The sequence below is a fragment of a genome, unplaced genomic scaffold (assembly GCF_019419815.1).
Source record: "Pyrus x bretschneideri cultivar Hongxiangsu unplaced genomic scaffold, Pyrus_bretschneideri_v1 Contig41, whole genome shotgun sequence".
NCBI classification, from domain to species: domain Eukaryota; kingdom Viridiplantae; phylum Streptophyta; class Magnoliopsida; order Rosales; family Rosaceae; genus Pyrus; species Pyrus x bretschneideri.
Genome location: NW_025999735.1, coordinates 1,456,575 through 1,527,922, shown reverse-complemented (window position 1 = coordinate 1,527,922; position 71,348 = coordinate 1,456,575). Strand labels below are relative to the sequence as shown.

Sequence of the window (71,348 nt, the reverse complement as noted above, 5' to 3'; positions counted from 1 at the left end):
TTATACATTTCTAATTGTCCACACAACATTGTAAAACACCTCTCTTTTTTTATTTTTGAGGAGTTTACAACTTTTCTTGATTGTGACTTGCAGGCAAAACATTCTCACTTGGAAGTCCAAAGGATTGCAGCCAGGTGTCTTGGGCTTTTTGGATTGTTAGATAAAAAGCCAAGCCAGGAACTAGTAAAGCAGTTAAAGCTTTCATTTATTAAGGGACCAGCTCCAATTAGCATAGTTGCTTGCAAGGCATTATTTGATCTTGGAATGTGGCATAATCCTCAGGAAGTTGATAGGGTGACAGGCCTGGACATTTCGACAAAAGTTCAAGAGTATGATATAACTTCTAGTCCTTTAAACCTTTCTGATACAGATGGGATATCGAACATTAAGTTGCTTGATCTTTTGTACGCTGGAATTATGAAAGATGATTGGGACAATTCTCTAGCAAGTGATGAAAATGAATCTGTTCATTCCGCTCTTGGTGAGGGGTTTGCAAAAATTCTTCTTCTAAGTGAGAACTACCAAGGCATGCCTGCTTCTTTATGTCCTTTGCTTTTATCGAAGCTCATTACCCTGTACTTCAGCAACGAATCTAAAAACTTGCAGAGGTAGTGTTTGTGCCTTATTTATTTCTGTATCCTTTTTTACAAGTGAAATCATCCCAACTCAAATTTGGAGAAAACCAACTTATTCCAATTTAATACAAAACCTTTCACCAGGTTGAAACAGTGCTTATCTGTGTTCTTTGAGAATTACCCTTCCCTTGCAGCTAATCACAAGGCAAGTAGTGCTTATTTGTCTAACATGAGGTGCCTCTAGTATATCAATAGATGATGCCAGTAGCCTGAAATCTTGTGGTTATTTGATGCAGAAGTGTATAGCCAAGGCTTTCATTCCAGTCATGCGTTCTATGTGGCCGGGTATCAATGGCACTGCTGGAGGTTCTGCTTCCGTGGTTTCTAATATGCGTAAGCGTGCAGTCCAAGTATCACGTTTTATGCTGCACATCATGCAGGCTCCCTTATATAAAAATAGGGCAGAGGAACAAAATGATACCGGGGAACTTCCAGAAGTGATAGAAGAACCTCCACTGGAGTATGGTGAGGAGGGGCTTGCCATACGCATAGCTGCAGAGGTAACTGTAGTATTAAATTACTAAATGGTTATTTGTTAAGTCGGGCCACAGCTATAAGTTAATATTTCAACTTGCAAGAGATTGGTCTTTATGCCATACTCTGAAGCTGTGATTATGATCTTAGTTATGGATATCTTCTTTATGTAGGTTGCTACTTTCCGTTCAAAGAAGACACCTGCAGAGAAGGCATATGTGTCAGCATTATGCAGAGTACTTGTCATGCTCCATTTCCGGTTATCAGAGCAAGAGGCAATCCAGTTAATGAGGAGGCTTTTAATTCGTGTGGTAGAATCTGCATCAGCAGAGAAGGATCTTCTCAAAGAGTTAAGGCAAATGGCTGACCATCTCAAGGCACAAGATAGGTATCCAGATCAGGAAATGTCGAAAGATCAAGCTAATCTTATATTTGGTAAAATCCTTAACATGCTATTAGGACTACCATCGAAAGGATTTATTCATTCATTAAATTGATTTGCCTTACTAGGGGTTGTTTCACTGACAAATTACCTATGGGACTGCAATCATTTTAAGTAGTTTTCGTGTATGTTTGCTGTATGTGAGCTCGTTTATGATTACAATCACTCATTCTTCTGCTTATATATATATTGTGCAGGTAAGTTAGAACTAGGCTTCAACTTGGATTTCAATGTTTCTGTTGAAATGCCGCAGACCCCAGCTCCTCGCTCCACTAAGCCAACCCGTTCTAGAAAACGAGTGACACTTGAAGAGTCATCTTCCGATGATGAAGATAGCTCACCCACCTCCGTTGTCGCTAATAATCTTGGCACAATAAGCGCTCGCTCACAGAGAGCAAGCAAGACCGCAGCACTATCAAAGATGACTGCTAATGAAGCCTTGAAGATCGACGAAGATGATGAAGAGGAAGAGGGCTCGGAGGTTACATCTGATGAAGATGGATCTGATTAGTTACTTAATTCAACGGGTTTGCATGTTATATTTCTCCACTAATGCAATGATCATTGCTTGAAGAATGTATTTTGTATAGTTATGATCATGGGAGTTCTAAGATTCGCGTTACTCTGGTTGTTTAACGATTCACAATGTAATATATAGGCTGGTCATGAATTTTTATTATGAATTTGTGTCGAAATCCCGGCCTTGTTTCGTATGGATGATTCGATTGGAATGGACAAATTACTATTTTCAACATGTGATTAAAGGAATAAATGAAAAAAAATTATGGCCAACTTGAAGTTAGGAAATGGATTACTCGAAAAGAAAATTTAGTACGATTTGAAGGGAGAAGAATTCATGTCTAACTCCTTTTGATCCCTTCAAAATAAAAAATGTCACATCCCGATCCGGGCTTCACCACATCCCAGGCTTGACTCCGTTGTAGCACGATATTGTCTGCTTTGGGCTCCGACCATGCCATCACAGTTTTGTTTTTGGAAACTCACTCGAGCAGAACTTCCTAGTGGGTCACCCATCTTAGGAATGCTGTGGCCTATTCTTGCTTAACTTCGGAGTTCCTACGGAACCTGAAACTAGTGAGCTCCCAAAGACCTCGTGCTATATAGAGGTGAGCATGTACATATAAGACATAGAAGATCCTTTCCCCTGAACGATGTGGGATCTAACAAAAAATCATTCTCTTCTATTTTCAATATACTTTAAGCTCCAATCCCAACTTTTTTTCTGGACACATATATCAACATGTTAGGGTTATGAAAATATGATATTTCATTTTGGCTACGCAGAAATGATAGGTTCATTTTCTTTACAATAAGATGTGGGGATTAATCCTAAGGGATCGGTCTAATAAAACTCCAACAATGGTTTGGAACTCCCAATTTAAGTTTGAATTCTAACAAACGTATATTTTGAGGCAACTATCTTTACTTTTTGCGAACCATTTAAGATTTGACCAGAAGGCCATAAATTTGTTGTTGCCTCATATTGTACTGGAATTGCATAAAGAGGATAAAAATAAATAATCCGTCATCGATGTGTGGTAGGATATCTCTTACATAAAAAAAAAATAATAATAATGAGGACATTTTAATTTGAAATATACTGATAGTCATTCACTAGAAGAGTTTGGTGCCATTATGGCATCCCACACAAACATATCCAAAGAGCCCAAACACATTTGCACCAGAAACCTGTGACTTGAATTAGCTAATATTAGTTGTATTTGTGGTTTGTACCTGGTGAGGACTTGAATTGAAAATTTCCCCATGTCTTCTGAATGAGCTAATTTATATATAATATATTATATATATTAGTATTTTGCTAAACATCATGGAATTATGAGATCGAAAGTTTTAGACTTTGGATGAAATCAATCAAGTGAACTAAAATTATACATGATATCAACACACAAGTTGGATAAAGAATTTCATTCTCCCCCTTCATTTTCTCACAAGGCAGAAAGCCTTTTTCTAAGTTTGACTTGTTTATAATATCCTAGCACGCATGGATCATGCATCGGTAACGAAGTACGTATAAACAATTGCTTTATAAAATTCAATCCTAGCCGACATGTCACCGACTCGCCGACTTGTTCGTGAATCGTGTATCACGAACAATTTACAATTTAATGAATCGATTTGTTTGGTTTCAATTCTTTTCACAACTTAGATATGCTTAATTAAAGTGTTGAAATGGCAACATGCATAGGGAAGGAAGTGATTCATAAACCATAATATTCAGGGTTTAAGATGTTGGGAACATGAGACTACTCTACGAACGCTAGCATGCATGCACAAATATCATGCATTAAGGAAAGATATTTCGGAGTGTTTGTATGACCGGTTTAGGACTAAATTAGAATATTCAACATCAATTTTAATATAGACTAAACATCGAATAAATTAACAACTGAATAAGTTGAGATTATATCTTCTCTACAAGACGAGGAGCCTAACTAGAACACACACCCAATGCAAGTTAGACCAATCCAAGCCAATCCTTACAATTAGTTCAAGCCAAACCAATCCTATGCATCAAGCGTGCCCTTCATGTTTTGAAAAATCGTGCATTATCTTTCTAGAACTTTGTTCAATGAAGTACTCTTCCATTGACAAAAAATTCAAATCATGTATTATCTTTCTAGAACCTTGTTTAATGGAGTACTCTTCCGTTGACAAAAACACCAAAAGGAAAGACATTTTTTGTCCCGATAAAGAAAAAGGATATAAACTAGACTTGTCTTTTTCTTAATATGTGGGCTTGACGAGGGTGGTTTTACACTAGAGGCATGACTCTTGCCATTTCAATACAAAGGACAAATGCATTTTGTGGTAGCTAGTTTCATATAGAAGGTTATCCAGAGGTTTTGAATGCTTCAAATCACTCATAAAACTTCTCTTGGATAAGGTTTCTTCTAGTAGGTCACTTTGTTTTTAGGGTTTTTTGTTTTGAGGTTGGGGTTTTGGGGGGGGGGGGGGGGGGGGGGGGGGGGGTGGTGTGTTTGGGGTGGGCGCCGGGGTGGGTTCACACACTATCACAAGTTGTTCTCTAGCTTTAGGTCAATGGGAAAGAAATAACACAGAGATAAAACCAAGAAGGAGAGAAAAAGCCAACCAAAAATAGGGGCAACACAACTTGTCCAAAGTAAATGGGGTTAAGAAAAGCAAAACAAAAGAACATGTTGACAGGCATATACATTAACATATAACTAAAAGGTTCTTTTTTTAGCTAAAATTGTGTATGAAATTAGCATAACTTCTCACTTTGGTATTTGATAAAAAAATTTGATAGAAGTGATTCATGAGTTTATTCACAATAAATCATTTTGGTTATTCCGTGAAAAGTCTGTCAATATCCTCGTTAAATTGTCACGTGAACGACCATGTGACCACCTTTTCAATAGTAATTTTGTCAAACCAACCCTAACACTTAACGAGGATATATATGTACAAATTTTTCACTGAAGGATAAAAAATGATTTACCATACACAAAATCAAGGACCAATTATGTCGATTGTTAATGTCACGGATCATATTGAAGAGTTATGTCAATCTCAAAAATTATTTTAGCCAAAAAAAACCTAACTAAAAAGTAGTGACATTAAATATGAAAACCTAATAGAAGTGGGCACAAAAACTTTGATTTAAGCGGATGTCCTCCCCTTATATTCGAATGTGAAACTTGCCCTTGTAAAAGAAAATGTCACTCATGCTAAAATTGATAAAACCTAGAATATACGACCATGTCGATTCACGCTCTACTCTGTGTAACCCCACTACAACCAGACAATCAAATGGATAAACAACTTTCCATGATTTCAATCTTTAAACTTCTACTTAATACATAAATTATGTTTTTGGAAGTAAATTATGTTTTTGGAAGGGCTCTCAGCTCTCAAATGATGCCATTGGTTGTTTTAGAGAAATAAAACTACATATGAGTCCAAATCATTGTTCAATGGGTAATATTAGGAAGACAAAATTTACAAATTAAATGATGTGTCACCAATAGAAATGAACACATTTATAAACTTCAGTAATAATCTAATCATCAACTTTTATGTCATTTAGTTTATAAAATTTTGTCTAAAAACTTAATTTCCCTAGCATTACTATCGTTTAATTTTGTTCCTCGATTTCGTTCAAGTTATTCATTAAAAATAAAAAGAAAAATATAGGAAGAAAAACTTTTATATCCTTATCATTTCTCTTTTCTTATTACTTAAAATAAATCAAGCTTGACTATCATGTTCACAATCCAATGACAAGGAAACAAATTACGGAATTAAATAGTAATTACATTTTCAATTTGCCGGGAGGATCCTGTCCGGATCCTTTTGGTGGGAATCAAGAGAATTTGTAAATTATGTCTGCTCATTTTAGATTGTGTGATCAGTTTTTTATCAGGTACTGTTTGTATTTAATTTTAAATAAAAATATTTAAAATGATTTTTAACCGTATGTTGTACAATAAATAATTCACAGATCTTCGAAATTATCACAAAAAAGATCCCACGAGGATCCGGATTCTTCAATTTGAACTAGGACATCTTATCTTTTGCACGCTTTATGTGCGAAGGTACTTTGTTAATAATAATTGATTTGAAGACTTTAAAAGTCAAGAGAGAGGATGGGACGACGAGAGAGGATCCTCGTCGGGTTCTTTTTATGAGGATTTTAGGAATCTTCTAATTACATTATTTCATTATATATAGTGTGATCAATTTTCGTCAGGTACTGTTTATATTCAATTTTAAATAAAAAAATTTACAATGATTTCTAACTGTATAATGTACGATGAACGGATGGAATCCTCACAAAGAGGATTCGGCGAGAATCCTCACTCGGGGACGACAATGTCAATTTGTTAATGGGACCATTGGACTATCATTAACTTTTTAATGTTATCTAATAAGGGTGGTGCTCCACATTTATTTTTACTTTTCACACATGTTCTAAATTTTCAACCTTTAAATTTAATGAATTGAAGAAAATCAATGAACAAAAATTAATAACAGTGTGTAGCATATAAAATGAAGTATGTAAATAACACTACTCATCGCATGCAAGTACGTGTCCCTGACTATATAATATTTTAGATCTTAGTTTATAGTTTTAATTTTTAATACTATATATAGTATTTTACCCTACTCTCTCTCATTCCTTCCTTATTTCCATTTTTTCTTATTATACTAAATAGTAAATATTTTGCTTCTCTTTTTAACTAAAGAAATAGAGAAAATCATACAGGACGTTAGTTTCTTAATAGAAAATGTCAACCTAAACTTCTTCAATATTCTAGAAAGTGGACTTTATTATTGATGTTAATTTCAAAGTTTACAAGTACACAATTGATGATGGCGACTTTGAGAGTCTCCCTCATTATACGTAAGGTTTTATTTTGGCTCTGTAGCATGACTCGGCTAATTGATAGCTCCTCAAAGTTTCCTTCAATATAATTTAGATTCGTGCATAAAGAGAATAATACTATGTTGTCTAAGGACTCTTTGGAAAATGTTTTTCAAAATAAATAAAAGCGTTGTTAGTGAAAGTATTTTAAAAATCAATCATCAGTAAAAATGAAAAGGAATCATGAAAAATATTTAAAGTGATTTTGGAATCCAAAAATAATTTTGCCAAAAGTACTTTCAATCATTTTAATGATATTTCCAAATGAATCCTAATACAATTATAATTGCATGTCTAAAAACTCAAAGTAATAGTGTCAAAGGAGCCTTCTATATCACATTATGTGATGTTTCGTTTAGCAGCTTAGGAGGCTCAAACCGTATTAAGCGCAATTACGATAGGCAGACTATAGACACGGGGACATCGCCCTCGGATTTGAAATTTCCAATGCACCATTCGGCTTCCGAAAAGATTATACAACCTAAGAGTTGTGGGTTATAAAATTCAAACCTAGGCTATACGTCATTTGAGAGAATAACCGAAAGGGTGATCTGGACTCCTACCCATAGTACAATTACTTCTATAACCAACGTACTAAGTCAAGTACGCTCAGCGACCATTTTGTGGCTGAGTAGGTCCCGATGAGATATCCAGACTAGGAAATCCTCAAGATGAATTTTTATTCTAGTAGAGCTTTAATACGTGGAAATACCTTAGCTAAGTCAGCTAAGTGTAGCCCGATCAGAAGCGCTTAGGTCCAAGGCATAAGGTTTGACAAAAGGATTTCAAAGATGTTCTGACCCACATTAAGAGACAGGGCCTCCAATGACCTTTTGTTTAAGATTCACTAGTGACGGACACGCATTTTAGACTAAGAAGGAAAACCCCTTCTGAGTGGCACATTACGACAAAAAAAATTCTTAGACACGGAATGAGGTAGTGTGAATGAGAAAACATGCATAAAATCATACTTAAAGAAATAAGCTTGGAACGGTATTAAGAATCGGAGACCATTCCAGATAAGACTCATCACTTTTTAATCCTTAATCTGACCAATGCATCATAACAAGTTCGGAGTAAAAGATTTTTCATGGGTTTTGGCCCTGTTGTTGGAGTAGGGTGGTATTTCGAATATTGCAATGAAAATATTTATAAAAACTAAGTTTGGGAGATAACATTTTTCCAAACTAAAGTTATCGAGGGGGGCTTAGAGCTATGTCCGGGCCTACAAGCTTATTCGTGTTTTTCTGTGTTACTTATTACTCCAAAGTTGGTTTACTTCGGAAAGATTGTCGAACAAGAAACTTATTCCGTGTTTAGGAAACAAAGGATGAAAAGTTCTCAGTATTTTTCTGTGTTACTTATTACCCCTAGCACAAAATTTATCTAAGAAGGGTGTTCTTTCTTTTGTAATGGAGATCCATGTTATTCAGGCTTGTCCAACTTACTTTAGGAAGATACTAAGAGGGCACCAATTAAGAAGCACCCATGGAAGAATCTCGACACTCTGCTCAAGTTAAACCCGTACACAAAGACTGCAAAGAGGATGTTGCTTTTCGTTCTGGAGTAGAGTATAAGGACTATAAGACCTGATAAGGGAAGGAAGCTCATTATTGAAAGGTTGATGCTCACTCTTACTTCCTCTACAAATTCTTGATGACAACGAATAAGGGTTGTGCAAATTTTTTGGCTACATATCTTAATCATCGAAGACTCAAAGTAAGGAATGGATACGAGAGGTGGAATATGATAGAAACTAAGGAAAGCCATACTTTGATCCGAAGTTTGGAAAAGAGAAGTTAGAAGAAAGGAAAGAGAACAACGCTATTTAAAGAAGATTCTCTGAATAATCTCACCATTAAATTTTGGAACACCTTACCTTGAGATTCGTGTGACCAAAAGCCGAAGCCAATCATTAATATAAAGAGCTGCCTCTTGTTTATTGTACACACATAACATGACACTCCTTGTCATTGTTGTCTTCCCGCCATAACTTTTGAGGTAGCACATCTGAATCTAGAACGTACAATTTACGGGTTATGGAGTTAAATTACCACGTGTCAAGAGAATTTAAATGGAATGAATGTGAAATCCCATCTCCGGATTTCACTATTTAAAATTATGTATTTTGTATTCTTAGTTTCAACACGTTTATATTTATGGCGTATAATTTTTCTTTTGATAAGTAAAATGATGAAAACATCCTTAATGGATTAAGCAGGATTCTTGGTGGAAGTATTTGATCCTTTCGTGATTTTCCATATTTCTTTACATATTTGGATAGTATTCGTCGATACGGGCGCGTGAGCACAAACAGAATGCAATTTGGAGTTATAATGAATGAGTTATTAACGAACGAAGTTAGGGGCAAAATGGTCATTTAGTTATTAATCTAGAAGGCTCTAGATTTGTTGGAGCAACAATGGCTGGGATGAAGCCATGTGTGTGTTTGGGATGGAAAAGAGAGAAGAGAAAGGATAGAAAGGGATGAGGAATTTGCCTAATAAAAAAGAAGGGAAATGAGATAAATGAGAGAGGTGAGGAGCACCGGATCTCGTCGACCCGAACACCCACACACCCAACCTGTTCGACTCGGTTAAATTCCGACGGTTCCTAGCCATTTTTCAGGTGAATTGCACCCAACCATCACTTGCAATCACCACCACACTTCTTCTCCTTCATTGTTCATTCAAGATTGGACGGAAATTGGGCTAATTTATGGCGTTTTGCGACGGGACACGGAAGGCTTCATCGATGGCGATCCACCATTTTTTAATGTAATCTCGTCGATCTCCTCCACCATTACACTCCCTTTGAGCCCTGGAACAAAGGCCAATCAGTTGTAGGGGCGGCGGAATACCGAGGAAGGAGAATCGAAGCACATCCATTTCTAAGGTTCCGGCGGATCAAAGAGGTTTTCAGGCATTTCCCAGCCGAACTAGACTTCGGCCCAAGTATGAAAATGTTCATCTCCTTGAGTTGTACATTTCTGCAAAATTTGGTGAATTTTAGTATTGGTCGATATTTGGGGTTTTTGTTCGCTGGAAACCGCTACCCACGACGGTGTGTAGCCAGTGGGCCGACGCTGCCTTTTTAAGTTAAATTCAATGTTCTCATTTCAAATTTGATAACCATTTGATATATTTCGATAGTTTGAACCTAGTATGGAATATTACACCACTTGACCATTTTATGATTCAATGATCCGACCATTAGATCGTCACCAAACATTAATACGTTATAATACGTAATATTTGAGGACCATAAGAACTGATGGATTGGGAATCTGATGTACGGATGTTCCCAAATTGAATTTCTAAGTTTGTAAAACCAAACATTGATAGCAACCTAATTATAGCAATTGGGGATGATCCGACCGTTGGATCATTTCGAAATTTCAGAATATTGTTCTAGAAGATAAATGAGACCCTTGGGAAGTTACAGATCGGAATTCCATAGGCGGATGTTCCAGATTGACTTGTGTAGGTTCGTTGACCCCACCTTTGGCAGAGACTTGACTTTTGGTCAATATGCTACGAATTGATCTTAAATATTAAAATCAATATTACTAGAGACTATGTAGGCTTAATGGGCCTATATTGGTTAGTGAGTTATCCTAGATAATATATACATTGGTTTACGTGTATGGGACGTCATATTGTGAGATATATATATATATATATCTGTGTGTGTGTGTGTGTGTGTGTGTGTGTGTTTATTTATCTTCTTAATAATGTGAATGATAAGTATGATAAATGTTATGACAAAGTGATCCTAGAATCCAATTAGAAGTATTATGTAGAACTTAGATGATTGTGTGACATATTAGTTGGTGGCCATGAGAAGTTGATGGTGTAGATGACTATATTGTAACTCATAGGGGTTGAGGTATGGGTAGGTTGTGTGTTGAATTTACTGTACCATGTAGCAGTGGTACATGAATGGTCATCCTGCTTGGTATATCCGCGATGGCGGACTGTTAGGGGTGATTATGCTTGGTATATCCACGATGGGTGATCACTGCATACGTTATTAGACTATGCATATGGTTATGCTTGGTATATTTGCGATGAGGGACCATACGCATTCTAGGAGTGATCATGCTTGGCATATCCGCGATGGATCACTACCTATAGCTATAAGATACAGTCTTGCTTGGTATATCCACGATGAGGGACTGTTAGGGGGTGATCATGCTTGGTATATTCACAATGGGTGATCACTGCCTACGTTATTAGACTATGCCTATGGTTCTGCTTGGTTTATCCACGATGGGGGACCATAAGCATACTAGGAATGATCATGCTTGGTATACCCACGATGGGTGATCACTACCTAGAGTTAGGACATGGTCCTGCTTGGTATATCCGCGATGGGGAACCATACATATTGCAGGGGTGATTATGCTTGGTATATCCGCAATGGCTGATCACTGCATACACACTTAGATTATGCCTATGGTTCTGCTTGGTATATCCGCAATAGGAGACCGTACGCATACCAGAGTTGATGATGATTAGTGGTACTTAGAACATTTCGGTAGGTGCCATATTTTAGTTGGATTCCATTGAGTGGTCTGGAATTCTTACTCTTGCTCATTTTCATAAGTTAGTCTAGAACCCTAGATTTGAGTGAATGAAGATTAACCACACTAGATCTTGTGAATATAAATGAAATTTACCATGTTATTACTTATAATCCAAGTAGGGAATTATGTAGAGTTCTTTAATTAAATTCATGAAATGATATGTTATTTCATTGATTGATTAACGTAGTCAGACGTTAATATCGTGTATATTTGATTCATGGAATTTATTAATTAAACGTGATTTGATTTGTGTATTGATGATATATGTGAATTGTGATTTGAAGTGTTTGTTGAATTGTTCGATGGAAAGTAATTTGACGTGCATATTTGAAATGAGATTTGATTTGCATGATTGGTATAATGTGATGAAATGTGAGGGCTAGTAGTGGATCGTTAACCCACTATCATAGGGGATTCATTGATTCGAGACTCGTTTTGTTGAGCCTTTGTAATTTGAGTACTTGTTTCTTGTTTGTTCTTTGACCATTGTTATATTGTTTGGACTTCCGCTCGGTTCCATTGAACGATCCGGAACTGGGTTTCCACTGGGGTTCTGTTCAGTGGTTTGGTTCCTTACTCCGTCTGGATTCCGTTGAGTGGTCCATAATCCCTCATGATCCGCAATTCTCTTGAGTGCTCCAGAATTGTATCCAGCTTGGATTTCATTGAGTGGTTCGATATGCATTTACTTCGCGATTCTGTTGAGTGGTCCAGAATCGTATCCACTCGGATTCCATTGAGAGGTCCGGAATCCCTTTTACTCCGCAATTCCGTTGAATGGTCTGGAATCGTATCTTGATTTGGATTTCGGTGAGTGGTTCGGAGCCCGATGTATTTGGCCGAACTGTGTCGCTCTAGCCTTGCATTTCGGTGTATTGTATGTGTTATTGATTGGTGTGATTATTGGATGGTGTTGGAATGCATATGTGTGGGTGAATGGCAAGATGACTAGAGAATATTATTGTGTTTCATTGAATGTTCCTTGAGGTGCTACATGCTTGAATTATGGTATTATGTTGAGACGCAGTGAGATATGCGATGAATGTTCGAGTGTAGTGAATGACGAACTACGAATGACTTGATCCCTGTTTAGAGTACGTAGGCAGTCCAACGAAGAGGTTAGATGCAACCATAAAGTATACGAAAAATTATTATGCGATTCAATTCTCGAGTTGTGCCTTGCCATATCCCGGAGGTGGGGTAAGTTAGAAATATAGGTATTTGGTGACATCACGTGTTGATCCTGGACGAATGTCGGGATCGGGGCGTGACAATGAATGCCGATTTACTTCAAAAGGCATGGTCTTTCATAACTATCCATCCTCGAAAGGAACATTCCTTTCAGATACATAGTTAGGGGTAACTGTGGGACCATGATTTTCTAGGCCAGAGTAATACGTATATCCCAGAAATCTAGTCATGGACTCAACAATCTCTATAGCAAATTTTCTAGGCCAGAGTAATACATATATCCCAGAAATCTAGTCATGGACTCAACAGTCTCTATAGCAGAGCTATAAAAACATATCATCCTGCTACCATCATTCTATTCCAGATAAATGGGCAAAGTCCATCGACTTCATTAAGATAGGTCATTCTTGTTCCGCAAGACACGAAAACCTGATCCGGCATAGAATTAACTAGGTTTCCTATATTTTTGAAATTCCTACAATATAGGGATTTTAGTACACGCCGCCAGTAATCACACTCTTGAAAGAATGCAATATCTATTCCTAGACATCCTCTGTGATTCTCTCAGGTTAATATAGATTCTATATTCTAAAAGGACTCTCTCTTGACTAGTATAAATACACCATTTTAGGATTCATCTCTGGTAACACAATTATCGCATACTCTATTCTCCTGCCTACTACTTGAGTCTCATATATTGCTTTAGCACCCTGCTGGCGCCAAGGTCACTTTACGATTTGTTTATTATTTTACATGTAGTCGAGTTTGTGCATCTCCTCCCCAACGGTGATGTGTGAATTTGATTCCAACATTGAAGTTTTTTTTTACAATATTCTTAAACCGATTTTACCAAACCCATTAACAATGGTTTGATATGATTCAATTTCAATGATAGTATTCATCAAAACTAAATTAAATTAAACAGTTGAATGCTTATTAATTCAATTATATTTTTAATATCAAACAGACAAACCGAACCGAACCGATTCCTAATTAAAACGGCCTAATTATATGGCATGGCCAAGTAGGTCAGCTGTCCTATTTTTGGATAACAGAACACATGGAAGTCAGGATCCTCAATCAATACGTCAGGTTATTCATTTCCTTTATATATTACTAGTGGTCAGCAATAAACATAAATTATATATACATATATATATATATATTTTTTTTTTTTTTCTCTGGTTTCAATAGGATGCCTGTTTCTGTTTTTTCCAAAGATTCTGTTCCTTATTTTTGTTTATAAAAGCTGGGTGTGTTTGGTTTGGTTTCCAACTTGCAAGAATATATCTGAAACAAAAACATGGTAGCTTTGATACCTCAAGAAAACACGGTTGCTGCTTTGGTAGCTCGCACTGGAAGGCATTTGCAGCGTTACAGCAAAGGTCGTCGCCAAGTTGTCGGGTTAGTCTCTCTCTCTCTCTCTGAACTTGTATATCTACTGCATTACTTGTTATTGAAGGGCCTTCTTCACCAATTCTCTGTGTTCCGAGTTCAAATCCTCTTCCCTCCATTTAGTATAGCTTAGACAACTAATATCGCTTGTAATCGGTAAAAGAGATTGATGCTTTTGGTTACTGATGGTGCTTTTTCCGTTCGTACTATTTGTGCAGATGTATTCCATATAGATATAAAGCTTCCAAGCAAACTCCCTTAAAGGATGATGCACAAGAACTTGAAGTCCTTGTCATTAGTTCACAGAAGGGCAAAGGGATGCTCTTTCCAAAGGTACCCTGATTTTCTTTTCAATCACATTAATGATGATTTGTTGCAGTAATTACTTCAGTTTAAATCATACAAAATTTTCAATTAATCCATGACAGGGAGGGTGGGAACAGGACGAATCCAAGGAAGGGGCAGCGTCGCGAGAGACGCTAGAGGAAGCAGGAGTCCGAGGACTCATTGGGGTTAGTGATGATCTTCCTTGTTACTTGTTTACTTAAGAATAACGCTTTTTGTACCATATTTACTTACTGCCTTGCTAATCGCCTCTTCTATGATAGAGGCGGATCCTATTAGTGGTCAGTAAATGTCGTCCAAATAGCAATATTCGTTGGCTGATTAACTAGCTTGTTACAATTAACTAGGGATATATCATAATTTTGATGTTCTTGTTATCTTTTTTACAGTGTGAATTGGGTAAATGGAGTTTCAAGAGCAAAAGCCATGATTCTGACTATGAAGGCTACATGTTCCCTTTACTTGTTCAGGAGCAGTTAGATTTCTGGCCAGAGAAGAACCTCAGGCAAAGAATTTGGGTATGCTTTTATATGTGCATGTTTAATTTTATCAATTAATTTATCCAATTAATAGATATAATTGCTGATTCAGTTTGGAAATAATTGTGAAAATAGATGAATGTTGAAGAAGCAAGAGAAGTCTGTCAGCATTGGTGGATGAAAGAAGCTTTGGATAGATTAGTATATCGACTAACTCAGCAACAAAAGCATCAAGGCCCTCTTCTTGAATCTAGGAAGGAAAATCTGATGGCATGTACATAGAAAGGGTGCTTTTGGAGAAGTGCTTATGGAGATATCAGTATTGCTTTTTCCTCTTAGTCAAAAAGCATTTAGGCAGAGTACTCTCCTATAGGATTCAAACAAGCAAGAAAAAAGCCACAACTGAAAATCATTAGCTTCTTGTTTTTGTTCTGCTGGAATTCTAATCCAGAAAATTTTGTCACAATCATGTTGGTTGAAGCTAAAGAATCTGAGCAAGATTGTTTCAAATAATAAAACGTTTCATTTTTTTCGCAAATTTGTTCGTTGCTTGGATAATCCATGGACTTTTTGAGCTTGAATTATGTCAAGGGGAATGTGAAAAAAAAAAATTAGAAAAATGGGAACTCTTTTATCAAATGAAGTCTTGTGAAGAAAAATGACCATTCATTACCTTAATTTCCAGTACTCTGTCCTGAATTGCCTGTAATTTACTGGGAATTTCACTGCCGTATTTGTACTAAATTGAAATCAAAATGGAACTACAAGGACAATAGCCACAAAACTGAAGGGCATAACAATATCAATACAAACACAGTCCCAACAGAAACCATAGAAGCCAAACCGGCCCCTCCACCCCAAAAAGCAGAAACACAAAAAGGAACGAGAATGTTTGTGTTTTCTCTTCTCTTTTCTTTTCGTTTTTGAAGAAAGGACATAAAAACACACACACAAAGTTTTTCTAAATGAAAGTAAATTTCTGTTGTTTGACATGTGATTTCAACATCACTTTCCGATGCATCAGATGCTAATATTCTAGTAATTCCGATTTGCCATGCATCCGTTCGTTTATGATTGATGTATTGTTTCTACTTAAGAAACCCACCGATAATTTTATTCCTGATACATCTGTAATAAAGATCATTTGAAACAAAAGGCTTTGAGCAGACAGAAGTTTCAACCATATAACATAAAAAAATCAGTATACGGACATCATGCGATCCTCTAATATTCCGTTTATTTCTGTCCGGTTTCAAACGAGAAGGGAGTAATGAAATCATGCAATAAAACTCTAAATCAGAACATGGGCTACCTCATGCCCAGCACTCCGAAGTGCCTGGAGTCGTTCCACGGATTCCTGACCAATAACTACCAAATAGCTTCTTTTCTTATCTCCTGAGTCACTGCTATCACCAAGTTTTTGCTTGCCAATTCTTTAAACTAATGTTGAAGAAGAGGTGAAACACCAGTCTGAAAAAATACTAACGGAACAAAGGATCATCGTCACATACTTAGGTCATCTCTAACAGAAGGGTCCAAAGAGCCAGAGGGCCGAAATTTGCCCGAAAACCGTCTCCAATTGAGGGCTAGGCCAGAGGGTTCGTGAGCCCCATGAAATCTGAAAGAGCTAAAGGGCCAACTGGCTGGCCCAATCCAACCATCCAGCTAGTCCTGGGCTGGGCGAAAATTTTGATTAATCTTGTCGGATATAATCGACAATAATAGTACTTATTCCTGTCGGATATAACCGGCAGGAATGGTTGCCAAAATTTGAAATTCAACTGCTAGTTACCGTTGGGTTCAAATTTATTTGTTTGTTTTTTTTTTTTTTTCCATAAGCCATTCCTACATCATTTCTCACATAATTTTCACCATTTCATACTATCTCACTTCATTCTATTTCAATTCTTCACATTATACTTTCTTACCTCTTCCAATAATCTTTCCTTCAATATTTTCAATAACATTAAACAATATTAGACAACATTAAATAACATAAAAATTATACAACATAAACAAAAAACATTTAACAATATGAAACTTAAACAACATTTTGAAAAACATTTAACAACATAAAACTTAAACTCCTACTCCATGCTATTTTTGGCCCAAAGATGTGCAACAAGATCTTGTCGTTGGTACTTGTTTGTGGCACGGTAACGTATCATTCTATAGCGCCTCATGTATTCGTTTATAGAGATACTACCAGTTCTGTGGCACGGTAACGTATCATATATTTTTGCACGAGCCCTTCTTGACCTATTAGGATCCTCTTGGTCGTCATTGGACTCTCCATCAATATACCCATCTCGCTCATCCTCCACAATCATATTGTGTAATATGATGCAAGACATCATGATGGAGTCCAAATTTTCTCGACTCCACCCTTTTGCCGATTCGTTGATCTTCCACCGTGCTTGTAGAATATCGAAAGCTCTCTCAACATCTTTCTGGTATGCCTCTTGGTGTAAGGTAAACAACTTTTCGGCGTCATTCCTAGGGTTTGAAATTGCTTGGACAATTGTCGCCCACTTTAATTGGGTAGATGCCATCTGCCAAGTAATACCCTATATTGTATTGACAACCGTTGATGTAGTAGTCAAGTTGAGGTGTTTTACTTTCCATTAGGGTATTGAAGATAAGTGAACACCTAAGAACTGTAATGTCATTTTGGGATCTAGGGACTCCAAAGAAAGCATGCCAGATCCATGTGTCATACGAGGCAACTGCCTCTAACACAATAGTTGGCTTTCTCGACCTTCCGCAGAAGCCTCATTGCCATCCGGTGGAACAGTTCTTCCAATCCCAATGCATGCAGTCTAATGACCCTATCATACTCGGAAACCCACGGTCTTCAGCTTTGCGAAGGAGCCGATCCAGATCTTCTTGATTTAGCTCGCCAAGGTACTTGTCTTTTTAAACCTGAACAATTGTGACACAAAATTGTTGAAGAGTTTCAAGGCATGTAGACTCAGACATATCATGGGTTTCATCCATCGAATCGGCTGGGGAGCCATAGGCCATCATTCAGAGTGCAACAGTAACCTTTTGATGAGGTGAGAAACCAGGGTGGCTTGCTTTGTCCCGCTTCTATCGAAAGTATGAATTCACGAAGTACACGCTCAAAGACATAAGGCCTCATCTGGAAGCGACATCTGAAATCCTCTTATGTGTACACTGAGTTGGGGTTGAAGTAGTTATTCATCAGATTGGCATGCATCATGGCTCTATTTTGTGGTTTGTAAAAGCGACCAGCAACAGAGCCATCCTATTCAGGTTGTTGCGTAGTTGGCTAACACACCATGGCTGCAGCCATGGTTACTGCTATGTTTTTTGAGTTGCGCCATGCTTCATCTTCTTCATTAGACTCCTCATCTTCTCGTCTCATTTGCGCCCATTTTTCTTCCAATTTGGAATTGGATGAGGACCCCCAATTGGAATCCGAAGAGGATCCAAAGTTGGAATTCATTGCAAATTTGAATTGAAAGATATTGAATTGAAAGAGATTGAATTGAAATAGATTGAATTCAAAGTTGTGTGAATTATAACCCAATATCCATCCTATTTATAGCCCAAAAAATTCAAATCTAATAGCTAGCTAACGTCACTTAGCCGTTGGATTTGAATTTAAGTTGTAGTTTTTAAATAATATATAAATTATGTTTGGCCCTATGGCCCTTTAGCCTTCAGTTGGAGACGGTTTTTTGTGACAGGGCTAAAATGAGTCCTATGGCCCTATGGCCCTCGGTTAGAGATGGAGGCAAATATAGTCATGTACTGTTCATTAAAATATTAATACATTGGAGGGTCAGAGGGCTCCTTTGACAATCCTCGGTTATAGATGGCCTTATAACCCTTAGAAAATCCATCCGTAACTTAAATACTAAGATAACCCTAGCTCCGAAAACTCCTTATTAGAGTAATTATCCTAGTTCATTCTGCATTAAATATATTTGGTGCCACTATTTGGCCCTTCCTTCGCGGGGCGGTGTGGAGAGTCTGTAGACATCATCTTCTACGCATATCAGGGATATATGCCATATGATGCAAGTAGCTCATTAGGTAGGAGTTTGTACCCAAAACTATAGACCTGAACTTTCGGCTATGCATACTCAACAATCATAAGAGACAATTTGGCATTAAGAAAAAACAAGGTTCATAGTATTAAGCTACCTTTTGCAACTTCTTTATAAACTCATGGAGCTGGCTTTCTTTGACCTTTTACCCTTTCTTCCTATTGAATTTTTGAATGTCTATTTTTGTATATGTGAAAACAAAGTACAAGGAGCTCATATAAATGAGCGGAAGAAAAAGCAACAGAAGCCGAAAAACAAGGGAAAAGGAAATCAGCAAAACAAGGAAAAGAAATCAGCAAAACAAGGAAAAGCAAAAAGCAACAAAACAAGAAAAAGAAAGCAGCAGCAAACATGGAATCATAAAACATGGAAAAGCAAATCCTTGATTTATGGCACTTCTTCCAATATTCCCCCTTAAGCTGGATCAAAGGGATCAATTGATCCGAGCTTGGATAACAGATGATGAAAAGTAGTAAATGCCAGTCCTTTGGTGAAGATATCTGCTAGCTGGTCATGACTGCGAATGAAGTGTGTAGCAATTACCTTGGACTGCACTTGATTCCGAACATAATGACAATCAACTTCAATGTGTTTAGTTCGCTCATGAAAGACAGGATTTGATGCGATGTGCATTGCTGCTTGATTGTCACAGTGAAGAGACATAGGTTGCGGGTGAGGAAACCCTAGATCCGAGAGTAGAGTTTTGAGCCAAGTGAGTTCACATGCCGTTGATGCCATAGCACGATATTCTGCCTCTGCACTTGAGCGTGCAACCACACTTTGTTTCTTGCTCTTCCAGGTGACAAGATTACCCCCTACGAATGTGCAAAAACCAGTGATAGACTTGCGATCGAGAGAGTTCCCTGCCTAATCTGCATCTGTATATCCCGAGATCTGAGTATGACCATTATTGCGCATGAGGATCCCTCTACCAATGGAACCCTTCAGATAGCGAAGCACACGGTGAACAATCTTCATGTGATCTGTGTTTGGAGCATGCATGAACTGACTAACAATGTTGACAGCATATGATATATCAGGACGTGTGATAGTCAGATAAATGGTAATCTAGTAAACTTAGAAAAATGACAAACATCACAAGGACTTGTAACTTTGCACATATTTGGGAACAAGGTGGATAGAACTTTTTCAGAAGGATGTGCTAGACGTTGGTGCCAAAGTTGTTGTTCTTGAGCTAAGCTTGAAGTGACTTGAAAAACCTTGGGAACTTGAATATGCTTGGAAAGATAGTAGAGACCATTTAAGAAAAATCCTTCACCAATCGTCTTCTTGGTGACTACATCCTGAAAGATCACATTTTTGGGAGAGAAAATGGCAAGACAATTTAATGAGTTTGTGATCTTGCTAACAGATAAAAGTTGAAAAGGGAATGAGGGAACATAAAGAGCCTCAGACTCGACATCACTTGAGATCAAATGTATTTTTCCTTTTCCCACAACCATAGCATTTTTTCCATTGGCAACTGACACTTGGGATGGAATAGAAAATTTTTCAAATTTATGCAAGTTTGTAGACTTGTTAGTCATATGATCAGTGGCTCCAGAATCTATAATCCAATAATCATGCACATTACCAATGCTGAGAGCAGTTGAGAAGGAGTGTAAGATACCTGGGATGTCCCTTTGTACCACGCCTTCATTTCCAGCCAGGAAGCCAGCAAATTGTCCTAGTAGTGCAGTTTGATTGTTGTCACACTGATTTAATGGTCCTTCACTATCTCCAAGACCTTGTTTCTTGTGAAGAAACATAGCAAACTCGTTGATCAGTGCAGCTGGATTAGTGGTGAACTTCAGTGCTCCATCAGAAGAAGTTGTGGCAACATGATTTGCCTTGTAAGAAGGGTTGTACGAGCCTTTCGAGACACCTTTGTTATCCCTAGGAAACTTTGGTTTTAACTCTGGATGAAGAATCCAGCATCGGTCTCTTGAGTGCCCACCAGCATCACAATGGCTACATTTTAAGCCAGTTTTCTTTCCTTTGTAGCCTCTCTCCTCACCAAGTTTTTGGTTAGAGAAGTAAGCCCTAGCTTCTGGTATATTTGCCTTCATGTCCAAGGTCATGACTTTCCTTCGAACCTCTTCTCTTTGAATTGTGGCACACACACTTGAAAAAGAAGGCAGGTCGGGATTCATGAGGATATGGCTTCGAAGATCTTCGAATTCAGGGCTCAGGCTTGCTAGGAGTTGGAATATTTTGTCTTCCTCGGCTCTTTTAGTTAGCACAGCAGCGTCGATGGTGTGTGGTCGATACACATTCAGCTCGTTCCACATAGTGGTCAGCTTTCCAAGATGTTGCACAAATGGCTTCCCTTCCTGTTGCAAACCAGCAATGTCCTTCTTTAACTGAAACACTCTAGCCGCTTTGTTCTGATTTCCATACATTTCCTTGAGATTTTTCCAAAGAGTCATGGAGGATTCAGCATAGCTAAAAATTTCTGCAATCTTACGATCCATGGAATTGAGTAGCCACGACATGACCAACTGGTCTTTGCATAGCCAAGCATCATACTCCGGTGAGGTAGTCTCAGGCATTGGAATAGCACCATTAACATAACCAAGCTTTGATCGTCCTCCCAGAGCAAGAGAAACTGCTCTCTCCCATGGAAGATAGTTAAACTCATTTAGCAAGACAGAACTAAGACGTTGATTTGGGTTGATATCAATATCTGAGTGTGGTGATGGTGGAGTAGCATGAAAGCCGTCTCCTTCCAAATTTACTAAGCTTTCTTCAGCCATGATTGAAGGACAAGAAGCTCACAAATCTCTCAAGAGAACACCACAGAGACAGGCCGGTTAGGGTCACTGCTCTGATACCATATTGAATTTTTGAATGTCTATTTTTGTATATGTGAAAACAAAGTACAAGGAGCTCATATAAATGAGCGGAAGAAAAAGCAACAGAAGCCGAAAAACAAGGGAAAGGGAAATCAGCAAAACAAGGAAAAGAAATCAGCAAAACAAGGAAAAGCAAAAAGCAACAAAACAAGAAAAAGAAAGCAGCAGCAAACATGGAATCATAAAACATGGAAAAGCAAATCCTTGATTTATGGCACTTCTTCCAATACTTCCTCCCTGTTATCAAGGTCGATAAGTAATTGAACCCAATTCTGCATTTCTTTGAAACCAGTTTTTCTATGATTTCTCCTGAAAAAAGAAAATAAGCGCAAACATTAGTAAAGCGAGTGCACGAGACCCATCAGCAGAAGCTCTAGCAGTTCTACCACTTCTGTGAGCATCAACCTAGTGGGAAAAAGAAACGATAAAAGTAATTCTCCAGTCAGAAAATGTAAGGGCCGCAACAAACATGGTGCAAAGCATCCAAATGTTTGCTTTTGCTGAATGGGGAAGCGGGTAGTGAACAACAGTTTGAACACCAGGAATATCCAGGCCTCTTGTAGCAGCAGCATCGGCCACAAGCACACCCTGCATGTTCATTTCCCCAAAAACGATCAATTGCCTGCATTCAGCACGACGAAGAGTATAGTGGTGTTAAAATTATTTACAAATGTAAACTCAACCAAAGATTGACTATCCAAGAAAGGAATTACCACAGTACAGTCTACTTCACTTTCCAGAATTATACATAATTCAGATTTCATACTCAAATGTATGAATGAAAGTATATGCATGAACAGAGAGTTAATTTCACACAATTCAATGAAAAAACACATTCAGGGAATTATACTCAATGACAAAGTCGGTAAGGCGAATTGAATTTTCACAAGAAAGAGTTCCACATGCCAGATAATAGATGAACACTTGGAAGGCACATACTCAACAAATGACTCCACCAGCTTATTTGCCAGATGGATGTATTTGTCAGATCGATGACCGCAACATTGTCTCTCATCCCTGCTCGCTCACTTAGAACTTCTACAGAATTCACCCTGTCAGACATTGATTGGTTTGACTTTAGTGAACTACACTTAATATTCTTACGAAAATCATGAGAAAGTGTTTTCGTAGCAGAGAAAACAAATATCTGTCTTTTCTTCCTCTGGAAGCTGGACATTGCGACACAATTTTGTGCATTTTGAGAATGGCATTCAATTGATCCATTTTTCGCTGGAAGCATGTCAATTATTGACTGCAACTCTTGAAAATGACCATTTTCTGTCATTCGATCAGCCTCATCCAGCACTAAGAAAGATAATGAATTATGTAACTGCAAAAGCAGAAAGTAGGAGTAAACAGAAAAAAGGCATGACGAAGGTGTGCGCATGCATGCAGCTCGTTTATGAACCAAAGCAGGACCAATGACTAGAATTCAATTTCTTTGAAATATAAAGAGTAATGCTAGAGAGACTAAATTTGTAGACAAAGTTTTGAAAACTAAAAGACATGAAAGCTGATGATTGGTTTATTATTTAAACGTTAATAAAGTACTTATTCCTATTTGTGACACATAATTTAATTTGTAAATTTAGTCTCCAAATTTAATTACCTTAGCATTCCCCTATGAGAAAAGCATTATGTGACACCACAATTGTGACTGCTGTCACAGTATTTTGTACTGTCCACTGATAAAGCTAGAACAGGAATAACCCTGTTTTTTATGAATGCAACTACATACATAAATATTAGCGTGTGTGACATTACAAATTACTTTAGCATGATGAAACGGAGTTCGTTGTACAATCTCTGATAGAGTCCATTATTCTGCTCATATTTCCCAATTGTCTTAGTAAGTAATTGCTTTATATATTAGTGACAAAATTATAAGCATTGTCAGATTAACGACTGACTCTTGGTAGCAGTAGCATGCCTCATCAACTGCAGAATACAGTCGGTACATATATCAACAATTCTGGCCGACAAGGAACTGGTAAACCAAGTGTTTACTAGTCCAACTTACAGAGATGACTTCCGCACACCACTTTTCGTCTACTGGACACCACTAGTTCTTTTTGGGTAGAGTTTGTAAAGAATGGGGCAGTCTGAATTTAATGCCTTGAGTTTGTAGCTCCCACTCGACTGTCCACAACAAACACTTGTGGCATCGGCCTCTTTCTTTCTGCCATAATATTTATATCAATTTGTTTGCTTCGTTTGTTACGTTGCTCTCTCTGCAGTAAACTAGATATGAAGTAGTGGAGGAGAGTCGTGCAAGCTGCATGTGTATGTTACTTTGCTTTTACACTCCTAACAACGAACGACTGTTCAATTCAGGAATGTCGTATTAAATTTATGGTATTTTGTCTTGGTCTCTTCGTGCCATGCACCACGAGGCTCTAGGCAATTCACAGTTGTGCTATAAAATCCGACCATGCCTTTGTCATTGTCAGTTTGCTCTCTTAGATATATAAAAGATTCACGAGAGTGAATAACAGGATGATGTATATCGTCACACGGGTAAATTTATTTGGAAATCATTTATAGCCTCTTGACAATAGGAACTCTTCTCTCTTGAAATAATTAGGGCTAGTTAGATAATCATTTCGGTTTTAGTTTTTATTTCGTTTTCTTACTAGATGTTAAGAGAAAGAAGATGAAATAATGTATGAGAAATGCACTTTGAATGACATACAAAACGATGAAAACAAGAAACTATAAAAGAAATCGTAATTAAAATTATTTCAATAGTTAATTTTTAGTGTTCATATTGTGAATCACATTATGTGCATGTCTTCCACATCCATACGACACCACCCTTCCTCTATCTTTTTACTTATCCATGCTTTTTTTCTTGTATTTGCTCTTTATTTCTAATAAAAATCAAAACTAATAATGAAAAAACAAAATGATGATCAAAACACATCTAAATACCTACGCATAACATAATCAGGAAACATGCCACTGCCCTGTGAGACCACCATGAGTTGTTCAATTGCATGAAACTAGCTTACCCCTACTGAGGAGTTCATTTTTTTTGTTTTTACTTGCTATGATACAAAACGTTCCTGTTGGCTAATTGTGCCAATTTTTTGCTAATAATCCACAGGAACAAAGGTTTCTTTTTCTTGAAGTAACTAAGCTGTCCTCTCCCTGTAAAGTAAGACGAGAGTGCAACTAATACTATGGTGCGATGGCCACCGTTGTGTTTGTGTGTTCACACGCAAAAGGTCTATCAATAATTCATAGTAAAGCGCCAAACTATGAATCTATGACGTCCCTCTGGAAAATTCAACAAAGGAAAAAGCGCAATCCTTTTTGTGTCTTAAGGTCGTAATCCATAAACTGAATATACCGCTAGACTAAATATGGATAACATATATATGTTTGATGTCTTGTATTACAATAATTTTGAAAAAGATAAAGCTGTATTTTTTTGTATAAGAAGAGGTACAACTTTTGTAGTAGCCTTTTGTTTTTTGTTCTTTTTTAGAGAAACTCCTAGAAAACAAGGAGATAGCAGCAATTTATTAGTCCCTTATTAAGTGATTTACGATCCGACGTTAGTGTTAGCTTGACACTGGTAAAGAAGTGCCAACTCTCTCTCTCTAATGGCAAATACAACTATTCTCTCCCTCTTCACATTCATTGTTTCTCTGTCATGTCTCTACATTCCATCATGTTCCTCCTCCACAGACGACTTCGTCTTCGTCGGCTGCACGCAGGAAAAGTACGCATCCAACTCGCCCTACGAGTCCAATCTCAACTCACTCCTCACCTCCCTGGTCAACTCAGCCACCTATTCCTCCTACAACAACTACACCATCATGGGCTCAAGCACACAAGACGTAGTTTACGGGCTCTACCAATGCCGCGGCGACCTCGCCATGCCCGACTGTGCCACCTGCGTCGCGCGTGCAGTGAGCCAAGTTGGACACTTCTGCCCCTACAATTCCGGTGGCGCTCTTCAGCTACAAGGATGCTACATCAAGTATGACAACACTACCTTTTTGGGTGTGGAGGATAAGACTGTGGTGCTGAAGAAATGTGGGCCGTCGATTGGGTATGATGCTGATGGAGTGAGCCGTAGAGATTCAGTGTTGGCTGCCTTGGTGGGGTCTAGCGGACTATACCGGGTGGGTGGTTCAGGGGAGGTACAAGGTTTGGCTCAATGCGTTGGCGATTTAAGCTTGGCGGAGTGTCAGGATTGCATATCGGAGGCAATTGGACGGGTGAAAAGTGAATGTGGTGGCGCAGTTTCTGGTGATATGTTCTTGACCAAGTGCTACGCTAAGTACTCATCAACTGGTGGATCTGATGTTTACACCAAGGTCCATCATCATGGTAAGTTAGACTTGAAATTTTACCATCACGTTATTTTGCAAATGAATTTGATAAATTTAGCATTTTTATTCTTTTAGTGGCATAGGGAATAATAATTTGAATGCATATTTATTTTTGAGTTTTGTTCATGAATTTTATCCGTTTACTAAAATACGGGATTGAGAATTAATTCGTTCTCAACTTTTTCACTTGTTTACTAACACATGTGGAATCGGAAAAGTGTAAGTTTCTTCTTGAAATTCATTATCAAATATATGAAATTCAGGGATCAGATCAACTTGCATCCGATTCAGTTTCTTTAGTTATTTTTATTCCTAAGTTCTTTGATCCTTCTCCTATTTATATTAAGTAAACATGTTTTTGATCGACTAAGTTTCTATAGAATTCATTATTTTGTGGATTTACTCTTTCTTTTCTAAATTCAACAATGAATGGCAGATAAATCCATCAATGATGGTGAGAAGACATTTGCTGTGATAATTGGATTATTGGCTGGAGTTGCTCTACTCATTGTTTTTGTTACTTTCATGAGAAGGATTTCTGGGGGCAATGGTACGTAGAATCTTCACTTGATTGTCTTTCTTATACCTTAATTTCACTTTTTTTATAAAAAAAAAATTATTTCATGGTTCATATTTATTATTAATCTTCATTAGCTTTAGAACCAGAAAAGTAGATACCGTATATGCAGGGATATATCTTAACAAAATTTTCTGGCTGTTACTTTCTGTGCAGGTAAATAAATAATGAGCAGCAAAGTAATCGGTTTCGCAAGTGATCTTGCTTTTGGTTATCTTTTCTCTTCATTATGTCTACTTCCTCCCTCTCTTTATGCTTTAATTTCTTTGATTTAATTACTTTATGTTCTCTCCAAAAGTAGAGAGTTCATAGAAAATATGATGGAAATATGTACGACGGGTGCTTACCTAAAATCAAAGTTAAATGGAGAGTGAGAAAAAAAAAAAAGCTAAAGATTCCAATCTCCTCTCCACTTAACAAAAGTGTGTTGTCTAATATGAAAAAAAAGAAAGAGGCATATTCTTTTGTAAAAGGGCAGATGATCTTTTCTTTTTGTGATTTCTTGTTCTGTATGTAATTGTTTTGTGCTTTCTGAAATGTCCCCTTATATATAATTCATTTTTGTATGGTTTCTTAGTGATGAAGTATTGCTATAATTTAAACAACTTTGCTATCAAGTCAAAGTTAACAAAAAATCTAGTTGTTCAAATTCTTTTCGATGACTGCATATATCTTCTGGTGTCGGCATGTGGCTAGAGCTAGACTAGTTGTTTCTTAGTGTTTCTCTTCTCTTCTTCCTCCATATTACCGAAAAAGTTAACAAGAAAAAGGAAGAAAAATTTCACCTTTTTCACCCCTCACTCCTTCGTCAAAGTAAAGTACTTAAAGTTAAGTACTCAATATGCGCAATCACATTCAAATAATTAAACTCACATATGTGTGTGCTCATGAGAATTCTAACTCAGGACCTCTAAACTTGCCTTGTGCTTATTCGAATAAAAATGTTTTTAATAAGACATTAGCAATGCATCAATGCCTATAAAAGCTACTCATCATCCTTTTTAACAACTCAAAGAGTATGAATAGGATTTCACATTATGTTTGAATTGAATCATTATACGCAGAAAGAACAATGTTGGATGTAATAAATGTTGCATCCAATATGCATTTGAACCTAACAAAGGTCCAGATTATGAAACTTGTGCAGAAACCCCTGCTAAGATCAACAATTAAGGGAGAGTTGTGTACACCAAGGTCCAGATTATGAAAGCCCTTAACTTAGAAGCCCCATCAAGAAAATTTTAATGCAGTAACAACGGTTGAAATTGTTCAGGAAGCAAATCCAAAATTTGAACCGAACCTCGTCCACGTAGTTTCGCACAGACGTGTTCCTGCAGGACAAAACCCGCTTCACAGTTAACTTGATGGTATTACCAATCTGCTTTCACTTGATGGTAGATCAGATATTCACCATACAAAATAAAAGACTCTAGTTTTGATTTGCTGTAAGATTTGTTTTCGCAAAAGGCAACAAGGAGAAATAAAATTGCCCTCTTGATAGGAGAACGGTAGCTGTATTGTTAGTTTTCCCTTTTGCATTCTTCAAGACCAAAATGCATTATATCAATCTAGTAAAGTTGGTATCTTATTGCTATCTACCTATTCTCGCATTTTCTGCATTTAAGATCTATAAAAAGGTTTTTTTTTTTTTTTTTAATTTTCAGTTGTCTTTTGCTTAATTTCATTTGATTTTTTTTTTTTTTTTTTTTTTTTTTTTTTTTTTTTTTTGTAATGTTTAAGATGTCCATCAACTGTGAAAAATGCGATTACGAAGCAAAGAACAATAAAGACTTAACCAAACATATCCGACTGAAACGCGTACAAGTAGATACTAGACTCCTATGGGTGCTATCCTGAGAAGACTTTTGATCTCAAAAGTTCATGGAAGGACGCCCACAAAAAACAATATGAAGGCCTATTTTTTTCTTATGAGATGTTATAACTTATCCTACATAAAACAAGAGAAGCAAAGCACAAATTGTGCTACTACTTATCTTGTTTTGTATAGTACAAGTTATAACAACTTGTAAAAAAAAAAAAAAAAATTGACATCATATTCTTCTATGTGAGTAACCTATCTGTGCGATAAACCTTGAGATCAAAAGTTTTCCTGTAGAGGTAACATCTTTAATTGTCACCCTTCTTTTACATTTAGAAAAGTCTTCTTGATTCATGGCTTGATAATCGCACTTGTCGCAATTGAGAGAGATGCAAACATTGAGAAGGAAAAAAAGAAGAAACAAGGCAAAAACTTGGGAAGTATGGATGTTCTCAATCTCACAGTAAATACTAAAAACTACATAGCTTATATAGATGTTTTTCATTCCCTCGCAGCGTAGCCATAAAAAGTGTGTGATGCTTCAAAGTTCACGTGTTTTCATTTTTCATGAAAAAAGTGTGTTTTGGTTTCAGGTAGGTTTGTGTGTTTTTGTTCTCATTTCTTTGATCTACTCCTTTTTGTCCTAGCATTGGCCTGGGGTTAGATGTGTTATTCATCTTTCATAAACATGCCAACAGACCAACACAAAACTGCAACATGGAACAAAGCCCAAAAGGGAAGAAGGTTAATATATTTTCATTTACGAACATTATGAAAACAAATGACTAACATTTAGATGATGTGCTGCCCTATGCACCCAAGTCGGAACCTCATTTTCGCACTTTATGTGAGTTTAAAATAGAATATTGCTTGTATATATTTCTATATATAAAAAAAAATGATTACTCATCCTTAGTTTTGATATCAAGAGTGGAGAATAAATGAATGTGCTTTTAGTATTTTGATCTGGACATTTCATGTCAAATGCAAGGGTGAGTTACCATTAGAGGTGTAAGTTGGAATTGTGTTTTTGATTTTGACTCCAAAATTTCTGAACCCGAAAAAATTTCCAGTCTCGAAGTTGGATTGGAAATTCGAATGCATTTAGATATTTTGATCAATCTTAAATTTTCCGATGTGTTCCGAACTTAGTTGGATAAAAAAAATTCAAATTATTCCAATATTAATATTCCATTTTTTAAATTTATTTTGTGATCAACTTTTGTATTTGATTGCTAGTTTTTTTGTACATTTTATTCATCATACACGTATACATTAAAAAGATCGGCATAATAATATACCTCAAAAGTAAATGGATATATACATAAGCACATACCAAAAATTAAGAAAGAACAATAGATTTGATTTACGAAAAAGTTCGAGAATATTCAAATACTTGTAAAATATATGAATTTCATAATTATGTTTGGAAATTTCTGAGATTACTTCCTAAAGTTTCAGATCTAAAAATTGTGTTCCACTTTGATCCAATTCCGAAATTATAAAATGAAAATTGGAAATGTTTCTGATCTAATATCTCTGAAAATACCTCTCATAGCCATGAATCTTAGGTCACCAAGTAACCAAGACAACGTGGCTCGTTATTTAAATACACAACACTCTACAATACATATGCATAGTATCACATAGGGTTACTTTTATTAGAACCAGTGTCAACAAATGTGTTAATTTTATGTGACTAAATACACGCAATTTGCAAAGTATGACATGTTTTATTACTCAAGACCCAATTCAATAGCCCAATACCCAAAAACGACAGAGACCTTGGTAATCAAATTGATCCAACGGCTGCTATAGACGCACTGGAATGTTGTAGAAGTATCATGGAAACTGAAACGGATAAGAACTAGGTTTTGAGTAGAAGCTTCTGGGTTCTGCGGATGTCCAATACCAGTACTAACCCCATCAATATCATCAACGTCGAGCTTATAGTTGCTTCAAAATTGTTCACAGCAAACACAAAAAAGGAAGACCAGAGAAAAGAAACAAAAACAATGGCAGCTGATAGCATATTTGGGTACCCGTTCAGGCGCCTACTCTGGAGCCCTCCGGTTTTCCGTGAATGGTCAGGATCACCGGCCCTCATGGACTGGCTTGAATCCCCTAATGCCCACATATTCAAGATCAATGTTCCAGGTTTAATTATTTTTCTCTTTGTTCTCCTTAAATGAGTTTTATAAGTTAATCTCGTTTTATTCATCTCTGCTTCTAAATTTTGTTATTTGGAATTAAAACTTATGTGTATGATATGGATTCTTTGCTCCCATTAGGTTTCTAATGAAACTTAATTACATCTAATATGTCACTGTAACATCTTATGTCAATAACACTCAGAAATGTTGAAATACATGCCATCGCTTTGTTGTTCAAATGTCACGGGTTGAGAAAATTTAGGACCACATGTCCAATTTTGCTTTTAGGAATGAACCATTTATTTTCACTAGGAAAGTGGATCCAACAAGTCACAGTTTGTGACAGAGATTTTGTGGCAAAACAGGTTTTAGAAAAGAGGACATAAAAGTGCAGATGGAAGAAGGGAACATTTTGCAGATAAAAGGGGAAGGCGGGAAAGAAGGAGAGGAGGCTCGTGCAGCAAAAGACACTGTTTGGCACGTCGCGGAGAGGGGGACGGGAAAAGGAGACTTTTCTCGGGAAATCGAATTGCCGGAAAATGTGAAAGTCGATCAGATAAAAGCTCAGGTTGAGAATGGTGTTCTCACGATTGTTGTCCCAAAAGATTCGACCCCCAAACCATCCAGAGTGCGAAACATCAATATCACTAGCAAGCTCTAAGCATATGCATATGCATATGCATGTTATGTCATATGGTTCAAAAATAATGCTTTGAATGTGTAATGTATTGTGCTACAACATGTAACAATGAGTATGATATGTGCGGTCGTTAGTAATTAATTTGCCCCTTTTTTAGTTTTTTATACAAGCGATATTTGAAGAGGGAATACAAGAGCTCGTTTCAACCAAGTTCAAACACAAGGCAACCAAGTGAAGCAAATTGCTTTCAAAAGCAGTGGGCTACAGCAATAGCCTATCCCATCTCCCTTGGCTGTTGCAGTTGAAGAATCGTAACTTACAGAAGTCAAATACTTGGAAACTGATTTCTCTCCAACCAAGATCAATAAAAGATCTCTTTATCGACTTTTGGGGGAAAAACTAAAACATTTAAAAATTAAATCAAATCAACTTTTGGGGGAAAGGAGGGATGTTAATTGATCTGAATCGCTTTCCTAATTCTCCTATTAAAGTTTTCTGATATTTATTTTAACATACTCAAAGTCGAACTAAATCACTGAAGAATCAGGATAATTTTGGCTACTAAGGTCAAAGATAAGTTGACTTGGTATATTGTAAAACAATAAAAAAGAAATCAGCAGGTTTATAAAGAAAATTATTTCCATATCCGAATATATTTTTTGTGACTTCAATTAAATTCCTAATTGTCAATAGCATATATATTTATTAGGAAAAAAAATAGCGTAATTTAAAGAGAAGCCTCGGTAACATTCAAGGCCTATGGAGTCATACAATAAAACATTTTTAGCTTGTTGAAGAATACAACCATTCCAAATATCAAAATTCTCCCAATGATGGTCAATAAAAGTAATGGCATCTGCAATATAATTAGCTTATCTAAAGATGTGATTTCATTCCACCGAGTCGAAAACACCAGCTAACCATTTGATGTTCTCAACGATAGATACATTTCTTTAGGGGACAACACATTTTCCCGAGACGGCCTCAACGACAATCTTCAAGTCACCCTCTACAATGGCAAAGTTCAAAGCGCCTCGACGAGCCATTGCTTCTGCGGCGGTGACAGTGTTCTAGCCATGGTGGCAGGATCCCGTAGCAGAAGGATTCCCTTAGGATTTCTGATGATGAAGCCCCGAGCAGCAGAGTGCCCATCCACCGATCCATCAAAGTTGAGCTTGAAAAAACCCGCAGCAGGAGCCTTCTACTTAATAGGTTATCCAGTGATTTTTTGTAGCTTTCTCTTCGGCAACAATGGCTGCCACAATAAGAACGGGAAGAATGAGGTTTAGCCTGTCTAAGCACGGAACTGTTTCGATCATTCTACATTTACCAGCAAAAAGAAGGATCTTGCTAAGATCAGAAGCTCATCTTTATCAATGTAAGAAACATTGTTTAACCAAACATTGATGTTACCAATAGAAGAAGGCGGAGAGATATTGCTGCATAATTTCCGAACTTCCTAAGCATGAGTGCAATAAACAAAGCGATGTAATTGGTCTTCATCAGCATTTCTACACAAGGCACAAATAATTTGCCCATTAGAATTGTGCTTACCAAGTCTTAATATTTGTGGAAAGTCTCTCTCTTACAACCAACTAAAATATTTAATGTTACGTGGAATATTGAGTTTCCACACATTATTTAGCGAAGTTTTAAAAGCGACACTACAATGATCATTATTTTGGTTTCAAGTGGCTGATTTAACCGAAAAAGTTCCATTTGGAAAGGGTTCCCAAATGAAATCATCGTCCATATCATTTAACGGTAAAGGAATTTCAAGAATTTTATCTGCAACATCGCTAGGGACTAACTGAAGTATTAACCCCTTGATCCGAGTTTTATCCAATATTACATCACAAACTTTAAGATTCAAATTCAAAGAGTCTCTTACTTGATCTTGAATAAATTGGATAGAGGGCAAGAAAAACTCAATTATGAGACCAAAACAAAATGTTTCGACCATTTCCTACTATCCATCTCATCCCCTTTTGAATTATAGGCTTAGCAACTAAAACACCTTTCCAAGCAGCAAAATGACTTCATTTATATTTAGCACTCCAAAAAGTTTCATTCCTTGAGTATTTTGCTTTCACTATTTTGACCCACCAATTTTCTTTGTAAGTAATGATTTTCCAGGCAAGTTTAGCTATAAATCAAGATTAAAATTCTCAGCCCTTCTGATCCCGAGGCCCCTAAAGACTTGGAAGACAAGTATCATTCTAAGCCACAAGGGAAAAATTCGACTTGTTGTTCCAAAGGAACTTCCTGCTCTCTCTGTTAATAGCTTGTGTTAGTTTTGGGGGCATTTGAAGCAGGCCATAGTGTGATTTAGCATTCCAGCTAGACTTGATTTAATGAAGGTAAGTCTACCGGCTCTAGAAAGAGTGTTGACTTTTCAACCAGCTAATTTCTATTGAAATGCATTTGGTTTTATTATTATTTTTTTAATGAAAACATGACATATATTAAATAGTATGACCACAGTTACACTCAATTCTAATATAATCAAATAAGTAGGCTTTTTTAGCTACCATAGGTAACGCTCTATTCCAAACGTGGAGCTCAATATTGAAAATCAGCACTAGTAATCGCGTTAACCACAAAGTTTGCTTCTCTATAAACATGAGATCAAGAAATGGTACCCTAACTATCATGATAATCTACTGTTTTCTATTGGAACTGTTTTCTTTGTTTAAAAGATAACTTCCATTCGTCATATAAGTATAAGTGGGAGTAAGATTCTCTTTTCTGCTAATTTTTCTCTCATTTCATCTCCTCCTATTTGAACTGTTACAATTAAACTACGTCAAATTGTGTTGAATTCTTTATAGAGAACTAAAGACAAAATAAAAAAAATGTGAGAGAATGGAATAGAAAGGAGTAGGGGAGAAAATTCTCGTCTAAGCACCAAGGTAAGACATAGTATAAATCATTCGCCAAAAGAAAAAAGAAAAAAGAAAAAAAAAAAAAAAAAAAATATATATATATATATATATATATATAAGTAAGAACTGGTTGTCCTCGAAGGAAGGGGATCCTTTCTAGATTTTTTCCACAAAGTTCACTCATCCGGACTATTTAAATTTGGTCCAATAGTTATAAATAAGGATATTTTTAAAAATTATAATAATTTTAATCGTTAAATCAACATTTAATGATCCGAATGAATGAATTTGATGAAAAAAATTTGAAGAAGATCCCTTTCCATCCTCAAACGACTACAAACCTTTTCATCCTTGGTAGTACTAATAGGCATGTGACACCTGTCTTGGGGTTGGTTGGCCTCTTGGGGTTTTATTTGTTTAAGTTTATTTTGGGATATTTTTATTATTTCTATATATTGACCAGTGATAATAGTATCATAATTAAAAAGTTTCTCATCATTGCAGATTTGATTAGCTCAACGTCCCAAAAATCCCATTTCCTATAGGCTTTTTTAGCCACCATAGGTAACGCTTTATTCCAAACGTGGAGCTCAATTTTGAAAATCAGCACTACTAAAAGTGTTTATAACAAAGTTTGCTTTTCTATAAATAGGAGATCAAGAAATGCTACTTTAACTATCATGGTAATCTACTGTTTTTTAGTGGAATTATTTTCTTTGTTTAAAAGATAACTTTCATTCATCATATAAGAGAGGATTGTATAAGTGAGAGTAAGATTTTTTTCTTTGCTAATTTCTTTCTCATTTCTTTTTTTCTATTTGAACCGTTACAATTAAATTACGTTAATTTGTGTTGAATTATTTATAAAGAACTAAAGAAAAAATATAAAATACGAGAGAAGTCAATAGGAAGGAACAGGGAGAAATTCCGCACTAGGATAAGACATGGTATGAATCATTCACCAAAAGAAAAAAAAATATATATATATAAGTATGTACCGGTTGTCCTCTACAAACCTTTTCATCCTTGGTAATACTAATAGGCATGTGACACCTGTCTTGGTTGGTTGGCCTCTTATGAGGTTTTATTTGTTTAATTTTATCTTGGGATATTTTTATTATTTTTATATATTGACCAAGTGAGTAGAGTATCATAATTAAAATGTTCCTCATCATTGCAGATTTGATTAGCTCAACTTCCCAAAAATCCCATTTCCTATATATAGTATTTCCGCTTATTTTTATTTTTCACATGCTTTTGATTAAATTTTTAATTTTGATTTTTTTTAATTTATTTAATTCAACGTTAAAAAATTAAGATAGATGTTTGATAAATACAAAATGTATGTGAATAGCACAACCTCTATATATTTCCATTAAATGAGCATTATTAAGGAAGTAAACCCATAATCTTTTTACAAACAAAAACGATTACAAATTAAGAAAAAATGCAATCAATTTGAGAAGCTCAAGGTGAAAATATCAATTATTTCTTATACAATTTTTTTTAGCTAAATGATTTTTTTTTAAAAACTAGTTTAAACACATCATTTTCTCCATATCCCATACTTATATTTGACAACTAAATTGAAAAAGTAATATACAAAAACATACTGATTACGCAAACGGAGAAAAAAGAAGGGTAGAAATCATTTTTTATTTTTATTTTTATCCTTTTTACCATAAAAAACATTTTGACCTATCTTAATACAATCCCTAATTCCCCGTATGCAATTTCTTCTTGAGAAAGGTAAGCCCAAATCATGACATAATATGCTACCAAATTTAGACCCACCAATTAACACACAACCAAAAACTATATAATAAAACCACTTCTACATTTTAAATACCTTTACACCGTCCTAATGTCAGTGGGCCCCATTCCGAAGCTTCTTTTGATTTGATTGGTTCTTAATCCTTCTAAAACCTTCAAATTTCGAGAGATTTTTCAATATGATCGGCACACGAGGTGGTACATCATGTGTTATTATACGAATTATGGGATATATGTGTTAAAAAGTTAATAACTTGAAAAATAAAAATTTTCACTATTACATAAAAACATGTAATATACTACCTGTGTTCCCGTCATAATAAAAAATTTCAAATAAATTTCAACCATTTCCCACACATTCCTTTATTATGTTTCAAAAAAGTCAGTGGCATTTTAAATGCCATTTCTGGAATTCCGGTGCTTTTAATACAACGCAACCACCTCATCGTCCTCTCAAGTTCTCAACCTTCTCCCTCCATCCTTCAATTTTTTCTCGTTTTTTCTCACTTTCTATCACTTTCTCACCAGCCAAACAGACAGTCACCACAGAACCAAATTCGAATTCAAATAAAAAATCGGATAAAACTCATTTCGTGAAGCGCCTCGAAGAACAAAACCCACCTTTGTTTTTCGCCATTAGAGTTGAAAAAATGAAGCCCCCGAAGCTGATTGTGTTACTGTTATGTTGCCTTGGTGTTCTCATGGTTGCAAATTCTGATCTGGCTTCCGACAGAGATGCCTTGCTGGCGCTCAGAACAGCCGTGGGAGGCCGTACAATGGGCTGGAACTTGACGGAGACCAACCCCTGTTCGTGGCTCGGCGTCAAATGCGAGTCGGACCGGGTCACCGAATTGCGGCTTCCAGGTTGGGCACTGGTTGGGCAGCTTCCTTTGGGTCTCGGAAACTTAACCCAGCTTTTGACCCTCTCTCTGCGCGTAAACGCGCTCTCCGGTCCGCTACCGAACGACCTTGTCAACCTAGTCAACCTCAAAAATCTCTACTTGCAAGGTAATTCATTTTCCGGTCCAATTCCTGAGTTTTTGTTCAAACTGAAAAGCCTTATGAGATTGAACCTTGAGAAAAATAAGTTCTCCGGCGAAATCTCGTCGGCGTTTAATAATTTGACGAGTTTGGTAAGTCTGCATTTGGAGGAGAATCAGCTTACTGGGTCAATTCCTGAGCTGGGTTTACCGTCTCTTGGACATTTCAACGTTTCCTTTAATCAGTTGAACGGGTCGGTTCCTTCGAAGCTTTCGGATTGGCCCGAAAACGCGTTCGAGGGGAATTTGCTTTGTGGGAAGCCGTTGAAGGCCTGCAATGGGACTGAGAATGCTGGGAAGAAGAATAAGTTGGCTGGTGGGGCAATTGCAGGGATTGTGATTGGTAGTATTATTGGGTTCTTGGCGATAGTTGCCATTGTGATATTTTTGTGCCGACGAAAGAAAAATGGGGAAAAAGGTACAAACTTTGCTGTGCCGGGGAAGCCTCAGGAGGCTGAAACCTCCCGTGGAAAGGTGGTGCTGGATAGGAGTTCGAGTACTGATTATTCATCTGCATCAAAAGGGAGTGTGAAGAGTGGTGGTGGGAATAAGAGTTTAGTGTTCTTCGGGCATGTGGTGAAGGTGTTTGATTTGGAGGATTTATTGAGGGCATCAGCTGAGGTACTTGGAAAGGGGACATTTGGAACTACGTACAAGGCAACTTTGGAAATGGGGGTGTCAGTGGCAGTGAAGAGGTTGAAGGAAGTGGCTGTATCAGAGAAGGAATTCAGGGAGAAGATTGAAGAGATTGGAAGAATGGATCATTCAAATTTGGTCCCACTCAGGGCTTACTACTACAGCAGGGATGAGAAGCTTTTTGTGTATGATTACATGCCTATGGGAAGCTTATCTGCTCTTTTGCACGGTGAGCATTTCATGCTAGGGTTTCATTCGTTGCATTATATAATGCAGCTATTGTCTGAGTTGGTGTTTTCGCGTTTCTTTTTCTTGAAATGGTTTTCTGTTGGTATATTATGTTTATCGTTTTTTTTCTTAACTGTGTTTCTCCATTGGATGGTTTTTTTGGTACATTTTCTATGTCAACTGCATCGTCTTTTTGTTGCCCCAAACATGCATGTCTAAAATGAACTCTTCAATTAGTAATTATAGACTAGTGTTGTGGAAGCCTTTTGTTTATCACGGCTTGCTATACATTTATATACCAAACAGACAAATCAATACGTATTTAAAAGACAAGGAATAAATAATAAAATCATACTGAATCCCGTCCGAGAACAACTAGGATTGTGAGCCATCGCAGCTATTTCTTTTACATCAAAGAAGCAAAATGCGAGTTCCTAAGAAAGTATTAAGCAATATAGGCATAGGAAGGATGTCATTACTTGATTACTGGTCTCTTGTATTGGCTAGGAGAGTGGCATTTGGTCCAAATGCTAGCAGCACTTGCATAAACCAGGTGCAAAAAAATGCTGTAAGCTTCTGAGCTTTGGCGTCTCTGACCATGTCTGTATCTTTTATTTTTGAATTTAGTATTCTTTCACAATAAATCACATTGTATGAGTCAATGATTAAGTTTTTATTTGTTCTCTTTGTTAACCATCTTTCTGTTAACAGTTCATTTCTTTATCTTTTCACTGCAGGAACCAGAGGTTCCGGAAGGACTCCATTGAATTGGGAAACAAGGTCTGGTATTGCTGTAGGAGCTGCTCGTGCAATTACATACTTACATTCTCATGGTCCCACTACCTCCCATGGAAACATTAAATCTTCAAACATCCTTCTCACTAGATCCTATGAAGCCTGTGTTTCTGATTTTTGCCTTGCTCATCTTGCAAGCCCAACATCTACTCCGAACCGCATTTCTGGTTATCGTGCCCCAGAACTCACAGATACTAGCAAAGTAACCCAAAAGGCAGATGTTTATAGCTTTGGCGTATTGCTTTTGGAGATACTTACAGGAAAGTCTCCAACCCAAATTATCATGAACGAGGAAGGAGTAGACCTTCCAAGATGGGTTCACTCAGTGGTTCGAGAGGAGTGGACTGCTGAGGTGTTTGACTTCGAGCTTCTTAGGTACCAGAATGTTGAGGAGGAGATGGTTCAGCTTTTACAGATTGCACTCGAATGTACTGTTCAGTACCCTGATAGCCGCCCTTCAATGGGTGAGGTGACTAGCCGAATCGATGAGCTTTACAGTTCTAGTTTAAAGCACGAGCAAGATGCGAATCCTGATATCTCATGACGTGGACGATGGCTTTCTCAGCAGGATTTATCAACTGACACGCGCATATCACCGTGAGTACTGAACAAAGATCAGCATTCTTTCCTGCATTGCCCTTCTGGTCAGGCATAATTTGTTTAATCTTGAGTTTATTTTGAGCAAATCTTACAGCCGGGATCATGTCTCTTTATCGTTTTCACCTTCATATTTATTTTATCAGTAGCAATCTTCTTTACCCCCTGTATATTACTGTTTATGCTGTATGTGGAGGGGGATGTCTGTAATGCTGTTATTTGCAAATCTGAGTTTGCCTTGTAGTGTAGTGCTCTCATCACTTCTGTTCCTCTTAGCCCTGAGCTCGATGCAAATTTTATTGACTGAAAAATGCTTCATTTGCTTTTATTTGTCTTTAATCTCAGCTAAATCAAGCACTCTCTCTTTGCTTGGAGAATAATCTTATTAGATGGTTTTGAGTACTTTTGGTGGTTTGAGGGTTCTCTTCTTCTCTGGGATCCCATGGTTGTGTTAATTATACTAGAGTAAGTATTCAGGCGGTTCAAAAGCATATATAATTAGTTATTGAGGAAATTGTAGTAATGATCCTTTAATTTTAACTTAATTGGAACAATGGTTCCTCAACTAAAAATTCATGACCATTAGTTCCTTAACTCATCAAAACTTGTAAGTATGGTCATTTTCGTCAATTCTGTTACAACTTCTGTTAAAATGAGTCACGTGCCACTTACGTGAGGCTGCATCAAGGGGCAAATATATGAAAAACCAAATTAGAAAAACTGTAGCAATGGTCCCTCAACATTAATTCACATGGAGCAATGATCTTTCAACTTTAACCTAATCAGAGCAATGATCTCTCAACTTTAACTCAATCATAGTTTTGTCATTCTAACATGACTCATTTTGATTGAATTCTGATGTGGTTAACGAAAATGATCATGTCTACACGTTTTGATGAGTTAAGCGATCGCTGATCAGGAATTTTTAATTAAGAGATCATTGCTTTAATTAAGTTAAAATTGATGGACCATTTTTACAAATTTATCATACAATTAGACAGCTGACGATGATAGGTGCATGTTTTTAAAAATTTCCTCAACTAAAAATACATTAATATATTTGCATTAACGGGTGGCAGGAAACAAATTAGTATGGAAGACAACCTTCACGAAATCTTTCGTGACGAGAATTACCTCGGATTCGGGAAGGGAGACCAAGATTGATCCTGACTTCTTTGGATGAGATGTAGTCCATGATGGAACATAATTTAAAGTATTTATGATGAAGATGAAGATGAAGATGTAGACTATGGGCATTACTATCCCATCAGGTTACCGCGCCACCGTTTCATCTTTAACACGAAATGAGTGTTCAATGCCCATCCTTATCTATCGTGTGTGACTTTGCGTGCATTTATAAAAGAGAAAATATAAAATTTAATTGCAAATTTTAATTTTTTTAGTTGTTTTAATTTTTTGAAAATTTTATTAAGATGTTATGACTTGAGCCACCTCGGTTTAATTGAGTTTGATTTACATTTCAATATCTAATATATATTTTAAATAATTTCAACTGTATTTAAATCTAATATTTATTTTATTTTTTCAAATCAAAACGTACCCATGCAAACAAATGTGACAGTGAAAATTGAAAATGAAAATGTATCAATGTCAAAGGAAAACATACCAACTCCGAATGTACCGTACTAACATAGAATTGAAACGTACCCAATTATGAAACTAAATTAAAAATGAATATTTCATCATTTTGGAATAATTTAAGAATATGTTTGATCTATAGAAAATGCACTAGATAATATTGTTTTCTAGTAAATAAGTTTGGAACAACTTTTAATTAAAGGGAACTTTAACGAAAAGCTTCTTGTACAGTTCATTTTAACGAAAACCCATATTTTTGCACTAAAAGGTCAATCCTGTTACTATTTACTTTACCCTTTATTTTGTCGTTAGTGTTAAAACTCAAAGTTTTCAAATCATTTTTATTAGTTTTCCTTTAATTAAATTGATGATACTTTTTTTTTTTTTCAATTATGAGGATAAATTATATAATTTTGAATTAACCAAAAAACTATTGGACGTTGATTGGTATAAAAATGTTAAATCAAAAACTTCAAAATAAATATTTAATCTAGAAAATTCAAAACTCAAGTCTCTGGATAAATGATGGGGTGATAGAATTATGCAAAGAACCAGTTGAGAACTTGAGAGACGAAGAGGGAGGGTTAAAAAAAAAAAAAAAAAAAAACAGGGGAACAGCGGTCGGTCATCCCAAAAGGGAAGCTAAAAAACAGACAGAGATTGATAAAAAGAAAGGGATCAGCAGTGGGCCCAAGTTTCCTCCTTGTTGGTTTCCTCTGCTGCCCTTTTCCTCCTCTTATCTCACCAAAACCTCATTTGTTTTCGAAAAATGGGTTTACTGGATTCCTTCCTCAATTGGCTCCGCAGGTAACCCCTTCTTCTTCTTCTTCTTCTTCTTCTTCTTCTTCTTTTGTGTTGCTTGTTTCGTTAATTTGTTTGTTGAGTTTTTGGATTTGTTTGTATTGGAATGTGTGTTCTAGTTCACTGATTTATGTGATCAACTTTGTATTTTCAAGATTTGAGGTTCAAAAAGTTGGTTAATTTGAGAACTTCATATGTTTTGCCAAGTTGCTAACAATCAATAAATAGTAAAATCGAAACCCGAAAGTGATTGCTTCATTGGGGGCTTTTTGGTTGAATCTGTGTATTGCACTGAGCTATGTTCAATTTCAGTATGCTTTCATTTCACTCTCAAATTAGGTTGCTTTTTGGCTTTGTGAATCCTATGGTTCAAGCACTGAGTAGTTAAATAATGAGAATTAAGACGATTTTCTTACGGTGTAATTTGCTGCTGAAAAGATATATGGACCCAGAAAAGTTTAGGAATTTGATCTGCCAAAATTGCAACTTTGTGGCTGTTTTTCTGATTGAGGCTATCTTCATTGTTAAAACCATACTGGCAACACCTGAAAAGGTGAATTTCAATCTCCCGAGACTAAAATCCATGCGATTGCAAAAAGATATTATTGGTGGGAGAGATATCGTGTTGATACCGTTATAGTTTTCATTTTACTCCTCCCTCCCTAAATTTCCAAGGGGAAAAGAACATGGTTCAATATATGTTTGAAGTAGCTTTATTGTTACTGGAAGCTAAAGAAACCCTTATCGGAGCCTTCTGCAGCGTACCTACAGAACCAAAAGACCAATTATGCTCTTTTTTAAGATAAGCAAACTGTTATCTTAAGATAAGCAAACTGTTGTCTGTGCGCCAGTATGAATTTTGAAGTTTTAATTGCATTACTTCATAAAGATTGGAAACATGCAGTTATCTGTTTTAGGGAATTAAGTTGAGAGAAAAAAATCTCTTCCACTCTTTATGTTTGTCAATGGATTTTGCTCCTTTGCTTTATGAGTTAGGTACTTCATCATATGTCATTAAGTTCCACTACTATGGGTAGATTTCTGAGCTTCACGAGGTTAGACAATCACTAAGTCTAATCTACTTCTCATTTCTTTTCATATCCGTAATGGGATGCAAAACAATGATAGGGAACGCTAATTTATTCAAAACACCAAGTTTGAAAGTAAAATTATAGCAGATAAATGTTACAATCCTGGAGTTGGGGGCCAGGGTCAAGGCCAAGGCCAAGTCATGATGGCTGTTCTGCCCATGTGAAAGCAAGGCTGGACACCGCCAAGTGAAGCAACGTATAAGTGGGAATTCAAGTTTCTAGGAGGGGCAGCACACATGCATTGCTCTGAGAAGTGCCAGCAAGCTGTGGCATAGCATAAACGCAGGGTCCAAAGAGCAGGACCAATTTGAAAGGAATGTGTGGCAGATTGCAGTGGCATTTCAGTGTACAGCATGCTGCTGTATGAAGGGGTTGCAGCCTCATGTGGAAGGCAAGACCATGGATGGAGAAGGAAGCACATGATTGTGCGGTTGCTTCAGGTGCTTGCTATGTTAGTGTGGCATGGCATGGGCAGCTAGGCAGCAGTATTCAAGCCATTGCAAGGAGGCAGTTCAGTAGCAGACAAGGCATGGGCTGGGCATGTATTGGGTGTCACTTGGGCATGTACCATGCACAGCAATGTGCTTAGGGTGCGTAGCTTGCGTTTGGAAGGCTGCAATCCTGCAAAACCTGCCCTGGGTGAAGGCTACACAATGCGGTGGTGCTGGCTGCAAATGGGGACATATTTACATAGTGGTTCTTAAGAGGTGGCTACCTTATTTCGAGGACCGATCATGTGGATGATTGTTGCAGGAAGTAACTTCCATGAGATGCTGGCCAATCTCCAACAAGGTTGGTGCCAGCAACACCCTAGCTACTGGGGATGTCAATTGCAAGCCTTCTTGTTGAATTCTAATTGGTCCAGCTAACTCGGGCAGTTGGGGGTAGCAACTACATGAATTTTGGAGTCCTAAACCCCTTTTGGGGGGGAGGCTGCATGGCTAAAAAAAATCAGTCTCATTTGTGTTCTTTAGGTTGCTGTTTCATTCATTCTTTACCACAGTAAGGGAGCATTAGAGTGGCCAACTAGGGAGGCGTCCTACTGCCACCAAAGAGGTAAAAAGTCATAGAAAAAAATTAGCATATTAAGCAAGACAAGAGCAGTTCCCTCATTGGTTAGACACTTCAATGTAGTGCCTTGAGTCATATGTTCTTGAGGAACTCCTTTGAAATACTTATATGTAGTTTTCACAGTTTTGGTATCGAATTTTCTACACTTAAATGGGGTACGCATTGCATATATATACATATATATATATATATATATATATATTTATATATATACAGGTCTTAGGTCAGGGACAAATTTGAATCAACTTGTGGGTAAATGAATGAGATGTATAGTGAGAACTGAGGGCCCTCAGTAGAGCATGATCATGAGCACAGAGAAGACCCTACAGTTCTCTTAAAAACAGCTGAGCACTAAACTATTGGATTCGATATCGAAGTTCTAATGCACAATAAGGAAAAGAAAAGACAAAAAGAAGTATATAATCTTAACATGCAAGTTCAAAAGTTCGTACGAAAACTTTGGAACTTGTAATTCATGTTATCTTAAAATCTTTTTTAAATCAAATCCATAGAATGCTAAAACAAGCAAGTTTCAGAAGGAAACTTAAAATTTTAAAATTCCCAATTTATCAGAATCCTGACACAAATAAAAGAATGCTCATCTGATCCAGATTAGTATGAAAACTTTCTTTTTGGTTTCATTTTCTAAACTATTCGAATGGATTTGAAACTGAAAATCTTAGCTAACAATTCCGGGCTTGTTTTGTCAAGATATGGAGCAATTTGGACTGATCTTTCTCTCTAATGTTGTTTCGTGATATCGAACACTCGAGTTTGTATACTTCTGTTCTAGGAAGAGGTAGTAGCTGTTGTCAAGTAGTGTTTAGTGAAATAAGTCGTCCTTGAAACATGAGCAAAGTACGAATAGTTAACCAAATGGGAAGTCCCTAGAATTCCTAGATGATGACTTTGAAGCAGACTGATCTAAGTTCCATCTCTTTAGCTCGAACCTATTGATCCATATGTCTAAACTATCTTTGTCCCTTAAGTCTTTAGTTCCTTCTAAACCATCCCAACTGCTCGTCTGAAAACGTCTATAATTTCTGTACAGTCTCTAGCGACAGAGACTTATCTCTTTTCTTAGCTGAACATCATCTATATTACAAATACATAGTACAAGGATACAATGGTCTCTACCTTGGAGTCATGGACTTGTTTTACAATTGAACTTCCTTGCAGGAAAAATGTTAAATGTGTAGTAATACTTTTGGATATGATATGGATGCATTCATGCTAGTAGAAGCTGGATATTCTACCTTTCATGCCTTGTTCAAGTGTATCCAAGCTTTACACAGACTTGAGTGTAGTTCTGTTATTGTCAGTGTTAGCTATCACTTGATTGTTTGACCAAAGTTGCTGACATTACTGATTATCAGGTCATGTGTATGCATGCACGTTCAGTTTTTTAATCCATTTGCACATTGCGATTCTTTGGTTGAAGCATGTAATTTTTCTGTAACCTACTTCGAATACTTGCATGATTGAACATTTAATAGCTGTAACGTGTGAGAACTATTGGCTTCTATACTTTCACATTTTCTTAAATTGTTTGCAGTGAGTCTTATTGGGGTTCGCCTTTCTGTTATTACGAAACTGTTTCAAATTGAAAGGTTCCTGGATTTATCCGTTATCAGTTTGCTAACTTTGTGTCATCTGACTGTGTGCGTACGTGTCAGCTTATTTTTTAAACAGGAAATGGAACTTTCACTAGTAGGGCTTCAGAATGCAGGAAAGACATCTCTTTTGAATGCCATTGCTGTGAGTGAATGCAAGTGTTCCACGTCCTTTATAGCATGTATAATTTCTTTCCCTTCACATTAATGGTTCTATATTTTCTTTACCAGACAGGGGGCTACAGTGAGGACATGATTCCAACTGTAAGCATATCTCTTTAACAAACTATGGAATTAAGCTGACATTTTATATGATCAAATAAATAAATAAGCGTATAACATGAAAGTACATACTTCTAGTACTTATGAGGAATATTCATTCTATGAAAACTAGGTCGGATTCAACATGCGAAAAGTAACCAAGGGAAATGTGACAATCAAGGTTTGGGACCTTGGAGGTCAAAGAAGGTTCCGCACAATGTGGGAGCGTTACTGTCGTGGCGTCTCTGTAATTGTGTAAGTCCTTCAGTCATTTACTATCTCCTGGTTTTTCTCGTTTTAGTATCACATCTCTTTTTTTGCCATCAATTGTTTTTAAGATGTTTCCGGCTTTTCAGGAACCAGCAAATACCTGCCACTGTGCAGGAACATTATATTTTGTTCCTGGAACTTAATCCTGAATCGAAATTGGATTCTTTCTGCTTTTGAAACATTTTATTCTTCTAAGAACCGTTACAGTTGACCTGGCAATCATATTATTTGAAAACGAAGATACTTCTCACTTCTATTCTTACATCTGGTATTATACAAAGTAGGCTATCTGTCACTCATTATTGTTCTCTTCAGCGACGTTAATTAATTTTTTTTCAACAATATTTGTTTCTTTTGAGATAACAATGTATGGTTCATCAGACAGCCCAGCTACTTCAAGACTTGTCATGTTAGTTTTAGTCTTTTCCGTACACTTAATAGTTATTTCATTTAGATGTTGGTATTCGTTCTCACACGTGACTGTAAGCCGAGGTTCCCTTTAAAAAATTTCTTTCATGATGGATGTTGTCACAGCTACGTAGTTGATGCTGCTGACAGAGACAATATTCCAATAGCTCGAAGTGAGCTGCACGACCTCTTAATGAAACCTTCCTTAAATGGGATTCCGTTACTTGTTCTTGGCAACAAAATCGACAAGTCTGAGGCTCTTTCCAAACAAGCATTGGTTGATCAACTGTGAGTACAGAATATTCTAGAAGTTTATACTTCACTCACCATTTCTCTTTTTTGCTGATATCTACTCCTAGAAATGTTGATGCTTTACATTGGGTGTTTTCAGAGGCCTTGATTCAATTACGGATAAAGAAGTGTGCTGCTATATGATCTCATGCAAGGACTCCATAAATATAGATGTTGTCATTGATTGGCTTATCAAACACTCCAAAACAGCAAAATGATCGATGCATGGCCCTTGCTTGGTGTTTGATCAAACATATTCCGAGTCGCAAATCAGGCGCTGAAAAGACGAGTTGATGAAAACAACCGTTTTGAGACTCTGTAACTATAGTAGGTAGCTATTCTCCAAATAGAGATCTGTACAATACTTCTGTAGTTGCGAAGTGTGATGCTTTGGTTATATTTCCCTTGTTCCTATGAAATTATTTCAATTTTCAAATGAAGGCTCCCAAATCTGAAGCACCTTTTTGGAACCAATTCTTACTAAGAATGCAAGCAAATTGTAAAGATCCACTTGAAGTGCTACAAGAAGCACATAACTAATGCATCTTACAGAAAGCACTTCATATGCTTTTTGAAACTCAAAATATTTTCTCTAAAAAAATTTTCAGTCATTTCGCAAGTGTGTTTCCAAACGAGTGCTTAATATTTTTCTATTATCACTCGTATTCTTACAGGCTTTGGGCCAGCCACATTGGTTGTACAACTTGTATTTCCTCTAAATTGAATTGATCCATCTACATCCTTAATCTTAGCATGAACAGTGTAACGAGAGGTTATTGGGTGGAGGGGTAATATACTATTTCTCCCTTAAAGCCAACTTGTAATATGCAATCTGCATGCCAAGAGGATCCTCTCCGGATCCTTTGGTGAAGATCCTAGAGATCTGTGAATTGTGTCTGTTCATCGTACATTATGCAGTCAGTTTTTATCAAGTACCGTTTGTATTTAATTTTAAATAAAAATATTTAAAATGATTTATAACCTTACAATGTACAATAAACAGATACGATTCACAGATCTCTGAAATCCTCGCAAAGAGGATCCGGATTCATCTGCATGGATAGATAAAATCATAAAGGACGCGACTTAATTGACTTGCATGCCGTTTGGGAGTTGATAACAAAATAAAGGACATGCATTGGGAAGTTTCCTTCACGACATTTTGATTTATCCAATCTGACAAATGTTGACTTACATTAGTTGCACTAAATGAGGTGAGTGAACATGCTATAATTAGAGGTGGCAAATTAATTCATTGAGTTGTTAATGAGTACCTGTTAAGAACCGGTTGATTTGATATCATCATAATATAGAGACGAGTTTTGGTAGTGATGATGATGATGTAAGGTAAAATCAAACTAAATGGATTTTAACGAGTATCCATTAACAATATAATGAGTTGATTTGCCACCTCTAATTATAAAAGATCTAATGAGTCATTGATATGCCTTTTGTCGACCACAAATAAGCCTTTTAGTTGTCTCAATTTTTGCAACTAACTGCTAAAGTTTTAAAGAGATGAGTCAAATGGTACAACACTTACCAGGTGTGGTGTTTTATCCCAATTAACTAACACTAAAAATAAAGATACTAAAATACATTAAACTAGGACAATTCAGAATCGTTTACAAAACAAATCGAGTCCAAATCCACCAAAAATGGACCCAGCTCGACTCGCGTTCACCCCTAGAAGTGACTACATTTGAGTGGGCAAGTGCAAATAGATTCATGATAATAGAGTCACGATTTTGATAGGCAGAACCAATTTTTATTGTCCGTCCATTTTTTATAAGAAAAAACCTTGCACACCACAAGTACATCATCTAACATTTTTATGAACTTACATGCGCATATCATGATTAGCTAGTGAGCCAAAAAACTAATTTTCTGATTTCTGATTATCTCATCTCTATCAAAATCAATGAATAAGGTTTGACGACCTCAGAATTATAGAAGAAAACAATTTTAACCGATGATCGAGTCCTAATGAGTGCTCTTGCTCACCTAATCCGCTTATGTTTATTATTCCTCATTCAGAAGTGGAACAAATGGGCTTTTCAGGGTTAAATCGAAATCACCAAACTAATTGGCAAGTGGCAAGCCCAAGTGAAATCGAAATTTCGGGGAAATCAAGTAGACATAAAAAACTTTCGTTGGTGATAAAAGATTAGAAGGTATAAGAAGACAAGATCGTGTCCCTGTCAAATACGAAATTACAGCCAACTTTAGTGCGAGGACTTGACTTACATGCAGCTTGGATTGAAAAACAATACAATCGATGAGCATTTAGAAGGTTCATGCACGAGTTCATTCATGTCTAGTGAGAACAGAACCTTTTGCACTTTTGACCAAAACCATATTCGCACTTCTCTGCTTTTAAGCTTCTAGCATTTAGCACCTTTTGCATTATTTCTTAGAAGGATGAAGTTACAAACAGCCCAAAACTCAAATATTAAATATATATGTATGTATGTATGTATGTATGTATAGATGGGCTAGGATCGGGACAGACACATTTTATTTCACTTTTTTGTGGTTTTCATTCCGAAACTTTTTTCAAGGATTTGAATTGTTTATAATTCCAACACCCCCCCCCCCCCCCCCCCCAATCATGTAGGTATCGCTGATTAGGCTGATTTTGGCATTAAAAATTTCAATTTTATAGTATTCCATGTCTTGCAGAATATTAGTAGAAGTGAGAATTCTAGAGAGAAAGAGAATGGCTGGAAGAAGGTGGCTATCATTGGTCGACGACATTGATGAAGAAGGTGGCGGCGGGTGAGCAGTTGAGATAGGTTGTTGGAAGGTTTTCTTTTGTTAAACTATTGTAAAAAGGTGAGGTGTGTCTTCAACAAATAAAAGGGCTAAAATTGGAATTTTAGAAAATAATTTTGAACTTGCTGTGTATTCATAAGATTGGAGGGGTGTTAATAGAAGCACCCATCCTGAAAACCTCCCCATTTAGACCTTTTTATTGTACTTTCTCATTTCTGATTTGGACCTTCTTATTTTTTTAATTGGATAATTTTTTATTATGATAATCTTTATAGGATGACAGAGAACATATATAATTCCGATATCACGCAACATTACATGATCATAAAAATATCAAAATGAGAAGTTACTAGCGACCCCAGAACAAATTTTTGTACAGGTTTCTCGTGTTTTTTTAATCCATAGTTTTATATATTTATATATATTAAATTATTTTTCCATGGTTATTATTTTTGCTTGATACATACGACTAATAATGAATCATCATACCGATAGTATTGTTTCTTGTGGTAGTGTAAATGTAAAAATTAGGATGACAAATACAAAAAGCATTTATTATTGTATAACACTTAGGGACTCACTAATGAATATTTACTCACCTTTTGATTTAGCTCAATAAAACGAGATTACATATTTTTCGTTTTTTAAAGCCCAATAAAAATTAATAACATGTTCATTATATTTTAAAACAATAAAATCTGTGCTAAAATCTCATTAGACAAAATTCAAAAGTAAGCACTCACTAATGAATACCCAAATACTATTCTTTATTATTAGGGTTCCATATTTTGAACTTCAAGACTTGCGGCGGTGTCGTTTTGTGTTCAACGGTGTGTTAGGGAATGGACTAATGGAGTGTCTCACGCTTCAAACGCAAGCAATGGAAGTTGATGGGGTGGAGCTTTCTGATTAGGATGCCCGCACATGTATGTTACGCCTTACATGTCAACACGTGTATACACAAAATCGGAACAAAAACTCTCCTTAGTTTTACCAAAGATAAAATGGGGAATCAAAATAACATGAATGGGAGCAAAATTGAGAGAGTAAATGTTATTTAGTGCACGTTAAGCTCAAAGACTTATTGATACACTCTTTAATACATACAAGGTTCGTTTATAATAGCTGAATTTGTACCAACGTTTAGATCAGTGTTGATGTTAGTTTGGTGTTTTTTAAAAATGAATTGAGTGAATACAGTAACAAAACTTCATCTCTACTTCGTTCTACAATTCCTAATTTAATATTACGAACACATAGTTACAGCATCACTGTAAACGCTTTTAACTATTTGATTTGCACTTTGCTTGCAATGAACTACAATGTTGAATAAGTTGAAAGAGGGTAAACAAATAAAATACGTACATCAACCAGCTAAGCCAAGCAAAAAAGTCCATCGAAGGGAAGTAGTCTTGGCCTTGGGGGTAATTTGAATTATTATTATATAATATTTATGAGATATGTGTATATATAGGTGGGTACTGGTACGAGTCTAACCTTGTTATCTGCATCACTTATCTCACAACTAGTTTATTGAGACCTTTAGCTAGCCAAGTTGAAGACTTGGACTACTATAGCTGATTGAGCTAGCTACTAATATTATAGCTTTGTGGGTGAGTTTGATTTTGGTGAGGATTAATCAATGGGAAGGAAACCTTGCTGTGACAAAGTTGGGTTGAAGAAGGGACCATGGATAGCTGAAGAGGACACGAAGCTCATTAACTTCATCCTTGCCAATGGCCAATGCTGCTGGAGAGCTGTTCCTAAGCTTGCAGGTCTCATATCATATCAACTATATACTTCATTTTTCTCACTCCATAGCCATTCTAGAGAGAGAGAGAGGGAAAGAGAGGGGGAGAGAGAGAGAGAGGGAAAGAGAGAGCTTCTGCAAATTTGAATGCTCTTTTATTCACTCTGTTTCTTTCCAGGAGATTGGTGGGAGAACATTTGTTTTTCGTTGATCATTTATATTTGAAAATTTTAACCAGTTTCTCTTTTGCTTTCACAAATGGGGTTTGTTTTAATTCATTGTTTCTCCTCTTGATCTTAGTTTTTTATTTTTCATTCTTCTTAAGAAAATGGTGGCTCAAAACTTTTTTGCTTTCGGTTTTGTGCTTCATTTTTTTAATCTGGGGAGGTAGTGAGCTTGATAAACCACCAAACTAAAATTCATGATTCCCCGAATTCATTTGCAATTTAAATGAAAAAGTGAAGAAAAAAATAGTGACCAATTCACTGATTATAGTTGTGGTGGGTTGGTCTGAACTGCAGGATTATTAAGGTGTGGAAAAAGTTGCAGGTTGAGATGGACCAACTATCTGAGGCCAGACTTGAAGAGAGGTCTTTTATCAGAATATGAAGAGAAAATGGTCATTGATCTTCATGCTGAACTTGGCAACAGGTTTGTGATTATTCATTTCAGGAAGTGCTTAATTTATCCAAAAGCAACTTTCAAGAGCTCTGCCACTGCTAAAGTTAATAACAGATAATGTTCTTTGTAATTTCTAGTAAAATATGAGTAATGTTATTCATATCATATTTTATACCACATTTCTATACCCTCTTAGGTGATATCTAATGTGGACATCCACATCATTTGAAAAATTTGCAAAACCCAAAGAAATGAATGAGAAAGACTCATCGTATACCACAATCATCATTTAATTAACTACTTTTTCTTAATTATTTGTTTATTAAAGAATGAACTAAATTTAAAAGTATGATTAATTCAAATTATGAGGCTGTCCACAAATGTGGTACAAAAATATAGTATGAGTAGCATTACTAGTAAAATATTAATAATATAAGACAATGCAAGTAGAAGACCAAATTTTGCACAATATCTGGGCAATGGACTTCTGAGGTTTTAACACTCACTCCAACATATATTCCCTTTGTTTGTTTTTTTTTTTTTTTTTTTAGACTTTTTATCTTTTAACTTGAGGTAAATAAAATAAATGCATGTTAATAAATATCCCTTGAATTCAACCGTGCTGAATATGCTCCATTAAAAATAAAAAATAAAAACTTTGCTGAATATGCAATCTTGCCCTTCTGTATATTCTCCTATTTTTAATTTTTGAAGGATGTTTAATTGGAGCTTTCTTGTGGCCATATAGTCAATTCTCGGTGGAATAAAAAAAAACACTTTAAAACAATTATTTAATTTGTTTTCTTTTTTATTCTTTATTTTGTTGTGTGCACAAGTCAAATAGTTGCACTATTTGGTCAAAGTAGCGTTCATTTTCATTGCAATTAAGTTTGACTTTTTCTTTTGTATGCTAGAGGTTAGAATGTTGCTTATCATCGAAATTAAATTAATGTGTTTCTTAATATTTTGGCAGATGGTCCAAGATTGCCTCTCATCTCCCTGGAAGAACAGATAATGAGATCAAAAATCATTGGAACACCCACATCAAGAAGAAGTTGAGAAAAATGGGGATTGATCCTCTCACCCACAAACCAATTGCTAATGTCAATGACCAAAGCCAACAATCACAAAGGCAAAAGCAAGAAGGAGAAGAAGAACAATCCTGTGCAGCTAATGACAAATCTGAAATTGACCAAAATGCCCCTACTCAAGCCAAAGAGGAAGATTCCAAAAACACGGGAGGTGATGGATTGGATAAAATGGAGTTCTTGATTGATGGATTCTGCATAGATGAAGTTCCACTAATGGAGTTCTTGATTGATGGTGTTCCTTCTTCTTCATCAAACTCTTCATCTTCTTGTTCAAATTCATCATCCAATTTTCTTGAAGAATTACACCTCCCAGATTTTGAGTGGCCTGATTGTGATTACAGCAACAACAGTAACAATGGCAGCATGCGCTTGTGGGATGAAGACTTCAGCAGCTGGGGTCAAGAATCTTGGGCATATGGGCTCTTGTGAAAAGAAAAAAAAAGAACTAAATTTTTTCCACTTGGATTATATGTTGTAATTTGCTTGTTAATTACTTTCTGAAGAGTAGAAAATAAAGCATGTATGTATAGCATTTTTTACTCTTTTAGGAAGTGAAATGAAATAAATTAAATTTAATACTTTGTGTGTAATGGAAGCATTTAGATTTTTATTTCAATGTGATGTAGGCTGGCCAGTTTCTTCTATCTAATCTTGTTTTCTTATTCTTTGTTCCGAAGGATTCATGAACCTTTTCGAGATCCCGATTGGTTACATTTCATTATCATGTTTTATTTTAGTCATCATGTTAATTATTTAAGTTCTTTTTTCCTTTTGCTGAGATCATATTATATTTAAGTTGCATCGATTCTTTTTATTCTGAGCTTGGTATATTTGAGATTAATCACGTTGATTAGAGTAGTTAGTTCTCCCTCTACTCTTAATTAAGTTTACTCTCCCGCAATTTAGATTAAATAGGGTTTAAAATTGAATATTTCTTAAGATAAGTTTTCTAATGAAAAATAGGATAATCTACACGGGTGCGTTTGTTTGACCTCATTAAATGGGACTGGACTGGACTAGACTATAGTTCCATGTTTGATAGGTGCTGAGACTAAGTTAAGTGGGACTAAAGGGGACTCGTGTGGACTAGAGGCCTCCTTAAAGGTTCTTAGCGAGGCCCTCCCCAAACCATGGGACTTGCTAAGACCGGCTTCTTCCTCCTCCCCGCGAGCCCCTCTGTGAGTTCTGGGCTTCTTAATTTTGGATTTCGATGGGATTTAATTAAGATCTGCAGACTATCCCTAGCAAGCTGCTTCGCTTCGCCATGGTCATCATCCTCTAAAATCTCAAATCTCATATTTCCCACCCCCAACATTAACCACAAAAAATCCCCCATCTCATATTTCCCACCACCAACCATCACCCGCAAAAAATCCCTAATCTCATATTTCCTGCTGCCACCACCGCCATGGACGAGCCATCCGAGAAGCTCCATAACCTCAAGTCACTGAATTCTCTCCTGCTCAAGGAAACCAGGACCGCCAGCAGCAGGTGGAGTCGCTGGTGCAAGGCAAGGTAGATTTGAAGTCCGAGCTGAGTCGGTTCCATCGTGGAGATTAAGCTGCTTGTGAGCGAGTTGAGTGAGTGGAGCAAGGAAAATGTTGGGTTAGAGTTGGAGAAGAGTGTTTGTGGTGTTTTTGTTCTGACCTAGATGTAGCAAATGATGTGAGATAAAGTTTGAGATTGAGAGGCTAATGAGTAGAAAGATGGTGAAATTGTGAAGTTAATGAGGGAAGTGGAGCAGCTTGCTGGTGGACTCGAGATCGAGAAGGGAAGCTGAGAGAGAGATTATGTGAAGAAATTAATAATAAATTAATTTGGACAATAAACTACAATATTATTTTCATTATCCTACTTGTTAATCTGACACTGCACCAAACGCTTCACTAAATTATTCCAGCTTAGTCTAGTTTAAGCTAGTCCAGCTTAGTCACTGAAGCTAATCTAGTATGAGACAATCCGGTGCAACAAATGCTCCCTAAATTCATTTAAACTATGAGAGAGAAGGAATAGGGGTTATGTTTCATGTCACCTCTTTTTCTCACCTTTTTTTTTTTTTTTCATTTCTAGAGGAGTAATATTTATATCTCTCTTTTTTCATTTTTTTTTCCTCTTTTTATACGGGATAAAGTTTATATTCTCTCTATGACTAAGATTTATGTGCTTCGTACCGCTGAAATTTTCTATACATATATAAATAAATAAAAAGATTTAAGATGCAGTAATTAAATAAAAATATTAATAAAACAATCCACCATTGGCACGAAACAAAGACTACAGCTAGTCTCTACCACCTGCCCTAAATCTTAGTTGGGGCCATGTCGTACGTGCACAATTAGTGAGGCACAACATCCTTGTAGTCGTATAGGCCACATTACTAACCCTGTATGTTGCCTAATACGCTGGTCCACACAATCACACCAAACTTCTTTCAAGTTTCTTAATTCCTAGGTTGAAGAGAGTAACAAGCACAAAGAAACCAAACTTATTGCCCATCCCCATACTTGTTTCTCATACTTTTGTTTAAAGGATGTAGAATGTTGTTTCATATTGGAAACTTAACGAATTTTTCATTTGCTTATATGAAGTTAAGCTATTTTTTATATTGTCAAATTATTCTATAGTCAAACATTTCTTCAATTTAAACATGTATATTTCGAATTCTAATTTTTATTAGAAGACGGCTAAGAGATACCACATTTCTGTATTATATTAATGTACAAGCCACATTAATTAATGAATTGATCTAATTGGATATTGACGGTATGTATCACTTGCCACATCAAATATGTAATATGAATGTTGTCCCGTCTCCCTAGCATTAATATTTATTTAAAGAATTAATTCCAACGGCGCAAAGAATGCATTTTTTATTCAACAATATATTTATACTAAAGGGTGTGAACATAAATTGATTTCAAATCCGCCTATGAAATTTGAATGTAAAATTTCTCACTAAGTAAGTACGAAGATTACAAAATCATAATATTAAGTGGCCACATAAAAAAAAAAAAAAACCATTAAACAAACGACAAATTAACATAGTACGCAGAGACCCGGATTAAAAGCATCCACTAATACGGCACCCTCGGCCAAGAACTTCTTCTGTAATACGGCACCCTCGGTCAGAATAGAAAACACTGGTTACTATCTAATCAGTAAATCTGTTTCTTTTGGCCTAGAATTGTTTTTTGGTGAACAATAGTATCATTATTCTAGAACTTCTAGAGTTTCAAACGAATTAGGATTTTGTGTTTTTTAATTGATGTCTCCTTGTGTATAGTTCAGTTCATTATTAATTTATTCATAATATCAATAAAATTTTGAGTAAATTGTAACAATGATCTATCAACTTTAATCAAATTAGAGCAATGGTCATTCAACTAAAAATCAATTACCATTGGTCCCTTAACTTATCAAAATGTGTAGCTATAGTCATTTTCATCAATTTCGTCAAAAGTTTGTCAAAATAAGTTATTTTGGAATGACCATTTATACAATTAGGGTCTCTCAACTCATCAAAGTGTGTAATTATGATCATTTTCGTCAACTACGTCAAAATTTTTGACAAAACAAGTTACGTTAGAATGACCATTCCTACAATTGTGTTAAAATTAAGAGACCATTTCTCCCGTTGAATTAAAGTTGAGGAATCAATGATAATAAATTTTTAGTTGAGGAACCATTGTTCCAATTGAGTTAAAGTTAAATGATCATAATTACAATTTACTCTAAAATTTTAGAGTTTTTATTATTTTCTTGTGAATTTCAGATTAACGATGAGTTTTAGTAAATCTTATTAAATTTGACGTCTTTGTCAATTTGTTCGTTCGTGTTGACTTTTTAGTTGTTTCCTTGAACGTAATTTAGCTTTCAGTCACTAGCTACTTTTTTTTTTATCGTCGAACGGTTACTAGCTACTTTTTATTTTTTATTTTTATACAAGAGTTACTTGCCACTTGAGCACTCAGGAAAAGTATTAGCTATAGCCTATAGGTAAATTGGACTTGAATGAAATGATTTAGCAGCTTTTGTTTCTAATTAAATATAACAAGTTTTATTCTAGCTTTGTAAACTTGATTAGCCAATCTAGCTAGCTGCACATAAATAAGGTTTGAACACAAAGTTTTTACAAGGGTTAGGGGAACTTTAACAAAAAGTTCCCGATATTGTTCAATTTAACGAAAAACCATAATTTTACATTAAGAATAGTGTTCTAAAAATCGCTCTAGGCGTTGGGCGGTGGCCGGCCGGGGGGATTAACTCAAAATCGGGACAGGGACTAGGCAGTCGCCGAGACGGCCTAGACGGGAGATTGAGTGCCCTAGGCGGTCCAGAAATTTCAGTTTTGTTCTGTTTTCAAGAATGCAGATTAGCTACATTCTTGCTCTTATGGGCTTCTGGTTCATGGTTTGGCGATGATGAAAGTATGAAGAAGATGAGAAATAACTTTCTCTCTCTTCCTTTCACACCACGTACACCTTGCATACTTTTCTCATTTAATTTTTTTTCTTCGTTTCCCTCCAATCAAGTTTTGACAGCAAACATCAAGTTGCTTACTTTTTGTAAAAAACCAGGTTGTCAGTCCCTAACATATTGATTTTTCTCATAAAAAATGATGGGGTGTCAGTCCCTACATCCACATATTTCACACCTTTATTTCTCTTTAAATTAAACATAAATTAATATGATCTCTAAAAAATATTTTATAAATTACTATGAACTACCCATATTCATATCAGAATTTTTTCTTTATTATGAACCACCAAATCCACTACGTGGGATTTTTACCTTTATTTTTAAAAAATTAGATATAATCATTCAAAATATCTTAAGTTATATGGCATATATGTTTAATGTGATTTTAAATTTTGGACTTGTTGGATATTCTTTTTGCATTTTATCCATGGATTTCATACAAGTACAATTTTTTGTAAGTGTCAATATGCACCTATTTATAAGATATATAAGAAATTTACGTAAATCCACCTAGACAGCTAGGCACCTGCCTAGACCCCGCCTAGCCACCCGACTAGCGCCTAGCGTTTTTTAGAACCTTGAGTAAAATGTCAATCCTGGTACTATTCACTTTACCCTTTATTTTGTCCTTATCATTTAAACTCAAAGTTTTCAAACCATTTTCATTAGTTTTCCTTAATAATATTTGATGAAGCATACACACTCAAATATGTGTTGAAAAAAATAACAATCACGGTAAAAATGAAGAATCTGAAATGAGAATGAGTAAGCAGTTGAGTAGACTCTTCCACATAAACGAAGGGCGAGAGAGTGACAAAATATACATGTTTTAACTATTCATAGGATTAAGTCCTCTCAAGATCAATTCCATAGAAATAGAAATTCAACGGCCAAAGCTTCTTCCCCGGCATCTCTTCCCCCTTAACTCCTCTTTCTCCCTTGCAACCCCACACCCCATCATTGTTAACGAACCTAATTCAATTGTAGGTCATCTATGCTTTAAGTCTAATTTATTTTTTCGCTATCCCTTACTGTTTTAGCTTGTTATTTGTCATCTCTTTCTTCTTCTTCTTCATCTTTGAGATTTCTCTGTCTATAATTCTTCCATAGTTATGAAAAAGATCTCTACAACTAGAAGACATTGGTTTGCACGACCCCTCTCTTTGTTGTTTCATTAACATCAGCTGAGATTTTAAAGTTGAGGGACTTGCAATTGAGGGCTGTGGCGATACCGGGCAGATTTTTGAGAGGGTAAGGTATGAGGGTTGTTGCTTGGGTGGGTTGTGGTGGTGTTGGGGCTAATTTTGAGGTGGGGTTGAATTTAATTTGGAATTTGGAGAGTTGGTGGTTCGAGGATGAAAGCTTCAAAATGAGGGAGAAAGAGAAGAGTTGAGGGGAAAAGAGGAAGGATAAGAGATTTTGGTCTTTGGATTTGTATCAATGGTTGAGATCCATCGGTCCAGAGGATCTCCACAAATTAATAGGGAGATGATATAAATCTGTATTTATAATAACTTAAGCCCATATGACATTTATAGGGAGAGAAAGAGAGAAGGGTAAAATAGTTAAATTCTAACTATTTATAATGACTTAAAGCCGATGTGGCAATGTATCATTGACCTATGCCTTATTAATAAAAATATATCATTGATTAAGTCCAAAACAATATGACATTGATATATGGCTTAATAGTAACGTTTTTATTCACTTTTGACTAAATTACCTTTAAGTTAATGTGACGCAAGGGATACACTTTTTACGGTAAATTTGTAATTTTCATGAGTTTGTGGTAGAGATGAAATTAGCTGTTTTTAATGAATTTAGAAACTTATTTTTATCAAAAAAGATAGTTTAGGAACTTAACTTTAATGAAATTAGCAGTTTTTTTTTTTTCATGTATCCATCTAACATTTAAAAAAATAAATAATATCACCGGATTCATAGTTAGTTCATCTTTCTCTGGACTATATGTAAGCGCAAGTCATATAATATCTAGAAGGATTCTGCATCTCTCTCTCTCTCTCTCTCTCTCTCTCTCTCTCTCTCTCTCTCTCTCTCTCTCTCTCTCAAATTAAGAAAAGAAAGACTTATCCGAACACCTAGTACTAGTCAAAGTAAACCCGGGAAGTAAGTTGAAGGTTGTTGTTACGGTAAGGTAGCTTCCAATTGTACATTCAACCTGTCGTATATCATTGACTGTATTAAACCCAATTTCTTTTGATTGACTATGAAACCAGGAGTAGAACTATATTCCCTCTTAATGTCTCTCATCTTTCATTTTCTTCTATTTAAACGGTTATTATTACGCCACATTTATATTTTGTTTGAATTTTGTATATCGAGAAAAAGAAAAAAAAGAAAAGTATTAAAGGAGGGGATGGAAGAGAATGGTAATAAAAGGAGAAGGATAATACTCTATGAAACATTCAACATGACGGTAATCAACTAGTTATACTAATACAACACTCTCTTGCAACCTATATATATAAAAAAAACACGTATCCTTCGTAAGTTTGACAAAAAATAAATATCCTTGGTTAACGTACTTCAATGAAGATTAATTCAATTGTTATAATTGCAAGTATATATGTTTCTCATGGATCACAATAATAACCATTTCTTTAAAATAAAAATAAAAATAAAAATTTGTTCATATCATGTAGTTTGTCTACCTAGACAAAAAACTAATTACCTATCTTTATCCGCGTGACTTGGAATTAATTACGCTATAAGTTACAGAGAATAAAACAAGATTAGCGACAACTATCATCATAAGACTAATGGGGACATTAGCAAAAGGTATGAAGGGGACGGCTAGACAGAGCGTGGTGAAATGCTCCCGTTTGGTGGGCTGGACGGGATTGAGCCTTAAGAATATAATTCGATTGGCAGGGATGAGTTACATAACCCATGCGTGTGGTTGGGTTACATAACCCATCATATTTTCCCTTATTTCATATTTGTAGCCAATCCAATTTGTGTTACAATTATTCTCACCAAACATTGGCTAACCTACAAGTCCAATTTAATTGAAAATAACTTATCTCATCATGCCCACCAAATGAATAAGAGAATGATGATGTTATCCACACATATAGTTTTCTCGCATACTATCTTCTTTTCATTTTTCTTTTTTCATCATGTATCCCACTAACATCTTAAAAAAGAAATAATATCACCGGACTCATAGTTTGTTCATCTTTCTTTGGACTATATGTAACCACAAGTCATAAAATATCCAGAAGGATTCTGCAACTCTCTCTCTCTCTCTCTCTCTCTCTCTCTCTCTCTCTCTCTCTCAAATTAAGAAAAGAAAAAATTATCCGAACATCTAGTCAAAGTAAACCCGAGAAGTAAGTTGAAGGTCGTTGTTAGTATAGGTAAGGTAGCTTCCAAGTGTACATTCAACCTGTCGTCTATCATTGACTTTATTCGAAAAGTACATTCAACCTATCGCATGTCATTGACTTTATTTGGCCCAATTTCATTTTGATTGACTTTGAAGCTCCTCTTTCATCTTTTTCAATTTAAAAGTTTACGATTACGTTACATTTACATTTTATTTTGAAATTTTTATATAGACAAAGAGAAGAATAAAAAGACAAATATAAGAGGGAAGGATGAAAAGAAATGATAATAAAAAGGAAGAGAATCATACTGAAACATTCAACTTGACAATAATCAACTAGTTATACTAATACAACACCCTCTTGCAACCTAAATAATAATAAATAAAGAAAACGTATCCTTCGTAAGTTTGACAAAAAAAAAAAAACAAAAAAACAATCCTTGGTTAATCTACTTAAATGAAGATTAATTCAATTATTTTAATTGCAAGTGTACATGTTTCTCATGGATCACAACAATAACCATTTCTTTAAAATAAAAATAAAAATTTGTTCTTATCATTTAGTTTGTCTACCTAGACAAAAAACTAATAAGTCGTCTATCCGCGTGACTGAGAATTAATTAAGCTATAAGTTATGGAGAATAAAATAAGGATAAATCAGGTTCTCATCTCTAATTTTTCTTTCTCATTAATTGAAACTTTATTTCTTTTTAATTGTTTTATCAAGGTCCCTTGACTAATTTACATGTCATTTTTTGAATATTAAAATTATTTACAAGTCATCATTTGTCAATTTTCAAAATGAAAAACTTATTAATCATTTCCATATATATATCTTTTTGTATTTTTTTTTCATATGTTTCTATTTCTAATTTGTACCCTTTTTTAATTTGTACCAATATTCTTTTTAGTTTTAATTTGTATCCATAATTTTGAATTTTAATATTTACCCATATTTTTTATTTAATTTGTACCCATATTTTTCTTGTGAATGTACCCATGCTGATTATATGTATATATTTTATGTTTTAAATATATGAATAGTTATTTCTTAAAATATATCAATAGTTTCATCGGTACATTATTTTTTTGCTAGAACTATGTGAAGCATAATATTACTCTATTATTGATTTTTAAGTAATTTTTATATTGTAAAAATATTATTTAAATTTGTTTAAATTTAAAATTTGTGGGATATTGAATTCATAAATGTAGGATTTTTTTTTTTGAGAAATAAATGTAGGAGTTAAATCTATTAAATAATGTCAATTATTTAAACAAATAAGGTTTAATTCTAACAATTAGGTTGACTACGGACTGGAAAAAAAATGACCCATAAAACAATATTAATGTCACATCTCGGCCCGAGCGGGACCACTTCCGGGGCCCGACTCCACCGTAGCACGTGAGGGTATGCTAGGGGCCCAAAGCAGACAATATCGTGCTATGGTGGAGTTGGGCTAGGGAAGTGGTTCTGCCCGGGTCGGGATGTGAGAATTTGATATCAGAGCCGAACCCTGGCCGCGTGTGTGCCGACGAGGATGTCGGACCCCTAAGGGGGGTGGATTGTGACATCCCACTTTGCCCAGGGGAGTGATCCTTAAATATATATTCTCATCCCTACCTAGCATGAGGCCTTTTGGGAGCTCATTGGCTTCGGGTTCCGTAGGAACTCCGAAGTTAAGCGAGAAGAGGGCTAGAGCAATCCCATGATGGGTGACCCACTGGGAAGTTGCTTGTGAGTTCCCAAAAACAAAACCGTGAGGGAATGGTAAGCCCAAAGTGGACAATATTGTGCTACGGTGGTGGAGCGGGCCCTGGAAGTGATTCGCCCCGGGCCGGGATGTGACAATTAGCGACAAATATCATCATAACTAATGGGGACATTAGGAAAAGGTACAAAGGGGACAAACCCGTGAGGGAATGGTAAGCCCAAAGCGGACAATATCGTGCTACGGTGGTGGAGCGGGCCCGGGAAGTGATTCGCCCCGGGCTGGGATGTGACAATTAGCGACAAATATCATCATAAGACTAATGGGGACATTAGGAAAAGGTACGAAGGGGACGGCTAGAGTGTGGTGAAATGCTCCTGTTTGGTGGGCTGGATGGGATTAAGCCTTAGGAATATGATTGGATTGGCAGGGATGGGTTACATAACCCATGCGTGTGGTTGGGTTACATAACCCATCATATTTTCCCTTATTTCGAATTTGTAGCCAATCCTGTTCAGTGTTGCAATTATTCTCATCAAACATTGGCTGATCTACAAGTCTAATTTAATTGAAAATAACTCATCCCATCCTGCCTACCAAATGGATAAGAGAATGATGGTGTTATCCACACACTTGTTTTTACCTCACATACACTGTTTTCAATTTTTGGTAGTCAGACTAAAGACAGGTACGTACTACTTGGATTTTTTTGTTATTGTAGTCCACATTGTGGTTTAGATTGACATTGTAAAATATACATATGCACACGCGGTTGTCCATTTTGTTTCTATTCTCTGTATAATATTACAGGTTATGCTCAATTTATGGTGAAGATCAATCTACCAGCTCAAATTAAAATTCAAGCCAAAATTACAGACTACTGACCAGCTACCGTAAACTTCTGAATTCTCATCCCAATTCATTATCGTCGTGGCCGTGCGTGACAGGGATATTATTCATCTGTGTATTGTAAATTTAGAGTGTTACAATACATATATGTATTCGGACTATGTTGAGGCTCTTCAATACTAGATTCTTTCACGCAGCTTGATTACAATACTAGTAGTACCTAAATATTAAATACAAATATATTTACATTTCGCAAGCCTATAATATTGGGCAAATATGTGGCCAATAATATCTATATTACCTAGCTATTAATAAAAAAACACACTGTCAACTAAATACACAGGAAAAGACAATATTAACTCTATATTCACAGTTCAACAAAAGATCCGAAAACAATTATGAGCATTAAGGTAATTTCGTAAAAAATAAAGTTGAATGTTTTTCCCTTTTACTCAACCTATCACCCAGTTGTCATCAAACTATAACCCTTCACTTCCTGTTTCTATTATTATTTTTTTTTCCCTTCTCCGTTAACCCTACCTATTGAGGCCCAGTTTTTAACTTACTTCCATCTCCTCAACCATTTTTTCTTTTTAATTTTTTTTATTTACATTCGGTAATAATTATGGTTACACCTGGAGAGCCTGGAATGTTTAGCTTGTGATGATCAGAGTCTTAAATGGTCCCTTGAAATTGTAGTGGAGTGCATATATCACTGTAACTTTGAGAAACATCATATGCATTATGTACCACTGTCAGTCTCAGTCACCATCACATATACATTCCATAATTTTCGTTCACATTCACAATTCCAAATCAGAGGCCGCTTTGTTTGTCTTTCTTTTTGGACTGCACTCTTTGAATAATACAGATATAATTCTTTATAAGCAATGAACTTGTTCTTTTCTGTGAGGGGTGGTAGTAAATATAAGGAATGATCTTAATAATATGAAAGTGATCAGAAGCCATGCCCCTTTAAAATATATACTAATTCTACATTTACAATGAATTTCTAATGCATAGTGTCACTAACACTGACATGCGGCGTAATCTTTTCATCATCATAGGCATAGTATTAGATTGAGTCATGTTAACTAGGACGGTATGTTGATCACAAATAATAGCAAGTGACAAAATTTTAAACAAAGATAAAAGTTTAGATTTTCTTTTAGTTGTTTTTGAGTTTTTGAAAACCCTCTAACCCAATTTACATAGAAATTGTTAAATAGCTAGTGCATTATTAGGGTAAATATAATTTTTTTTTAAACTACTGTGGTCCTAGTTTAAACCGAAAAATTGAATGTTTTGTATCCATTATATTTCTAAGGTAAAATGTTATATAAAATTGCATCAACGAATGCATAGATATGGTTCGAAATATGACATCTCAGTGACGGACGTATGACTACTTTTTTTGGCTCAGGATCAGCACTAACAAGCGTGTTCCTGTTTTGGAGTGCGACCCAAGTCGCCACAAGTCGCTTCAAACTCTGAAGTGGAGTGTCCTTGCGCCACACAATTTGATGCGTCTGGAATTGCGCGTGGACCGACCGTCCTGCAGTCGTAATGCGGCTCTGACTTTGAGTTTAAAACCGTCAAAACGCGGTTGTCCCATCCTTTTTGTCCACTCGCTGACAAATTCGGGAAAAAGGATGCGGCACGAAATTACTTGAGATTCGACGGTGGCAGACAAAGCATGATTTATCCTGTCACTATCACTATTTTACCCGAGTCGGAGTCAAAACGCCAGTACACGTAGAACTAGAGGTCAGGTAACACTTGGGAGTGGAATTTGTGCTCCTTCTCACTTCTTACTTTTCACCCCTAATCGGTGATTTGGTGGGAGGCCGCCTATGAATATGATTAGATATTGTCTACTTTTGTCGGTACAAAAATTAAAAAGAGATATGTGAAAAATTAAAAATAGTAAGATAAAAAATAATTAGAATATAAAATGTTAACATGGTTTAATCATGACTACATAAATAGAAGGAGATGAGAATGGTATGAGATGATTAGGGCAAACAATCCAGGTCCTTAAAAATAATGTTCAATTTGAGTAATAGGGTTAAGTTGTGTCTTTTTATTCTATCATTTTGAATGAGAAGTTGATTTTTACACACTTTAATTTTTTTTTCTTTTAAAACTTTTTATGCATTTTTCTATATTTTTGGTTCTCAGATTCAATAAATCAAACAAAAATAATGAGCAAGACTGAACATTAGTATGTGAGAATTTAAAATGAATGTGAATGTGTGGATCGTTTCTCCTCAAATGTGCTTCAACTTAGATATCTAATCATGCTCAAAACTATGCCTTGACTTATAAAAATACAATAATCTTATAAGGTGACTTGCTATTCGAGGATTCGACACTTAAAGAAACAACACTAAAGTTGATAATATCTCAGTTGAGAGCTTAAGACGTATATTGAAATTTCATACCTCGACTTTTATCTCAACTAACATCTCAATCGTGATTTTACTATAATTTAATTTGTTAATTTCATATTGCCTTTATGAGCACCAGAATCTGATTTTAGTTTGTCGAACAAGAAAACAACTAGACTACATATGTCATCAATAAAAGTAAAAATATTAAAATGAGAATGGAATATGCCCACGTTCTTGTAACTTAATTATGCATTTTATTTGAGTAATACTATATTTATTACTTATTTGTATCATCACTTGTACTATCTCTCTAATAGAGGTAGATTCCGTCAACACATACGGGTTCCATCTCTATTAAAAATATGATACAAGTAGTTAATAAGAATAGCATTTTTATTATTTTTTTTGGTTTTCACTTTCACTTCTTCCATTTTGTTTTTCCTAAAAGAGAAAGACAAAAGTAAGTAAAAATAAAAATGCACAAGCTAAAGGTATAAAGTGCGTAATATAAAATTGCACACGTAAAAAGATTGGAGCATGTCCACTTTAAGCAATGATTCACATAAGAATGCACATTATAATATAGATTTAGAGACCAAAAAAAAAAAAAAAGAAGAGAAAATAGGTAGTGGAAGAGTGTGGATTGGTAGGAATGCAACATATAGACAGAAAGAGAGAGGGAGGGTGGCATATATGGTTTTCATTAGAGATTGAAGAGGGGCAGAAAAGATGAAGAAGTCGGCATATATGTTATTATATCTTTTTTCTTCAGGAAAAGGGGAGAGAACATGATTAATTTTGTGAGCCCTAGCTAGTAGCTATTTCAGTATTTTTTTTTCGAACACTTTTTAAAGGGATAGCTATGGAAATGTGGCATTCCATTCAAGGACCAAACTACATGCTTCGCAGGCATATTTTTTCTCACTGGGGCGGTTTCATACTCATAGGCCGGTTGCCCATGGACAGAACTGGTATCATTGCTGTCTCTGATCTTAGTGGATTTTGGGTCCCTCCGATCGATCTTCGATCTTTTTTCCATTGGTCAATCGCTCTTCAATCTTTAGAAAGAAGAGGAGGTAGTCTTTTCGTTAATCTTATGAACCATAATTAGTCAATGTTCCAATCAGTGCATATTCAATAGTTATACTCCTACTACTTTCAACTTATTATGGTACGTTCTCAATCAACAACAGTTCTTACTAAATTGGTATCAAGATTAGCCAAGGCTGTAGTGGCATGTGCCACTCCAGAATTCCGCAATGCATTTGTCATCCTAGTGAAAAAGGCCCAAAGTGTGATACATGTTATTCCTACTATTACACTACATATGATTCCACCTACCCACCACTAAGATGATGCAATGCCAACACATGTTTTAAGTTTGAATATTTGATTTTAAAAACTTCATTTTAATCCTTCAAAAAAGATGAGTTTTAGACTATAACCTTGTGTAAGATTAAAATTTAATTTTAATCCATGATACATTTAATCATCTTATTTATTAATTATATTTTGATGTTTTATTTTTATCTTTTTTCCTATTTTTAATGGATTAATTATATTTAATTTTCATTACATTTCATTCATCATAATATATTTTGATGACTACATTTAGAAAGACAAAATTTTTTTTTATATAATATAGGAATATACAATTTGTATAATCTCCATTTAGTTACATTAATTCATTTGATATATTTTGGTATATCCATTAATGACACACCCCGACCGAAATCAGGGCGTGCTGGCCGTCATGTGAGGGTGACGTAACCATGTGCACAGTGCGGAAGCAAAAATAATAAAAGTACGAATAAATAAAAAAATCAACCTACACACAGAGTAGTTAACAAACATGTGTAAGCGTAACTGTGAAAAAAAACAATATTTTCAGAGCACAGAAAACCTAGTGCAGTCCAGAGAAACAAACACTAACTAAACACACCCAGAGGTGGTCCTACATTGGTGGTAATCAAACTAGAACCCGAGGGGCGCAAAACAGAAAGTGTGAGTGGGCAAAAACAAAGCTTTTCAAAATCATTTCATTAATAAAAGTTCTAACCCCTCGCCGTAAAACCTGTATAGTTTCCCATAAATAGAATATACACATATGCTATTTCGAATGCCTCTACATAAAATGTAAGTAACCCAGGTAATGTCAATCAATGCAATGTAATATGTCAGCCAGCGTCACCTAACGTGACCTATACGGTTGAATCTAGAGCTCAAATCTCCAACTCACTAACTATACCTACACACGAGTCAGAACCACCTAAAGTGGTCTGTATGACAGGACTGGTGTAAATAAATACGCTCAAGTGCTACGATCACGTGAAGACTGGGCGAATAATCGCAGGTCACCTACGAGTCGGAACCACCTATAGTGGTTTGTACGACAAGACTGTGCACCTAACTTGGATCCAAGATGAGCGTGTGGTGCGGGAGATGAACATCACGTGACGGATTATGCCCTACTTTGGGCGGAGCACTAACACCGAGGGCGCATGTTATGAGCTCTCTATGCATCTCACATAACTACTAATCACAATCATAAACCATAACTTACATGTGTGTCCGCAGCACCAAACATAAATATATGCAACGACTAATGCATAAATAAATAGGCAAACGCAATGCATGGCATTTAAAACATATAAACATTCCATTTCATTTTCTGGGAAAAACCACAAGTATATAGGTATATACGGAAAACCAAAAGCCCACTCACTGGTATGTGGAAGGGTCGTAACCCCCTACCTCGAGTGATTGCGCTCGTCCTCGGGATAGGTCTCACCTATATGCGAAACAACTATAAAAACGTCAATTTAAAGCACATAACCAAAACTAGGTAATAACTTCTCATACAATGCTCAAATAGGGTGTGTGAATATACCAACGTGATCTACTCAACCTCACAAACATCCTCATATTTAAAAATAATTTTCTGACCTCCCACGCGCCGGCCACGCACGGGCACGTGCCTGGCGCACGTGTGGCAACCCTAATAGCATTAGGGAATATTCTGTTAAAACTAACAGATTCTGTTAACGTTAACCTGATGACGTTAAGAATATTCCGTCCAAATTGACGGAATATTCCGTCTTCTTCTTCGGCACACCTTCGGTGCAGTTGCCGTCGCCAGAAAACCGAAAAATTTTTAAACCTTCATTTCTCACGTTTTCAACCAAATTCCATGAAATTGGTACCAAAATGAAGCTTACAACAAGTAGAACAAAACCTTACCACTTTCAAGCCGTGAAATTCATGGAAACTCGCCGTAGAAACTTCGCAAAATCTGACCAAACCTGCAGTTCACGATCCCGATGTCCAAATCCTTCCAACGAACCACCCCGAGCTTTCTAAGGACCTTACTATGCTTCCTACAAGCTTCAAATTCCTTGAAACACAACATTTCACGTGTGCATGAACAGTGACCAAAATCGAGGTTCCCTGGTTCGATGTGAAATCGAATGATTCCTTACCTGAAATTGGTATGGTTGAACTCGTATGGTCCTCACAAACACAAAGGTATAACTTTCCACCTCGATCTGCAACGTTTTCAAAGGTTTTGGTCCTGGTCCGTATGAAAAATGAAGAAGAGGGAGAGCGAGAGAGTCTTCAGGACAAGGAAGGTATACAGGAGAAGGTGATGGAGATGAGGATGAATTGTGTGGCCCAAATGCAACCAGCCAAACCCCCTAAACAACCACACAAATGACAAATATCCACTAGGGGCAAAAATGTCATTTCACACCTACGGTACAAATAATTCAAGACGGGCTGTCACAACCTACCCACCTTAATAAAATTTCATCTCGAAATTCTTAACAACCGCTCACACTAACAACTAGTGATCAAAGAACAACCGAGGATACAAATCTCTCATTCGATCTTCTGTCTCCCAAGTAGCCTTATCCGCTGAGTGATTCCTCCACAAAACTTTCACTAAACTCACAGTCCTGTTCCGGACAACCTTTTCCTTCCAATTCAGAATCATTACTAGTTCGTCGTCGTATGTCAAATCCGGATTAATTTCCAATGGTTGAGGATGTATCACATGTGACGGATCCACAACGTAATGACGAAGTATGGACACATGAAAAACATTATGCACTTTAGCTAGCTCTGAAAGCAACTCAAGCCTGTAAGCCACTTCACCAACTCGCTCAGTGATCATATACGGTCCGATATACCTAGGACGTAGCTTACCTTTCTTTCCAAACCGTATAACACCTCTCCACGGAGAAAGCTTTAGAAACACCCAATCACCCACTTCATACACTCTGTCAGTAGCATGCCGGTCTGCTAAGCTTTTTTGTCGATCTTGTGCCGCTTTCAGGTTATACTTAATTACCTAAACATTTTGAGTAGTCTCCTTTACAATTTCTGGACCCACCAAAACTCTTTCCCCGACCTCAGACCAACACAAGGGTGAACGACAAGATTTACCATATAGTGCCTTAAATGGTGACATGCCTATACTCGAATGAAAACTGTTGTTGCAGGCAAATTCCATTAAATCCAACCGCTTGTGCCAAGCATCGCCAAATTGCAACACTGAAGATCTTAACAAATCCTCCAACGTCTGAATGGTCCTCTCCGACTATCCGTCTGTCTGAGGATGATATGCCGTACTATAGAGTAATCTCGCACCCAAAGCTTCCTGAAAAGCCACCCAAAATTTAGAAGTAAATCTTTGGTCACAATCCGAGACAATACTCACTGGAACTCCATGGTACTTCACAATCTTCGATATGAATAATTCAGCTAATCGGCCCAAAGAATACTTTTCCCTCACTTGAATAAAATGCGTTGACTTAGTAAGCCGATCAACAATCACCCAAATGCCGTCAAAACCATTATGTGTACGCGGAAGCTTGTACACAAAATCCATAGTAATGTTTTCCCATTTCCACTCTGGAACGGGAAACGGCTGTAACAACCCAAACGACTTCTTCCTTTCAGCTTTAACTTGTTGGCATACGGCACACCTACTCACATACTCAGCTGTCACCCTCTTCATACCCGGCCAATAATAAAATGGTCGAATGGTATGATACATTTTAGTAGCTTCTGGATGCATCGCATAAGCTGAGATATGCGCTTCATCAAGAATTGCTTTCTTTAATTCCAAATTATTTGGCACAAACATTCTACTTTCCTGCATAAGCATGCTATCCGATTCATTAACTCTGAGGTCTTTCCTTTTCCCCTGATTCCTTACTTGAATTATTTCCTGAGTCTCTTCATCAACCATCTGGGCTTCAAGTACACGATCAATTAAAATCGGTCTAACTTGAAAATTAGCAAGTAAAGCTACCTTATGATCTTCTACCTTTAACCTCACTCTAGTTGGTCTCAAGTCTGCCAGAAGAGGAATACGACTAGCGTACAACGCATTGATACGACCTTGAGATTTCCTGCTAAGTTCATTAGCTACCACATTCGCACGACCTGGGTGATAATCTAGTGCAGTCCAGAGAAACAAACACTAACTAAACACACCCAGAGGTAGTTCTACACTGGTGGTAAT

At 36.2% G+C, this 71,348-nt stretch overlaps 7 protein-coding genes across 9 annotated transcripts in view; all 7 read left to right on the top strand.

Annotated features, from left to right (window-relative positions):
• The window catches only part of LOC103959438 (condensin complex subunit 3), a 6,240-nt gene extending 3,935 nt beyond the window's left edge, over positions 1 to 2,305 (top strand). The window contains exons 8-12 of the mRNA XM_009371782.3: positions 94 to 608; positions 720 to 780; positions 872 to 1,135; positions 1,283 to 1,544; positions 1,749 to 2,305. Of these exons, the coding sequence (XP_009370057.2) occupies positions 94 to 608; positions 720 to 780; positions 872 to 1,135; positions 1,283 to 1,544; positions 1,749 to 2,062 (1,416 nt within the window). The 3' untranslated portion in view covers positions 2,063 to 2,305. The remainder of the gene's footprint in view (positions 1 to 93; positions 609 to 719; positions 781 to 871; positions 1,136 to 1,282; positions 1,545 to 1,748) is intronic.
• An 11,677-nt stretch (positions 2,306 to 13,982) lies between these two features.
• Positions 13,983 to 15,515, top strand: LOC103959437 (nudix hydrolase 18, mitochondrial-like). The gene is made up of 5 exons (XM_009371781.3): positions 13,983 to 14,162; positions 14,372 to 14,486; positions 14,582 to 14,665; positions 14,888 to 15,016; positions 15,113 to 15,515. The coding sequence occupies exons 1-5, from the start codon at positions 14,062 to 14,064 to the stop codon at positions 15,257 to 15,259; spliced, it is 576 nt and encodes a 191-aa protein (XP_009370056.2). The 5' UTR covers positions 13,983 to 14,061; the 3' UTR covers positions 15,260 to 15,515.
• Positions 15,516 to 25,298: 9,783 nt separating this feature from the next.
• LOC103959435 (plasmodesmata-located protein 7-like) lies at positions 25,299 to 27,399 on the top strand. The gene is made up of 3 exons (XM_009371779.3): positions 25,299 to 26,249; positions 26,688 to 26,801; positions 26,985 to 27,399. The coding sequence occupies exons 1-3, from the start codon at positions 25,517 to 25,519 to the stop codon at positions 26,990 to 26,992; spliced, it is 855 nt and encodes a 284-aa protein (XP_009370054.2). The 5' UTR covers positions 25,299 to 25,516; the 3' UTR covers positions 26,993 to 27,399.
• Positions 27,400 to 30,498: 3,099 nt separating this feature from the next.
• On the top strand, positions 30,499 to 31,577 carry LOC103959434 (15.7 kDa heat shock protein, peroxisomal-like). Its single transcript, XM_009371778.2, has 2 exons — positions 30,499 to 30,804; positions 31,166 to 31,577. Exons 1-2 carry the CDS (start codon positions 30,549 to 30,551, stop codon positions 31,459 to 31,461), a joined length of 552 nt encoding a protein of 183 aa, XP_009370053.2. The 5' UTR covers positions 30,499 to 30,548; the 3' UTR covers positions 31,462 to 31,577.
• Positions 31,578 to 36,520: 4,943 nt separating this feature from the next.
• On the top strand, positions 36,521 to 39,722 carry LOC103959433 (probable inactive receptor kinase At1g48480). Its single transcript, XM_009371777.3, has 2 exons — positions 36,521 to 38,003; positions 38,740 to 39,722. The coding sequence occupies exons 1-2, from the start codon at positions 36,749 to 36,751 to the stop codon at positions 39,339 to 39,341; spliced, it is 1,857 nt and encodes a 618-aa protein (XP_009370052.2). The 5' UTR covers positions 36,521 to 36,748; the 3' UTR covers positions 39,342 to 39,722.
• Positions 39,723 to 41,555: 1,833 nt separating this feature from the next.
• LOC103959432 (ADP-ribosylation factor-like protein 8c) lies at positions 41,556 to 47,235 on the top strand. Of its 3 annotated transcripts, XM_048566511.1 has the most exons (7): positions 41,556 to 41,800; positions 42,973 to 43,677; positions 45,633 to 45,714; positions 45,801 to 45,833; positions 45,964 to 46,085; positions 46,635 to 46,796; positions 46,900 to 47,235. In XM_048566511.1, exons 3-7 carry the CDS (start codon positions 45,652 to 45,654, stop codon positions 47,015 to 47,017), a joined length of 498 nt encoding a protein of 165 aa, XP_048422468.1. In that variant the 5' UTR covers positions 41,556 to 41,800; positions 42,973 to 43,677; positions 45,633 to 45,651; the 3' UTR covers positions 47,018 to 47,235. The 3 variants fall into 3 exon arrangements, with proteins under 3 accessions (XP_048422468.1, XP_009370050.2, XP_048422467.1); XM_009371775.3 differs by lacking the exon at positions 42,973 to 43,677; XM_048566510.1 differs by lacking the exon at positions 41,556 to 41,800 and having other exon boundaries at positions 42,904 to 43,677.
• Positions 47,236 to 51,054: 3,819 nt separating this feature from the next.
• On the top strand, positions 51,055 to 53,680 carry LOC103959431 (transcription factor MYB20). Its single transcript, XM_009371773.3, has 3 exons — positions 51,055 to 51,349; positions 51,846 to 51,975; positions 52,919 to 53,680. The coding sequence occupies exons 1-3, from the start codon at positions 51,217 to 51,219 to the stop codon at positions 53,463 to 53,465; spliced, it is 810 nt and encodes a 269-aa protein (XP_009370048.2). The 5' UTR covers positions 51,055 to 51,216; the 3' UTR covers positions 53,466 to 53,680.
• The last annotated feature ends 17,668 nt before the right edge of the window (positions 53,681 to 71,348 follow it).

Coding starts and splice junctions, on each gene's coding strand:
- LOC103959434 (XM_009371778.2), top strand. CDS start 30,549: ATGTCCAATACCAGTACTAACCCCATCAATATCATCAACGTCGAGCTT. Junction 30,805..31,165: donor ATTCAAGATCAATGTTCCAG/GTTTAATTATTT, acceptor GTGGCAAAACAG/GTTTTAGAAAAGAGGACATA.
- LOC103959433 (XM_009371777.3), top strand. CDS start 36,749: ATGAAGCCCCCGAAGCTGATTGTGTTACTGTTATGTTGCCTTGGTGTT. Junction 38,004..38,739: donor CTTATCTGCTCTTTTGCACG/GTGAGCATTTCA, acceptor TTTTCACTGCAG/GAACCAGAGGTTCCGGAAGG.
- LOC103959432 (XM_009371775.3), top strand. CDS start 41,763: ATGGGTTTACTGGATTCCTTCCTCAATTGGCTCCGCAG. Junction 45,834..45,963: donor GTGAGGACATGATTCCAACT/GTAAGCATATCT, acceptor TATGAAAACTAG/GTCGGATTCAACATGCGAAA. Junction 46,797..46,899: donor CAAGCATTGGTTGATCAACT/GTGAGTACAGAA, acceptor GGGTGTTTTCAG/AGGCCTTGATTCAATTACGG.
- LOC103959437 (XM_009371781.3), top strand. CDS start 14,062: ATGGTAGCTTTGATACCTCAAGAAAACACGGTTGCTGCTTTGGTAGCT. Junction 14,163..14,371: donor GGTCGTCGCCAAGTTGTCGG/GTTAGTCTCTCT, acceptor CTATTTGTGCAG/ATGTATTCCATATAGATATA. Junction 15,017..15,112: donor ACCTCAGGCAAAGAATTTGG/GTATGCTTTTAT, acceptor TTGTGAAAATAG/ATGAATGTTGAAGAAGCAAG.
- LOC103959435 (XM_009371779.3), top strand. CDS start 25,517: ATGGCAAATACAACTATTCTCTCCCTCTTCACATTCATTGTTTCTCTG. Junction 26,250..26,687: donor CACCAAGGTCCATCATCATG/GTAAGTTAGACT, acceptor AATGAATGGCAG/ATAAATCCATCAATGATGGT.
- LOC103959431 (XM_009371773.3), top strand. CDS start 51,217: ATGGGAAGGAAACCTTGCTGTGACAAAGTTGGGTTGAAGAAGGGACCA. Junction 51,350..51,845: donor AGCTGTTCCTAAGCTTGCAG/GTCTCATATCAT, acceptor TCTGAACTGCAG/GATTATTAAGGTGTGGAAAA. Junction 51,976..52,918: donor CATGCTGAACTTGGCAACAG/GTTTGTGATTAT, acceptor ATATTTTGGCAG/ATGGTCCAAGATTGCCTCTC.